The 72,089-nt window shown below is 41.4% G+C and overlaps 1 protein-coding gene across 2 annotated transcripts; it reads right to left on the reverse strand.

Moving 5' to 3' along the window:
* Positions 1-8,217: 8,217 nt before the first annotated feature.
* LOC147437146 (uncharacterized) lies at positions 8,218-41,188 on the reverse strand. 2 transcript variants are annotated; one of them, XM_086486754.1, is made up of 5 exons: positions 40,757-41,185; positions 39,876-40,088; positions 23,692-23,847; positions 20,366-20,427; positions 8,218-9,603 (listed from the first exon to the last, which is right to left on the reverse strand). In XM_086486754.1, exons 1-5 carry the CDS (start codon positions 41,096-41,098, stop codon positions 8,349-8,351), a joined length of 2,028 nt encoding a protein of 675 aa, XP_086342880.1. In that variant the 5' UTR covers positions 41,099-41,185; the 3' UTR covers positions 8,218-8,348. The 2 variants fall into 2 exon arrangements, with proteins under 2 accessions (XP_086342880.1, XP_086342881.1); XM_086486755.1 differs by lacking the exon at positions 23,692-23,847 and having other exon boundaries at positions 40,757-41,188.
* Positions 41,189-72,089: the final 30,901 nt, after the last annotated feature.

The raw sequence follows: 72,089 nt of genomic DNA on the forward strand, positions 1-72,089 counted from the left end.
AAGGGAGAACAAGACCAACCATCCCCTCCCCTCTTGATTAGAGGTGGCAAACTCTTTTTCTCTCATGCATGCGTGATTTAAAGCTTGAAACTCATGTGTTTAGTTCAATGGAAAGTTTACACTATATATGGTAGGAAACCTAATTGTTTAGCATCATCAAAAGATTGTGCTATATATGGTAGGAAACCTAATTTTTTAGCATCATGGAAAGCTTGTTCTATAATGGTAGGAAACCTAATTGTTTAGCATTAATGGAAAGCTTGTGCTATATGTGGTACGAAACCTAGTTTTCCAACTTCATAGAACATATGGTAAGAAACCTAAATGTCAAGCTTCTATGGAAATCTTGTGCTTAAGTTACAATGGTCAACTTGTGACTCTTGTGATAGTAGTCCATAAGTCTAAGCTTTAATGGAAATCTTGAGATTCATGAGTTAGTAATCTTCATGTTTAAGCTTTAATGGAAATCTTGAGACTTATGTGCTAGTAATCTTTATTTCTAAGCTTCCTTGTCAAGCTTGTGACTCATGATTAGTAGTCTCTTTGTATAAGCTTCCTTGAAAATCTTGTGATTTATGTGCTAGAAACAAGCTTCAATGGCAAGTTTCTGCTAAGAATCTATAGGACGTTCTCTTCATGTTTTAGTAGCTTTAATGGAAAGCTTGGGACTCATGTGTAGTTATATCTAGATTTAATGGAAATCTTGAGATCTCATGTGACCATATGTGATAGGAATCTTTGGTTTAGCTTCAAGAGAAACTTGTGCTATATGTGTTAGAAAACCTACTTGTCTCAATCCCAAATTAGGGTATACTTTCATAATGAATGAATGAATGGCTTTTGCACCTCAGGAAAGTACATTAAAGATAGGTCATTGCATTGTCAATTCAAGTTTGTCTCATTCCAATTTTTCTTTGCAATTACGAGTGGGGAATTTTACTGCTTGAACATAAAACTCCAACCGCTTCCATGGAGATGCCCCATGCAAAGGATGCAACAAAAACTAGGGAAGCGTATATCAACAGGAACAACCTTAAAAACTTACGATGAAACATAACACTAAACGCTCATGACACTCGCTTGTCTTCTTTAAAAATTAATTGTTTGAATAAGAAGGGAAGAAAGTAGGAACTAAGATTTTTAAGTCAATGAACCAATAACTACTCAACTAGGAGTAAAATGAATCACGAGAAGGTGGGATAGCCCCATCATAGGATTAAAGTAATTGTTTTGAAGATTGTCCGGAAGGCCGTAACTAGGATGGATTTACTGGGGGACTATTTGTTTGAAAGGCCGGACCAAGATGGATTTCTTGGAAAACTTGCGGAGACGGGCCTTTTCTGGCTAAAACAGAGTAATCATAAAGTTAGAGCTCAGGGTCTTTCATGCCTATTGAACTGGATAAGGATGAATGGGTCATTCATGCCTATTGAACTGGATAAGGATGAATGGGTGTTGGTCCCGGCCAAGGGAAGTACCCTCGGATACATTGGATAAACGATCTCTAAGACCAAGGGATAGTATGGGAGTGGAAGATGTGAATGAATTAAGGAACCTAGTTTGAATTTCTTGCTTAAAAAGGAACATTGGAAAGGCTAGGAATCTAAGGGCTATCCCGTGCAGCTATCATCAGATAGTGTGGAACCTCTCAAAAGAAAATTAAAAAGGAACCTTATTTTGATAGATAAGCCTTTCCCACACTAAATAAACCTGGTAAATTTGTGAAGGTGTGCTACCATTTAGTGGTAGGGTGACTGATTATCTCGGACCTATGCAAGAGAGATAATTGGGAGAAACTATATGTGTTGCATGATTAGTTAGAAGAATTAGTTATTTTAAAACCATATCAAATAAAGGGAAAATGAATTAAAAAGTTTTCCAAAAGAAAAGGGTGGGAACAACTAGATGAATTTCTCTTAACGAGGATATACAACAGTTTGTATACCGCTTGTGGTCTGACTATATTTTCCCTGATGTTGAAATCAATGTAGTAATTTAATACTACCTCGGGAAGGGATATTCATCGAATGGTTCGGAGGGTGGGCGGATCCGGAGGGTCAGCTAGCCGGATGTTGATCACAATCTTTACGTTGGAGATTTGATTATGTGGGGAAATAAAAGTAAGTGGGGACGAGGGAAACCGAGTAGATAGTAATGACACTCCCCTTAGGGGAACCTGATAAGCATTGTGCCTGACATTGATCGGGACATAAGGGTTTTTATCCTTGAACCAAGGAGGAAAATCATTAGAGTACTTCCCTCTAATGGCCTTGGAAGGGTGAGTACAAAAATCTAGTCTGATGACTACGACTTGGGTGAGAATGACTGCAAGACATTGTTGGGAAACAAGCAAACTGAAACACCTCTATAGCGATGTCACCCAAGAGCGTTGAAAGAGAACTACAAGACACCAAAAGCTTTGCAAAATCCCTTTGAAACACCACAAGTCCAATAGGAGTAGACCCTTGGGAATTTACTAGCCGTCGCCCACCCAAGAGACTATGTCACATAGGAGCAAAACCCTATCAAAGCACGGATTTACAGCACACGCCGACCAATGCATATGAAGACAAGGGCCTCCCCTTTCACCATTGAACATCACAAACCCACAACTTCAATATCAATTCCACAATTCATAGATACATGCCCTCCGAATTTGTCTACACACAATTTGCCACTAGGCTGCCATGGCCATAACCCTGCAGAGAACTAGTCGTAACCTGATGAGCACAACTCCAATTGGGGCACTTTAAAGCTTGAGAGAAATCTTGAAAAATGACTGGCGAGAAAGCTAAAGATGATCAAAATTGAATCCACACGCCGCTACATGCAAAATTGACGCGAATAGAGAGCTGTCCCGGTACGACTACGCGTAGAGAAGGCAATTCAGGGCAAAAAACTGCATCCAAAAGCATCAAGAAGCCACAACGACCCAAAACCTGAAAATTTCTGGAGTTTGGATGAACTTTTTTAAGTTTGTACATGAGTTTAAGTTATATACAAGGCTCACATCAAAAAACTCACTCACGGGCACTTACAGTAGCCCGACAGCTGTCACTAGACTAGCGACTTGCAGTGCATGTACATATGCTTGCTAAAGCAAGCTAAAAACTCCACAAAAAGAAAGCTCACACACACTTTTGACATCGGGCCTCATGTCCGTATGTACAAATTTACAAAAAACGGGGTGTCAGAAATGCGCCAACCCCCAGTCTGCTAGAGCATTCATGCTCAGCAATAGCATAACAATCTTGCCCACCTGGATCAAAAGTCCATACAACATAAGCACAAAATGCATGAAGAAACACCAGCCATATCAATTGTGTCACTCCCAATATCAAAGCATAAACCATATGCAGAATCCAAATCCTGTTTAGGCATAAAGTACTCTCAACAAATAGAACAGAGAAACACCCTTTCATCATTATAGCATGCAAGGAAGCCTTTAACATCTCATCCAAAAATTCTTCAACTTTTAACTCAGCCATTTTTATATCCTCATGCATATCCATTTCATTCTCCCCACTCTTCATTAAGCATCCATCCAATTCAACCATACCATGTTTGATAGGTAAGCCACCTTTCATACATAACTTAGGCTTCTTAATAAGAGGATCAAGAAAGGTAGCATCAGCCATATTCACATGAGGTATAAAAAGAGCATCTCCATCATTTTCCATATCTTCTAAAACCTCAATATTCTCTTCATCAATTAAGGCAGGATCACCCACACCATCATGCACGCCATGAAGCTTCTCATTGATAGGGTCCTCATCAACAACACAAGTAGTATACTTAGTTGTTTCATCACCATTTTGCATACAATCACCCAAAGCATATACTTGAAAACCCTCATCATACACATCACCATCTTTCCCATTGATAACTTCCTTGACCTCCATCATATGATCTTTGACTATTTCATCTACCCAAAGAGAACTCCCAAGAGTTACATTTGTATCACAAACATGCTCCTCTTCATTAGAACATACACTACAAGCATCAGCCATGTGACTTGGATATTCAAAATTCTCATTTCCTTGCATTTGAGACTCATTCATGACCATGGTAACCTTCTTGTCTACATCCACTTTACTAGCATCGTCATCTTTGACAGGAAGGTTGACATCTAATCTCTTAAACAACAAAGATGACATACATTGAGCATTCTTCTTGATCTCATTATGCATATAACATTCTTCTTTCACATGCTCAAGAGAATGAGAAACATGGAAGTCTTCATTGCATACGTTGTCCATATTTATGTCTAAAACATAAGATACATTTGGCTTCACATCTTCTTGCAATCCAAGCTGCCTCACTCTCTCTAGCTTCCATTCCTTATGCTTTGCAACCCTTACTACATCATCAAATGTAAGTGACCTTTTAAGCTCAACCTTTATCTTCAAATCAGCCCTCAAACTTTGCATAAACATACACTTTTTAAGCATAAGAGGAGGAGCATCACTGCCCAAAGAAACACACCATCTCTTCCACAAGGCATTGAACTCCTTGACAAAGGCATCTACACTTTGGCCATCACATTGCACAAGTCCTTCAATGGAGTGCCATACATCCGTTGGGTCCTCTACCTTCTTGAACTTCTCAAGAAAATCCTTCTTTAATGCATCATAAGTCATCACCAATGGAGGTTGAGATGATTTCAACCAAAACAAAATCTTGAGCATAATCATTGGATCTTCCTTATTTGCCATCAAACAAGAAAACTCCATCTTTTCAATGAATGCATCAGCATCCTCACCAACATGGCCATAGAACCTTGGAAACTCTGTCACCATAGCCATCAAAGCTGTCAATTGAAGGTCACTTGAAGAAGATCCTCGGTGGTGGGCACCAAAACGCTGTTGGGAAACAAGAAAACTGAAACACCTCTATAGCGATGTCACCCAAGAGCGTTGAAAGAGAACTACAAGACACCAAAATCTTTGCAAAATCCCTTTGAAACACCACAAGTCCAATAGGAGTAGACCCTTGGGAATTTACTAGACGTCGCCCACCCAAGAGACTATGTCACATAGGAGCAAAACCCTGTCAAAGCACGGATTTATAGCACACGTCGACCAATGCATACGAAGACAAGGGCCTCCCCTTTCACCATTGAACATCACAAACCCACAACTTCAACATCAATTCCACAATTCATAGATACATGCCCTCCGAATTTGTCTACACACAATTTGCCACTAAGCTGCCATAGCCATAACCCTGCAGAGAACTAGTCGTAACCTGATGAGCACAACTCCAATTGGGGCACTTTAAAGCTTGAAAAATGACTGGCGAGAAAGCTGAAGATGACCAAAATTGAATCCACACGCCGCTACATGCAAAATTGACGCGAATAGAGAGCTGTCCCGGTACGACTACGCGTAGAGAAGGCAAGTCGGGGCAAAAAACTGCATCCAAAAGCATCAAGAAGCCACAACGACCCAAAACCTGAAAATTTCTGGAGTTTGGCTGAACTTTTTTAAGTTTGTACATGAGTTTAAGTTATATACAAGGCTCACATCAAAAAACTCACTCACGGGCACTTACAGTAGCCCGACAGCTGTCACTAGACTAGCGACTTGCAGTGCATGTACATATGCTTGCTAAAGCAAGCTAAAAACTCCACAAAAAGAAAGCCCACACACACTTTTGACATCGGGCCTCATGTCCGTATGTACAAATTTACAAAAAACGGGGTGTCAGAAATGCGCCGAACAACGTCAAAGTAGAATGACTACTAGACATCAAAGTCCAAATATTGTATAAGAATATGGGAATGCTAAGGGAATACCCCCTTGAGCTAGCATCGGAGATAGGATGAGTCTTGTTTTGGTGTTGGTCTCAAGTGGGAGGGATACATGAGGATAGATATAGTCCTTTTCCTAGAACAATCTGGAGAACTGGGGAAGTTGGATATGGGGGTACCCCAAGCCAACAGTCCCAACAAATTATACCAGTACCAATACACAAGTAGCACCAGTACCAGCCCAGTATAATATAATACACAAACAATACCAGTACCAATACGAGTATAGTAGCAGGAGTACTAGTTCAGTACAATACAATACCATTACCAATACCAGTACACAAGTAGCACCAGTACCAGTCCAGTATAATATAGTACTAGTTCTAGTACCAATACACAAGTAGCACCAGTAGATCAGTACCTGTACTATATGTGTGTGTGTGTGTGTGTGTGTGTGTGTGTGTGTGTGTGTGTGTGTGTGTATTAGGTATCATTAGGGTACCACCTAATGATACATTTTTCGAAAATCACCAAGTAAATTCAAGCCAGTGATTCACCAAAGGTTCCCCAAGCCAACAGTCCCCAACTAATAATACCAAGGAAATAGCAACACGCTATAACTAGCCATGTGTGTATGTGTGTGTGAAAGAGAGAGAGAGAGAGAGAGAGAGAGAGAGAGAGAGAGAGAGAGTCTATCTCTAAGTATTTTTTTGTATGAGAGAAAAGAGAGACTATGTGTATGTGTGTTTCTATGTGTAGTAGAGATGCCTAGATACGATCATCGTCTACTGAGGAGCTGCTCATCAAACTAGTTCATAGTCGATTGCATGGTGACCAGTTGAGGAGTCCCCACGCAACTCCAAGATTTTGAACAAGAAATGTGTACACATGATAAACTTTCTTGATTCGAAAAAATTACCACTTTCCACTTGTCTTGCACACAAAGATTTTCACCACTTCTTTTGCTATTTACTACTTTTCTAGTGCGTGTCCATGGACAACACGAAATGGGCTACCTTACCTAACTTACGCCCAGCTAAAGCTTAGTTTGCTTACTTGTTTTATGTTCATCCCTATCATTTATAGTACGAGTCACAATTATACATTACCAAAACAAGACCTCGTTATATAGAAGCACAATGCACTCTTGACCTTCCAAAGTCTTTACAAAAGACCTTCCAAATCCTTTACAACTCCTCTATCTTTTAATTTCCATCTCATGGAATATTCCATGTTTTTGTCACGGATATACCTTTTTTCTGAAAGTGGGGGACTTCACTGGTCACAAATTTTTTATTCTCTCTTATCTAGAAATGATCCCCATAAGGTTTTCAAAATTTTGATAAAATTTAAGGTATATGTGCAACCCATGAGCATGTGCTTGAAATTACATAGCTTAAAGGAGAAAATGTATCCATGTAGCTTCATCATTGCGGGAGTTTTAGGTATGATTTGTCTTTTTAAACTTTTGTAAGTGGTCTAAGCCTCAAGGTTAAAATCTTTCCTTGACCTTATCTCGAGTCTTGTGTTCGATAAGAATGTTGTGGAACAATTTTTTGGTATGCACACAATACATTACAAAAATTGTGAGATTTTTCCATTGAACAATGTACATGTAACCGCTTTGTATTTTGATCATTGAATTTAGGGATTATTAATTTGTAGGTGAAAAATAAAGAGAACACCTATCAAGATTAAACATTTCTTTTCAAATGTGACAAAAGCAATATGGATTGTTGGACAATTGGCATTTAGGTGCTATGCTTCCTTTGCACACTAGAAGATTTAGAAATTTTCTCATGTAGGAAAAGGGAGCCTTTTTCATACAATGCATAACATCATGATCTTCTGCTCGGGAGGCACCGCATACCTAGCTAGGTACTATTGGGGGCAGGGGACCACCGGCCCCCCCACCGGGCCGGCGGTCCCCTACCCCCAATCATATATACCTAGCTAGGTATGCCGTAATGTCATAATGTGAGAATTATTGTAAGACCCCCAATCGTACCTAGCTAGGTATGCCGTACGTAATGTCATAATGTGAGAATTATTGTAAGAATCTGTCCGAAAATTCTTGTGAATTGCTTGGCTTACCTACAAGGTACCTAAATCTTCATAAGGATGAGCATTCACCTGTTTCCTTGTACTGAACTATGTTGAGCTTGCACAGAGTGCAAATACTAAGGGTTATGGTATGGCAATACATGAGTGTAAGGAGGGGGATTATACAAAGGAGGAAAGATACATTTTACAGCGAGTGGTCCAATATACAGGGGAGTATTTGGTGAGGTAAAGGCATAACTTTTTTATTTATTTTTTTGGTTAACGTACTTAATATTTGATATTTTTTTGGTTTTGCCTGAATATCTCAACCAGCTTGACTGATCATATCATTCCCGCCGGCCCCGGCCCATGCAAGCGTGGACAAAAAATTCCAAGTGACAAGGCACTGATTGGTCAAATAATGATTGAAGGAAGGAGGGATTATTACCATTAATGCTCATATTTGTCGAACAGCTTATATGTACAATACAAGAAGCTTGAAGGGGACTAATAATAAAGATGTACATGATCAGCCAGAGAGAAGGCCACTTTTTTACAAATTATGTGCTGCATCATGAGTCATATCTTGGAACACTTTAAGCCTGTGTTGCCCCGAATGTATACGTGTCAATCTTTGCGGCGAGACCGGAGCTCGCCATGTGTCTTCTCCCTGCTGCTTATAATCATCTGAATGGCTTTTCTCTATTGTACCTTCAATACTATTGACACTATCCTCATCCAATATGCAGGCAGCATTTCCAACTGCATCAATTGGCATATACATGGTTGATACAGTTTCCTTCGCGGATGAAGCGGCCACATACGACCCTACACTCTCTATCACCTTGTCAACACAGCTGAAATCTAGTACATGATCAGTCTCACTGCCTGCCCCCTGAGCTTGGTACTCATCCCGCAAGCTTGGCACATCTATTTTCATGAATTGGTTCATCGAATTTGCGAAACCTTTGCCGCCATGACCGCAGTTGTTGTCACTAAAATCTTTGGTGCTGCTTACAGTGTTACCAAATAATTCTCTAGCAACTGGCTTTTGGCTCAATAATATTGCATTTGGAGCCCACTCACCACTCTCAAGCCTAGATGCTGCATCCACATTCATAACAACATTCTCTGTTGCATCGACTAACAAGCCAAAACCACTCTTATCTGCATGACTTTGGGGATTCTTCTTAGCTCTATAATTAGGCTGCTGAACTGTGGTTGAGGGACCAATCTCTCTCTTAAAAGACCCGGCAGCACCTGAACTATATGGCGCTGCAGACACGCTGCAGTTTGTGGCGGCAAGCTGCCTGGTGCAGTGTCTGCCTATGGTAAGAGCGGTATCAACATCATCGCCTGTAGATATGGACGGCAGAGGTGCAGCCAATTGATCAGAGCTCCCATTGGTAGTCTTTGAGAGACGAAGAGCAGGATTAGTTCTAATTCGTGCTGGATTACCGTTAATTGTGCTCTTGACCACTGCAGCATTACGGGGATTTTGGCTGCCAATAATGGGTGGTTCCCACAGCTTCCAGTGAGTCCAGAGATCGAACTCTTGCGGGATGATTAAAATCTGTTGATGTTGATTATTAGCGCTTAATGATGGGCTCTTTTGGCTGAGCTCATGCAGAAGGGCCCGAGAGCGTTGATAGGATTTCACATGGGACTCTGAATCGGAGCGTCCGTCTGGACTCATGGGAGTGACCCTCTCCAGCACCGCTCTCGCCTCCTCCTCCTTACCTTGCTTCAGAAAACACACGCCCAAGTTGCACAGCTTGTTGCTATCCTCCTCAATTGACAAAGCCTTCCTGCGCCATGCAAATACAAAGATCAGACGTGCGGCATCGATGTGATATATTGACTAGATAGATAAATCTCGTGCAGGTCTGCCACTATTTTACTAAGACAAGCTGCATGCGTGAGTCCTTGCCCTCTGGGGCAACCCCGCTCCCCTCCCTTGCCCTTCCCATTGCCATCGCACAGAGAGAGAGAGAGAGAGAGAGAGAATCTCGTGCTCTTTCTCGATCAACTGAATTGACGCCCCAGCTCTCGAAAGCCGGGAAGCGTCAGGGTGGTTTGAGAGAGGGAGAGAGAGAGAAAGATGACACGCACTGAAATAAAACAAGTGATAAAATCACGAGGCCTGGCAGCCTGCTATTTGTGAGCCGCACATAAGAAGAACACATCACGTCTACTCCATGGAAGATGGGATTGTTTGAAAGGCAAGATAACATTTTGTTTAAGCTTACATGTATGCACTTACGGGGTATTGAAGATTGCACATATACACAACCTTACAAGCCTAAAACAAGCCTAGAGAGGAGCCTTGGAAGAGTAGCTCCAATCAACTCATAATATGAGCACACTTAGCCCTAGCTATCCTAAACGTCATGCTCACGATCCAATGGACATTTGTACACAGAAACAGAATCCATCAACAACAATCCAAAACTTGTGTCCGGGACATAAAATACAACATCTCATTAGGAGGGACCAAATTTAATCCACGATTCATGCAATCGCAATACTTATCTTGCGAGATAAGTATGATGACTATATAGCAACATATGAAGCAGATCATAAACGAGTGGTGGTGTCATTATTAGCCACAAGCCATCAACAACTAATAGAAGTGATGTTGCTACTTTCATACATCCTACACCTCTGATTTTAATAACATTATACAGAATGAAGCAGATCATAACCAGTGGTGGTGATTGTTAGCAGCACAACAAACAACAAATAGATGTGCCATATTTGCTGCTTCATACATTTGGTACTGGGTAAGCAGTTGCACCTTTGTAAGAGCAGGAACACAAAATGCAAGGCTAAAATGGTGGAAAATTTTAACAGTTCATGAAGTGTAGCGAGGAAGACCTCCAATGGGTGCCAATTACTTAAAATGATTGGCCAGACCATGGTGGCAACATGTTGTTGTGATGAGATTCCACATGCCTTTGCTCTAGCATTGCCCTCTTTAAGTGAAAAAGACAAGAGAAATGTTAATGGCACTTGTCTGCGACCTTCTTTCCCTTTAGTGTGCAATGAGTTATAACAGCTTTTCTTTCTCTGAGCCATAATTAGCATCAACCTACTATCTTGATCAAATAGGATCGAGAGAGAGAATTTATCAGGCCGGCAGAGGAGGGAGGAGTTATTTATGAGCTTTATTAATGGCTAATGGGTGGGAGGCTTCAAGTTGCTGCCTTCAAATTTATTTTGCACGAGCATGCCTCAAGCCGTTCTTTCCTTCGACGACAGAGAGAGCGAGAGAAAGAACTCCTGCGAAGTGCACCACAAGAGAGAGTGAGAAAGAGAGAGAACTCTTGCAACACAGACGCTTTGAGGAGGGTCGGGAGAGGTGGTGACTCGGGTCATGTGAGGAGGGTGCAAGCAAGAAGCTAGAGTTGAGAGACAGCTATGATGCTGATCTGATCAGGGGGCGGGGAGAGGGAGGCTCTGAATCTCTGAGGAGGCCTCACAATGCAGCTGGCAGGTCATGCGAGCAGCTAGAGGTCTTGGTGGAAATAGGGAGGGTGTGTCCATTGATGAGTTGCACCAATATGGGGGGCGCAACTTGCGGATCCACGAGGGGAGCCAAGAGGGCTGCATCAAGAGCGACTGAGCAGCCTCTGAAGCTTCCAATCCTGCTTTTGGCAATCTCTGCTACAGTGAGCCACCAACTGCAGTTTTGGCAGAAATTGGAAGCGCGATGGCAACAAGTGGTGGCATTTGCACAAAGCACAACATCCAGCCGCTGGCCATGTTGCCTCGACCCAAGCCCTGATCGCTCCTGCATTGCTCATAGAAAACCCAAAGCGCCATGCTCATCCTCATCTTCTTATAATGCATTATAATGCAGTGTGCACTCTCTATCGCCCGCAAGCGTGATGCATTTATATTGGCAAATAAACAAATACGTAACTTCAGATTAACAATTATAAATGTGAATCGTCACATGATGACCGAGGGGTCGTCTATTGTAAATATGAACCAACGTGCACCTTAATAAAAACATAACCGTTCGTACCTCCTTCTGGTGTTACTGTCTGTGTACTCTCTCTCTCTCTTTGTGTTCTATACAGTAGCTGTCTACATGGTATCATTCGCTGACAACTACTAATCCTCTAGAGTACTAGCGCCCTCACGCTTCTCCCTGCACGCTCTGATTCTTGGTTTGATCCGGACTCATCAAGAAGCATGGCTGCAGCGAGCACTTCATCCATCGTGTCCAAATTCTACCAGATCGAAAAGCTTCAGGGCTCGAATTACCTTCCCTGGAGCCTTAGAATAAAGATGGTCCTGGAAAAGGCTGGAAACTGGGGCGTGACAAATGGTGCTGAACCTGACCCTGCACAACAACCTGTTGCTGCTGGTGCAGCACCACCTACTGCGGATGAAATTGCAGCCTGGAAAAAGAAAGACCTCGAAGCCCGAACAGAAATTGTGCTGCATCTTGGTGATCGCCAACTCCAATTGGTTAGAACGTTGGAAACTGCTGAGGAGATGTGGACATTTTTGAAGACACAGTACCAACAGACAAATGTCGTATCCCGAGTTCTCCTGCACAAGCAATTGAATGAGATCCAAATGGAATCCTATGCCACGACTGAGGCTTTTCTTGAAGCATGGCAGGCTGCGAATGACAACCTTTTAATTGCTGGACTCACCCTCCCCGAGGAGGTTCAAGTAAATGTGCTGTTGAATGCTTTACCTGATTCATGGCAGTCTTTCATTTCTCAACATTCTAATACACCTAATTTGAAGCTAATAACTCTGCTGGCTAATATAAGACAGGAAGATCAAATTCGAAATCGGCGGACCAATACACTGTTGACACCTTCCAGCACATCTTCCACCACTCCCCTAGCTATGCTTGCAGGAGGTTCTAGAACACACACTCGTTTCCGACCTAGACAATTTCTATCCCGTCAATCTCACTTGCTTAGGCAATCTAGTTCAAATCCAGGATCTTCCTTCTCTAGACAATCAGGACCAACCTTTAGTCAAACACCTTACACTCCTCGCTTTCGTAACAGTTTTAGATCTTCCACCTCTGCTTCAGTTGTACCCACATGTAATTTTTGTCATCGTAGAGGTCATACAGAGCGTCAATGCCGCACAAAGAGGCGTCAGCTTCGTTTTTCCAACACTCGGATGAATGCAAACATAGCCTATGGGACTGATGACCTGAGTGAAGATGTAAACACAATGCATCTCTATGCTGCCATTGCCACTTCCACTTCTCATGCTGAGGACTGGTACCTTGATACTGGCGCTACACATCATATGACAGGAACACAAGCCTGGCTGCATGATTACCAACCTGTCACCTCTTCATTGGAGGTTCGACTTGGTGATGACGCTCTCTATAACGCTGCCGGAAAAGGATCCCTCCATTTGAGGCTACCAAATGGCACCACTACTATGGTCCCTGACATCTATTATGTTCCCGGCTTAACAAAGAACCTTCTCTCGGTTAATGAGCTGACCAGCCATGGTACTAGTGTGGAGTTCCAATATAATTATTGTGTCATCAAGACGCCTTGTAGTTCTGGTGTTCCAACAAACTTAATCTGTTCCAAACGGGGCAAGTTATACCCTCTTGGCCTTGAGGTGATACCGCCAAGCATGGAAGCTTATTCAGCCCATGGCTCTCAGGATGAGGAGACCTTATTGTGGCATTACCGCTTGGGACATCCTCATGTCCAAGCGATGCGTACTATCCAGACTCATGGGATGGTTACAGGGTTTACACCTACCTTGAGCCGCATTTCTTTATGCGAAGCATGCATCTTTGGCAAGATGACACGGACCAAATTCCCAAGGTCCACAAGTGAGACCAAAGACCTCTTGGAGCTGGTCCACTCAGATCTGTGTGGCCCAATGCCTACAATCTCTCTTACAGGCTCTTCATACATCCTTACTTTTATTGATGATTGGTCGAAGTACACGGTGCTGTACTTCCTCAAGCAGAAATCTGAAGTGCTTACTCATTTTCAGCACTACAAGACATTTGTGGAACGCCAATTAAATAAGTCCCTTCGTAATCTCCGCACAGATAATGGCGGTGAGTATGTTTCCAATGCTTTCAAGGACTATTGTATGCAAGAGGGCATCTTTCATCAGCTTACGGTGCCCTACTCTCCCCAACAAAACGGCGTGGCTGAAAGAAAAAATCGCACCTTGCTGAATGCGGTGCGTGCCATGATCCTCACTGCTGGTGTCTCCCAATCCTTTTGGGAAGAAGCTGCTGCTACAGCTTGCTATGTACAAAATCGGCTGCCTACACGCACTCTTCCAAACAAAACTCCTTATGAACTGTGGGCTGGCGAGAAACCCAATATCTCGCATCTACGCATATTTGGGTCACCTTGCTATACTCTCATCCCAGCAGACAAGCGTGATAAGCTCTCTTCTCATGCCAAGAGAGGCATTCTCGTTGGCTATGGTGATCGTTTTGGAATCAAAGGATATCGCGTCTATCATCCTACGACTCGTACCTTCTCCTTTAGTCGTGATCTCTTCTTTCAAGAGCATGCGCTGATCGCGACTTCTTCCTCTACTACTGAGCCTTCCTCGAGCTCCATTTCTGCAAATATTTCAGCTTCTTCCAACACTACGGCAGGTTCTGGCCCTTCTTGGGGAGTTCTTGAGATGATGACCAGCAATACACCTAATGCTCCTGCTGCTCCTCCACCTCCTCCACCTCCTTTGGCTCCTCCTATTGGTCCACAACCTGTCACACCAGCTCCTCGCGAAGTGGTCTCCCCTGTTCTCTTGTCTCCTACCGCAAGCCTACTCACACCATCTAGTCCCATCACACACACATCTCACATGTTAAATTCTAGTCCTGTTGCTCCCTTGCATCATAAATCTCACCTAGTCCATCATACCACCACCGCGAGAGTTCCTCGCAACCCCTTCACCCGCCTTCATTATGAAAGCCCTGTGTTTCAACCTTCCAATAACCCCAGCTCTTCACGAGTTAACCATTATGCTCGAGGTGTGGGAAGTTCTCCCTCAACCTCTACCACCTCCACTGAGTCTCCTCCAGCAAAGACTCGCAGTTTGTCTGATATACTTGGTCGCCTTAATGTTGCTCTGGCTGAGCCCTCTAGTCTTCCTTCAGAACCCGATGATTATGCTCTTCCTCTTGATGGCACTATTAGTGTTGCTGCTGCTCTTGGCTCACCTGATGCTCACCTTTGGCGTGCTGCCATGGAGGCTGAGATGGCCTCTCTCCGACATAACAATACATGGGTATTGGTTCCACTTCCACGGAATCGCAAACCCATTACTTGTAAGTGGCTTCTTCGGCGTAAATATCGTCCTGATGGCTCAATTGAGCGCTATAAAGCACGCCTTGTTGCTCGCGGTTTCTCTCAAGAACCTGGCGTGGACTACTTTGAGACCTTCTCTCCTACACTTCGTCTCGCATCTTTGCGAACTCTATTGGCTGTTGGAGTCCAGTATGACTTGGAAATGCACCAAATGGATGTTGAAACAGCCTTTCTAAATGGTGAACTAGAAGAAGCAATATATATGGTTCAACCTCCCTACTTTGTCCATCCGGACTATTCTGAGTATGTTTGCCTACTCCTTCGTGCCTTGTATGGCCTAAAGCAATCTCCTCGCCAATGGAATGCACGATTTCACTCCTTTATGCAATCCATTCACTTTCGGCGGCTCCAAACTGATGTTTCAGTCTACATTCGACGGCGTGGATCCCAGTTTGTCATCTTGGCTCTCTATGTGGATGACATCTTCTTGTTAGCAACATCTATCCCTTTGCTACAACAAATAAAATCAGAATTGACTGCTACATTTCGCATGAGTGATGGGGGGGAATTGAGTTATATTCTAGGCATGCAAATATTTAGGCATCGCCCAACACGCACACTGCATCTCACTCAAGCAAAATTCGCAGAAGGCATTGTAAAGAAGTTTAATACTAATTTGCACAAGCTTTGCTGGACACCACTACCATTGATGCGATATGAAAAATATACATTGCTAGAGACTAATACAATATTATGGAAGCATGATCCACTTGCTAATTTATATCGCAGCATTCTAGGTAGTATACGCTATCTAGTCTCATGCACTCGCCCTGATTTAGCTTTTGCTGCTGGTATGCTTTCACGGTATATGCATTCTCCACGACATGAGCACCTAGTACTAGCTAACCGCCTACTTGAATACATAAATACTACACGAAATATGGGTATTACCTTTCGAAGGGAAAATACAACAGGTGGTCTTCAAGTTATTGGTTACACAGATGCTGACTGGGCCACAGATCGGAAATCACGGCATTCGATTGGTGGTTTTGCTTTCACCCTTTCAGGAGGCGCCATATCATGGAGAAGTAAACGGCAAGCAACCATCTCTCTCTCAAGCACTCAGTCAGAGTATAAAGCAGCATCTGAAGCTACAAAAGAAGCTTTATGGATCAACAATCTCCTAATTGAACTTGGTTTTAATGTTCACCTTCCTATGGTTTTATATTCAGATTCAATGTCTTCCATAGAGTCATCTAAAAAGGCAAGGCAATCAGACAAGCTTAAACACATTGATATTGCTAATCATTTTGTGCGAGAACAGGTTGAAGCTCAAAAGATAGCTCTACTATACAAGCCTTCTAAAGATAATGCTGTTGACATGTTCACTAAAAGCTTGAGCTCTGTGCAACTGTTCAAGTGTGCAGAGACAATCGGAATGGAGTTTGGAGACAGCTAACATATTTGTTTCTAGGGGGGTATTGGCAAATAAACAAATACGTAACTTCAGATTAACAATTATAAATGTGAATCGTCACATGATGATCGAGGGGTCGTCTATTGTACATATGAACCAACGTGCACCTTAATAAAAACATAACCGTTCGTACCTGCTTCTGGTGTTACTGTCTGTGTACTCTCTCTCTCTCTTTGTGTTCTATACAGTAGCTGTCTACAATTTAATGCTCCAGCCTCCCGACTTGAGTCCCTGCCTCAGCTTTGATTGCCTGGCGGGCTAACAAGGCTTTCACGCAGTGAGTTTGGAAACTCACTCACACCCAACCATTCGTCCCTTGGAGAATGTGTATATTGGACTCATAACTCAGGTGGAGCTGGAGGTCAGGGAAACGTGCCCATTAATGTGTAAAAGCAATGATAAATGATATGCAGAATATCTTGACAAGTGGAATCTGAAAATCAGTATGTCAAAAAAACTCATTGATATCATTCATCATTGCTTTTACATGTTCTTCATTTCATGAGTGCCCACTATCATATTCAACCAATCAAACTTTTTCTTAACAAAAATTAAAAATTGAAATTGCTTTTTGTATTTTTCAACAGCAAAAAGAAAACCCATCTCTATAGCCTTTGCCCTTTGGGCAAGCCAAAAAAGATGCAACCGAGCGTCCACACAGGTTTCCCATATTTTGCCTCTTTTTTGGCCTGCTAACTAAAGGCTTTAGTGTCCATATCGTTCAAATTTGTTTGCTTGACACGTGTCCTTTCAAAAATTGAAGAGAAAAAAGGTATTTCTTTTGAAATGCTATTTCCCAAAGTTGTTTTCATTTTTTTGGGCATGTTGAAAAAAACTAAAGAGCAAAGGATTAAAGAGGAGTTTGATCCATGTATGATGATTCAAATTTTTTTTGATACTCACTTGTGTGAAGAGTCCTTTTATTTAAAGACTTCACCAAGAATCATTTTATTACATTATTAAATTAAGTTATTATTCTCTATGTTTATCAAATCTATCTTTTTTAATGACAATGTGGTGTGTGGTCATGCAGGTAGAGTCCGGCCACCTAGTGTGGTCGGACACGTTATGGTTGTAACCAACTCTTTAGCATAATATAAGGAGGTACACTCTCATAGAAGAGGGATGCTCATTTGGTCTCAATCTTGCTCTACATTTGGGTACACCACATTGGTGGAGACGGTGGGCATCCTTGGGTGGTTCAAGAGGAGTTTTCTTGCCTACTAGTAGTGATGGAGTTCTCGCCCCCGCCCCATTACGCTCTGTTTTCCTGCTCTTCTCACACCCAGCCGGAGGACCTGTCGCACTAGTTTTCCTTGTTGCTCGCCATCTTATCTGTCACATCCCTTCTACAAGAGAACCGACCAAGCTACCTCGCAGTCGCATAAGTAGCTCATCGGCCTCGTCGTCTTGTCATGGTTTGTTGTTGTCGATGCAGCCGTTGATCTTCCTAAATGGGGTTTTCCTTGACGATGCCAGCAAAGATAGTGCCAAGAGGCGCAGTTCAAGGTGCTACCCAAGCCTCAATTGCATGGCCGATAAAATAACTGCCATCAAATCTTCCTCATTGGCATTTGTTGCACTCTCCGTGGTGTTTCCTGCATGCTGCTTTGTTCTAATCAAGTCTTGCTTTTGGAAAGAGTTCAACGCTGGTGTGAATTTCCCACAGCTCACGTAGGTCGAGTTCTAGAAGAAGTACAAAGTCAAAGACAGTATTCATGGGGTTGTTTTGATGTTGTTCGTCAAAGAAGAAGAGAGATGCTACCTCCCTTTTGCGATTATTGTTCACAGGCATAGGAGTTGCTGCGACTTGGTTGCAGAGGTGCCTTTTGCTACTGATTTCAGTTCTTGGAATTTTCAATTTTTGTTCAAATAAACTCACAATCACACCAAGTCTCTTGTGGAAATGGATGTATGTCACCAAGATATCGTGTCTAGTCCTCAGTTTGTCCTCCCTCGTCTTGTCCATTACATCGCGATAGTGACCTGATGTTTGCATGAGCGAGATGTATGAGTTCCATGCCTTGATGATGTCAGCATGATGATGAGTCTAGCCCCCAAGCTCAGTCCCTTAGCCCCGAAGCCGTTGTATGATCACTCCCCCCGGATGAGGCGTTGGAGTTGATCCCTTTGAGTCAAGTCTTTTCTCAGTACAAAATTGTAAAAAAGATGTCCATCTTTTTTCTCCCTAAGGGGGGAGGTGTGGTGTGTGGTCGTGCACGTAGAGTCCGGCCACCTAGTGTGGTCAGACACGTTATGGTTGTAACCAACTCTCTAGCATAATATAAGGAGGTGCACTCTCATAGAAGAGGGACACTCATTTCGTCTCAATCTTGCTCTACATTTGGGTACACCACAACAACATTAATATATTTTTTTGTTTTAGTTTTTTATGTGCTTTTTTATTTCACACACACACACACACACACACACACACACACACTCACACACACAGTCTAGCCTGTGATTACGAGAAGCAGGTGAACAAAAATAGAGTTGCGCACAAGGGTAGGGCATAGTGCCCTGCAAGATGCGAGAGGCCAAAGGGTAGGGCGGGACGAGAGGGGACCTCAAGTACAGAGGAGGCAAAAGGATAAAACGAGAGGAGAGGGAGGAGGGAATTTCAATGAGTGTTAGCTCAGTTGGTAGCGCAAGAGCCACTTGTGTCTAAGGTCTTGGGTTCAAACCACCTTGACATATTATGTGACATGTGGCCCTTGAGGTTGTTCCTCTAGTCCATATGATGGGTTGGCCATCCTTACCCGGCTCGAAAGACTCACTTTAAGAGCCGAAATGCCTCCACCAATGGGGGTTGGGTGTCTGCATGGAGATAATGTTTACTAAATATGCAATGTCTATTTTGCAAGAATAATCCCTCGAGGAGTCCACTATCATGTAAAAATTTCATATAGCACGTGCGAACAAGAGGTATTTAAATAATCCCTTACTTGTATATTTTCAAGTATTATATGACCCTTTATGTATGAATTTCTGTTTTTAAAAAAACTAACCCTTCTGTATGAAAATTTTCACTGTCTCAATTAAAAAACACTTTATGTAAGTATATTTTTATGTAAATGTACCTAATTATAAATCCCTTATTTTGTTCGCACTTGCTATCTTACATAATTCTTAGTGGACGCCCCGAGAATAATCCGTCCATATTTCTCTTGTTTGATGGGGATATGTCATAAAATGTTGACATCACTATTGCACTTGATTGGAGCAAAGTAGAGCTAATCAAGGCAAAAAAACCAAAAGGCCAAGCCTGGGGTCGAAAGCCCATGAAACACGCCACAAATCATGGCACAATTTTTTGGCATTTGATCATACATCACCTTCGTAGGGTGGTGCATGAGATTCTAGTGTAAACTACTCTTTGAATTCCTAAGTCTAGAGCTGCTAAAAGGAAGAAACAGTTATTTTTCAAAGTGTGTCTCGTGCATATTATTGGCCTATACATAGACTCAAATTGAGTGATATATATGGTGCTACACTTGATATGCTTGCTTGGAACATGAGCTACATGAATATAAAATAAAATCAGAGTACTCGGTGTCTTGAAACTTTTTTGAGCTTGGTTTGCAAGAGGACTCCAGGAGACATCTTCAAATCTTTGTACACATTGAAAGATTTATGTCTTAAAGATAAACCTAGTACAATCGTAGTAACCAATGTACATACAAGCCATAAGGGCAACAATATTTTTTTAAAGGTAATTGAATTTTAAAAATTAGATTCTTTTTCATGAGAGGGATCACTTTAGAACACATTCAAATTACACCGATCGTGAATTGAAAACAAGCATACCTATAGACAGCTTCTGCAGCTACATAATTGCACAGCTGCATGTATGCCCACCCAAGATTGCCCTGCCCAAATCAATTTGTTAAGTTGATTTTTGTAATACATAGACATTAATAGAGCAAATGGTTCATCTAAAAAATTATGAGCAAAAATAAATCTGAGATGCACAAAAAATTGTAGAGATCTTTCCAAGCATCATACCATGTGACATCAAAGTTTTGATTATAATCAACAAAGAAAAATATGTAACGCTACTAAAATGCAAGAAGGAACTTATAAATAGCTATACATATATAAAAAGGGGTTATTTAGACATGAGCAAAGCTTAACACTAGTTCTATAGTTGGACACTCAAGTGTCCTGCGACACTATAGTGTTTTGTTTTTCCTCAAACTTGCGACAATTATTTGGTAGCGCTAGAAATCAAATTTATAAGTCATCCTTATATACTCTCGGCCAATGATGAGGTAGAAATTATGAAAAAAAATTGTTCATGCAAAAATAGATTTTATGGCATTTTGGGTAATTAAAAGTTTTAATTTGAATATTTTTGAAAAGTTGAGTGATTTTTTGTCAATTTTTTTATAAAATGCTTATGGCATTGTTTTGAAGTGTTATGGATACAGACAATCTTAGACAATCTTCTTACAACTAGACATTAAGCTTCACAACTTAGTTTTTATCCCAAATATACACTAATTTTGAAAATACTGCAAAAGGGAAAAAAATTGGCCTTTTGAAGCTTCTATCACCAACATGACGAGGTTATATTGCAAAATTTAAGGTCCAAAATTGACCTTTAGGTCAAAAAAAAAAAACAAGTTTTAAGGTTTTTGAACTCACAAGCAGCTTATAAATCAAGCCAAAATTATTCCTCTTTGCAGCCCTATTTGTCTCTTTTATATGCACCATGGCCAATGAAGTTCTTCAGTTTGAGATTTCCTAATCCTTTTTATAAAACATTAACTTCACTTATCCATTATCCAATTTTACTCGATTTTCAAGAGCTTATTCGTTTACATACCCTTTTTTCTATTCTTGTTACCGTCTCTCAATGATATTTGGTCCTAAACCTATGAAGTTTGATAGCTATTTGGTGCCAAGGATGTGAAGTTTTTTGTGGTCTTCACAACAAGGTTATAGTAGGAAGAAAGAACATGGTTTAGGAGGGCCATTCAAATTGACATTACACTACGGAGGTAATCATAATTTCAACAAATGCGAGCAAGAATGTTAAAAGAGAAAAATAATTCTAACTCAAATTAACTAGCCAGTTTTTACTATTTGAATTTAAAAGTTCCCCTTTTAAAACTAGATCTTAACACATGAGGTTTGACTCCTCAAAATTCCAAATAAAAAGGCTCTCCTAAACCCCATTCTCTTCCTAATGATTATTTGGAAACATCAAGATCGATTGAGCTGTGGGATTTCTACACAAGAATTTTCTACACTGATCGACACTGATCACATGCCTTGACAAACCAAAAGACTTGCTAATAGTGTTGAATTTCTTTTGTCATGATTTTTGAGATTGGAAAACAGCTTATAGTGTATCCTACTATAGATGATGACAACCAATGAATTGATTGCACAATTCAATGTATATTTCAGGGACATTTTGATATGTTATCTTGGAGCACATGGTCTTGAGACATCAACAAGGTATTGTGATTCATCTACAAAATGTCTGGACATCCTTAGGATAATCAATGCATCTATTGTTTTGAAATGACATAAGTTTTGATTTGCACATAAACTCTTGATCACAAAAGGTAAATTTTCATCATCCTCTTGTATAGGGCAATCTTTGTTAAGGATTTATACAATATAACAGACATCTAACACTGCCATACGCCCATTTAGAGCCTTGACTACGTACACTACCATGTTTCAAGACCTAGGCTTCCTGTGATTGGATTGAAGGTGGCAATGAGAAAGACACCCACTTGTGTATACACTCTTTTGTAAATTTTGTAGTTTGCCACTATTTGTGCACTACTATATTCTTATATGATCCTAGCTATGATTATTGGCATGGTTTTTGATGAGTTCGTCCATGAATTTGTTTATAGTTAGCATTTTTCCTCTCTGTTATGGTTATGGTTCTTGTTTCAGCCATGGTGGTGCTATTGGTTGTCATTTCAAATATAATTATGGGTAACGGTTATCGAATGGTTATGGTTATTACTTTTGTTATAGCCAAAAATCTACCCGCCTCTCTTATCCTCTCTCCTCCATGTGCCACATTTCTCCTTTTCCCTTTCAAGCTTTTGCAAGCATCTTTCCAGATTCTATTTAATTGACCTACTTTTGAAAATTAGACCGACATGCTACTAGCTATAATAATGGTTTTTGCCTAGTGAGTCCACCTCAAAATGTGAGTGAATAGTTAAAACTATGGTTGTCAAAGCATTGTCCTTTTGGCTATCACTTATGGTTTTGTATGTGGTTATTGTCATAGTTTCTTATTCATCCAAAATCTTTGATACATAAATGGTTATATAATCTTGTTTTAGGTTTCTTTAAGATACGGTTACTTGTTTTTTATGGGTCTGACCACAATTCATGATGTTTCATTCATGAAAGATGGTGTGGTTGCTTCTTCACTCTCCCTTAGACAAAATTGCATGCGGTGTGTTGTGCAACCGTTTCTATGAAGCTACAGTAGCAAATGCTAGTCCATTTTGCCTAGAACAAATTTTTCAGACTTGATCATTGATATGAGCGTTTGTATTCTACCTCAATATAAGCCTCGGTTAAGTCATCAATGCTACCTCTCCGTATACATGTCACTCTAGACGTCGGTATACATGTTGGCATAGGCATCAATAAGTTAAACGATAATGCCAACACTCAAACCAAGGGTATGAAAACCATAATACTCTGACGAGCTTGATTTAAATTAATCATTAAATGTTACAAACAACCCTAGCAGATCCTTTGCACACGGTTCTCAAAAGTACATGATGTTGCATTTGTCCATCTAGGTTGGATTCCTTCAACTAATGAGTGTCTTAAATTCTAAGAGAGAACGAAAAGAATTGGAAATTATCATCTAGTATTGCCTTCACGTCTAGTTTCACTTTATATTCTACAAGTTTCAAGCTTCACAAGAATGAGACAAGTGGAGGTCTTCTTTGGCCTTGAAATTTTTAAGTTGCATTATATATAGTATAGATAACAAGCTGATAAAAATCTTTGGCACTTTCTATTGTAGAAAATACTTTCTCTTGTAAGGAAAGAGTAATTTACCATTAAGATCTCAACTATCTAATGAGAATTTAAAAAGGCTATAGAAAAAACCACATTTAAGGGTATAGTAAGCTTACCAATAAACGTGTAGCCTCTTGCCGAATTGATATTTGAAACTTTCTCCCTTGAGATCGAGCGGTCTTAGTGCGCTTGCCATTGAAAACCATTCCCTTATGTATAAGACCAAGCTTATGCTTCAGGAGATCAATTTGCTCATCCAATCTTCCACATTTCTAAGAATAAACATGCATGCATATCCATAAGCTAGTAAGAAAGTTTCTCAAGCTATAAGCTAATAACATCTTGCACATTTTTGAGAACAAATATACATGCGCTAAAAGAGTGAATGATTCTCAAGCCAACTACATAAATCATTTTCTAAACTGCTTTGATTAAAAAAAGTTTCAATTGACATGGTTTAGATCCAAACTCATTATAACAACAAAGCAAGAATGCTAAAAAATTATACTTTTGTGTCATGTTTTTACCTACCATCTTTCTATATAGGCCCCCTCGCCCCTTTATAGGAAACCCCTTGACTGCATGCTCCCTGGTCTCACCCTTGCCTAGACATGAGTGTTTTCATCCTCGAAAACAAAAGTAGGCTATCTCTTCTTAAGAAGATAATTTATTAGGTTGACCTATACTTGGATAGGCAAGAACATGTGTAGGTTCATGCGGTTCAGTGGGAAGTTCTATGAATCAATAAGAACTTATTGACAGATTTCATTGTTGTCCCTTTGTAAACGTTTACTTAAACGGTCTACATGAGAAACCGGGTGAATACGAGAATGTGCAAACCATATCGCCAACTCATTTGACTATTTTGAAGATGGCACAATATTGTAGAAGAAACTAGTAGATACAGGACCAGTTTTCAGACTTTCTGAAGGTTTTGGAGCACGTAAGAGTGCCTCTTGTGGACTTTCCTTGAAAGAAATTTGTCAATGTTTCTCATCATCATACTTCTTGCTTCTTTGAGCATGTTTCAACATGTGCAAAGCCCATGACTTGCTCAGTTTTCTTGATAGCCAACCCACCGCAATTGGTGATGTAAGTTGAAAATTGTACATAAGCAAGGAGGGACTAAACCTCATCGTAACGTGCTGCATAGGAATATAAGAAAACTCCAAAATAGGGAGATAGCTTTCCCAATCGGATTGCTTCTTGCTAAGGTATGCTCTTAGCACATCCTCTATCATTGGATTAACACGTTCAGTGTACCTCAATATTATCCACATAGCTGATATTGAGTTGTGTTCCCCATCATTTAAACACAACCCTCTCAAAATGACTCTTAAATATTGTGGGATAACGATCACTCAATATTGCTAGACAATCCGTATAATCGATAGAAATTGTCAACAAACAACGTGGCTAACTTTGGCAATTGTAATGGTGGACTTGGTTGGAATAAATTACAGAGTTTAGTCAACCTATGTACAATCACCCATACCAAGTCATGACCTTGTATGGTGGTTGGTAGACCTGCTGTCGGGGGATTAAGGGTTTGAGGGGTGAGTCGGGAAGGCACGGGGCCTCTAGCTATCAGAGGTGGTAGAGAGAGAAAATAGAAGAAACTGATGGATGAATACTATTAGAAACCCCAAACGCACATTATATCATTGATATTGAAAGAACTTGTACAAGGTGTGGTCTGAGCGACCTATAACAATCACCACAGTGTTAATAAACCTTGAGTAAAGTTAATTCAACAGTTCTAGCATTGATAACTAATTAGAACCGCTGCCTTACTCCCAATCAATCACAGTCTTGGAGTCTTCTCGATGCATGTCCAAGCCCTCAAAGTCGCATACACTCGAGCCCCTCAGTGAACATCGATTGGCCCTTACTCCAAATATCGGTACCTGCCCATCTGCTATTGAGCTCTCCCTTACTTTACCAAAGTTCTTAAATGCATAGCACCCTTTTGCATGTTGTCAAATCCCAAATCCAAGGTGACCACCCAAGTACTTGCCCTTGTTGGTCCATATTATAGCCGAAAGATCAAACAATCTGGAGCTTTTGAGATTGATTCCCTTCTATGAGAGCTCATGCCGTTGAGTATGAGAGAAGCATCCACCCTTGATGCTCACCTCTCTTTCATCATCCTCCTACTCCCAAACCCTTTCCCTCTCTCCTTCTTGCTTATCTTCGAAGCCTCATGGCTTCACTCCTTGCTTACCTCACAGACACAGCTTATTTCCGCTTCGTCCAGTGGATGAGAGAGCTTTTTCTTCTTTTCCCTCCTCTCCTAGTTTTCCTTCATGCCATAGCCATCCCTCGAGCTTCAAGGGAGGGAAGGGGGGGGGGGGGAATCGAGCTCCTCTTTGTTAACCTACGGGCTTCAACTCCTCTTTTCCTTGCTCATCCCCATGGGCTTACTTCCTTGCCTCACCAAGCCACAAGTTGCACCATGGGCCTTCCCTCTTTCTTCAAGTCATGATACACCTCCCTTCATGTTCTCCTCTTCCCTATTCCTCCTCACGTTCCCTTTCTTCATGAAATACCACCCCCCCCCCCCCCCCCCCCCCCCCTAAATAGCCCTCTTTTTATATCTAGCATCCCACCCTAAGCAACGGCAGCGCCGTCGTTGCTAGGGCCGTAAGAAACAAGGCCTACTGATGTGGCATGGAGATGGACGACATGCAGCGTTCCTAGCAAGATTAGGACCAAAACGCTCTGCAAGGGACCCTTGAGCGTTTTTCACTTCACGGCCAATGCCATCCGAGCATCTCTAAGGTCGTCACGAGCGCTTCTCTCTCTCCCTACGCCCCTGCTCGCGTTTTTTTCACGCCATGGTCTCCTCCTCATTCACATTATAAATTCCCCCTTTTTTTTAAAGCGGGCGGCCACCCTTTGTGTACCTTTGGACGGCCATGCCCTCAATGGGCGGCCATACCCGGCCTTTATGTGGTGATCGGCCTTGCTTTTTTAGCGGCCCATGACTCACAATACCATCATGAAGTTCATTGCCCATACCAATGTCTTGGATAGTGCACATTTGCATTACATGACGACTAAGCATTGCCAACTCAACATTTCCTCCGACTCCTTCACCCCTTCGACCTAGTTAGCCCATCAATAACTCAATGTTCTTTCGTAAAGCACCACATTTAGCATAGCATATATATATATATAAAGAATTCCAAGAGACTGCACCCCGGATCAGAAGCCTCTCTAGCACTTAGTGTGCTCTCCATAATGCATCAAAACCCCCATAATTTCAACTTAGCAAGCCTAGCTATCAATGCACTGCAAGAGATGACATTGCGGACAAGATGCGCCTCGAGCACTTATAATTGATCTATTAAGTGCGCAATATTCCAGAACATGTCTAAAGCTCAAAACTCCCAGATGAAGAACTGACCGAGGCGACCAAAGTGGTTCGGAACAAGCCCACGGTGAAACTTAAACTGGCAATATCTTGACAATCAAAACTCCAATTGATGATCTGAAAAGAACGGCGTGCTCCACAAGATGAGCACGTCTTGCCCATGCACTTACTTCATCCCTGATCCCTCATCTGCAGTTGCCCAATCCGTATAGATCTGGAATTAAGCCCAATTTCAAACTGGCATAACTACTTCATCGTAGCTCCTATTGATGAGCCGTAAAGACAGGTCTGTAGAGCAGTTCAAGTACTACAATTCTAGTCAATAAACTCCCATCTGTGATCACCTCAACCATACTCTCTTTTTAGCATTAGTCAAGACAACTTTTGGTCCTTTAAAGCCGCATCTGGCATACATTTAGCATTGAGCTAGCTTGTTATCAAGCCTTGATCACTGCTAAACACAAAGGCTTAGGGACCCTCATAAGCCTTGTCCCACACTGGCGAAAAATTGAACTCCACATGAGTTCCTAGACTATATTGTACACCTTCTGTCGAACAACACTTGCCAGAAATGATCCCTACCATGTAGGTCTATGACCGTCTTTAAAGAGGTGAGCACTAAAAGGTGGATCCTCGATAACATCATAGCAAAATAAATGAGAGGGCGTTCCTGGTACACTAACCTCTAGTCCAATCGTAACTACGACCTTGGAAAAGGTGTGCAAAACTATTGTGCAGCCAAAATAAATCCCTTGGTTTTATCTTTATTCAACAACCCTTGGTCATGGCTTAGCAACCCAAAACCTTCGGTCGGTTTGCCTAGGTTGTAGACAACTCGTAGGTCACCCACATACAAAACGATACTATCAAACCAGAAGAGAGCCATAATAGGCATCCTAGCTTCCGTTAGTAATTGTAAGCAGATTTATGATATGAAGTGAACATTGTTCACTACCCTTGGCAATAGAGAGTTTCTTTCCTTGAGAGGACAAGTGTTAAGGGTCCAAAAAGTGACCCTTAACAAGTGAAGACATATATGGAGTGATTTTTGCTTTCACAAGTTGAGTCATACCCAAAGCAAAGTGCTTCTATAGACATAATCACTTCTATAGACTAAGCAAGTGATCCTTTCACGCAAGAATCTTATTCACATTTGAATCATTCAAATAATCATATCTTCCCATTGATAGAAAGATGAACAAAACCCTAAAGAAAGTATTCATACTAGATATTCTTTGGGGTTTTTTTATTTAAGGTATGCCTTGCATAGATTTAAGAGATATGTTTGACCAATGTAACTCAACAATCGTGAAGGTGTGGGTGCAAGTCCACATAACTGCAATGGAAAGAAAAGATTGTCTACCTTGAGGCTCTCTTAGGAGGCCATTGCAATCATATGCAATGAATACAAGTAAATATACTAATTTGAAGTTCTATCGTAGTGCATGCACATTGTGCGTAGAACCATTGATATATATAGTGCATATCGATAGTCATATATAATGAATACAAGCAATCATACTAACCTGAAGTTCTATTGTAGTGCATATACATTGTGCATAAAACCATTGATATGTATAGTGTCTTCCGATGTAGTCATATACAATGAATATAAGCAAATATACTAACGTGAAGTTCTATTAAATAGAAGGTTAAAACTATAGTTAACTCCTGCAACAACTTCAAGAGTCATCAATAAACATCACTAGAAACAAATGAGATCTTACCTATTTTGAAGTGATCATGTGACAGCGGTTTTATGAAGCAAATACACAGCCATTGGGTGGTAACGCGATTTTTGACACCATAGTGCATTAGGAAAAATATGAACTTTGCATGTGCTTTGTAAGGAATCCTAATGTTTAGGGATTAAGGCTAATGTTGTGCAGGGTTAAGGGGACAAGGGTATTCAAGAAGCTAGTTTTGACTAGGTTTTTCTAGCCTTTTTTTAAGGCACATGTAGGATGTGGACCTAGGAGGTCATTTTCTCTCTCTAGCTTTTTGAAAGTGAAGGGAGTAAAGGACTATGGCCATATCAGCAAAAACGTACGTCACTAAGGGCCAAAAAATTGATTTTTTTTCAAAAAAGACATTTTTATTTATTTTTTATCTAAAATTCCCTCCCAACATATATGCATATCAAAAAAACCATTTTTTGACCTTTTTCTGACCTACAAGAACTGAAAGTCCACTTTTTAAAAAATATTTTCTTTCCCAAAAACAAAACCTTGTTCCTCCTCCTCCTCCCTCTCCTCTCCCTCCCTTTCCCCTTCTCTCCTCCTCTTTCCCTTTCTCTCCCTCTCCCACCCTCTTCCTCCCATCTCTCTCTCTCTCCCTCCCTCCCTCCCTCCCTCTCTCTTTACATCCTTTGCTTCCTCACGCATCAACTGTCATGATGCTCACGAAAATCACAAATCGTGTGTCTCCACCATGACGTACTTCGCATACCAAGAGCTTACATATTCGCTTGTCCACGAAGTTTGCACCGAAGGCCGCACGTGAGGGTGAGCAAAGGTTGTCACAGGAACGTCGCGCCACCGATGAGACGAATGTCGACATTTGGGTGGATGGCTATTTGTACCCTTACGATCCTATAAGCCGCTTCCATCCATCCTTTAATAACCTTTTGACATTTCTTCAATATCTTGGGAGGAAAGAAGTAAGTTTGTTAGGCTATTGCAAGCGGTTGTCTATGGGTGCAAGTGCTTCTTTGCATTCGTGGATGCACGAATGTCAAGCTCTTCAACTCAAAACAGTGGCATTACAAGAAAGTATTGCCTCTTCGGAGAGTCGGAGGTTCAAACTCTCCAACAACAAATGCAAGAAAAGAATGCCCACATTATGAAGCTTGTCAACACCATCACATATTTGAAAGAAACACCCCTTGGTGCAAGGGAATGCAAGCGCACGTTTTCATCCATTGAATCACTTGCACATACGGGTGGAGCAATGAATTGACCACCTTTACTTTGCTATGAAAGGGAAGAAGCACATACTCCCATCTTCTCATCTTGCTCCCAATTTTGTCCATGATCCACCAAACCTTTTGTTTGTGAGAAATATTCATCCCAAGTGGGGCCCCAAGGTGGCAAAATGCCATTTCTTCAGAGAAAATTTCTCTTGGCCAATCAGACGAGACACAATGAATCATTCTATAAAAGGGAAATCGGTGTTGACTTTTCAATGTTTCCTTTAGAGCCAGAGGTTGTGGCAAACATTTGAACTATCTCAAGAGTCTTTCTGAGTCACTGAGGGGTGGCTTTTACGAATAATAGAGAAGCATAGGCAAATAGTTTGGCTAGAAATTGTTTGTTACCAAGGCAAGATAGGCCTTGAATATCCTCTTTTTCCGTGCTTTTTTCGAGCATGGTAACCAGGGGATGAGAGCCAACAACAAAGAAGAGAGGGGCCATAGGGAAGCCTTGCTTGATTGACCTTTTGACTTCAAAGGCACCCACAATGCTATTGTTAAAAAGAATTTTTTAGGAGCTGCCTACTCTAGAACGCATAGAAATGATTTTGTAATTAGCTGACATCATAGTTATTGGCCGCTAGTATAGGTTTGACAACACCTCTTTTCACACTTGGATCTAGCACTTCCTCTAAAAGGGCTTTATTTGCCAAGCAAGTAATGGGGGGTTTCAGGTCATTTTACAACTCCTTGAAAACCTATGACATCGTTTCATCCCATCCTGGTGATTTTTCTTTGCCTAAGCATTGCAAGGCTAGCAAACATTCATCTTCAGTGACGCATTTTTCCAAGACGTTCGCTTTTGTGGGTGTTATAGTTTGATTGATATTATTGAAAGGTGTGGCTCTCACTTCTTGGCCCCCTTGCGACAGATTATTTGGTTGTACTATGATATGGCCTAGATGGTCAAGTATCAATTTGGCCATTTTGTCTTAGTTCTTCATCTCCCACTTCGTTGGCTATTGTTGGGATGATACCCTGTCTTTTTTGGGTTTTAAGAACTCTAAAAAGGTGCACTTGATTGGCAACCTTGGGTTTGAGATAGATCTCCCTAGACAATATTCATGCCTTTCTTTCTTCTTTGAGCTACTATTGGGTGAGGTATTCTTTTACTTCGAGCCATCGCTTGAACTATACCTCAGTGGGCGTCCCTCCTTTCTTTTTGCTAGTTAGAGCTCCACTTCGTCTTTATCTTTCTTGTGTTTGTCATCCCGAGACTTTCTTGTCCTTGGTCATGTTCTTTTATCGTTGTCCAGATATTCCGAGAACGAGTGTCGCAAGCCCTTTGATTGTCTACTTTCACATCCTTTTCAAGCTAGCTAAGAGCTCTCTTGACTAGGCTTCTAAAAAGAGACTCCTTAAAGAGGTGTTTCCCCTGGCCAGCTTCTTCTTTTTCACTTTGGGACAATGATATTATCCTTTGATCAATCTCATCTCTAGGAAGTATCAACCTTCATGTTGATTGAAGGAGGCGACAAATCGACTTGATAGGAGCAGTAGTATATGTCTAGTCTAGAGGTTGTGCTAGCATAGTGAATGTAAAGCTTGGTGTGTTACTCCACGGACCTATCAATCACACATCCACCATTACCTACTTCTTGCACAAGCTTCCCCATTTAGCTTTTTCCAATCCTATCAAGAGGCTAGAAGATTCTGCCTTGTCTTTTCTACAGTCCATCATGTTAAAATCCCTCACAAGGCACTAGTCTCCCTCCACAGGGGAGTCCCTAATATCCACATAGTTTAGATCTCTCCTTGGCATTGTAGAGGCTGTATACATTGATAATAGTAACGATTGCTTTGCCCATTTGATTTTTACATCTAGGATTCTCCTGAAAGTGTGGTTTAGCACCACCTAAGTTTCATAGTTTCTAACTAAAATGGTAAGAACTACACTGAAGCTATCACTTCCATCTCCATAAAATACCAACTTCTTTCCTAAATCTTGTTTTTTGCTTCTAGTGATTATCTTGGTTAGCCCAATAGTTCATTTTTCTATCTTTCCTTGTTGCCACTTTCAAAAAAAGGGCATGTATTTGCGGTACAAAAACTCCTCCACCTCCAAGAGGACTTCCTCTATATTCTCTTTTGTTGTCTTAATCTTCCATGAGATTGAGCTTCCCTTCCTTGTGAATCTACACTACTACTCTAGTTTGGGAATCATACTTCTTTGTTGTCCTAGGGTCCTCAGGATTTGCAACTTCAAATATATTTTCATATTGAATTGGAGTCCCTGACTTGTCCAACGAATTCTCTTTGTGCTTCCTGACAACTCGTACTTGTGATTTGAAGAGCTTGCATGACATGTTGAAGATTGTCTGCCACCTATTATCTCCCTTCTAAAGGTAGGAGAGAGAACAATCTTTTGGATTACCAAAGCTTGTACTCTCTGGTGGGGAGTTGTAATCGAAAGCTAGGACTCGCCGGGGGGGGGGGACCATGTAATCATGTTAATATACTAGTTCGACAGGAGGGCTTTTAAAATACAAACATTTTAGGGAATTTAATAGAGATACAATAATATAAGGATATTGCATTTTGGAAAAATATCCTAAAACAAGGGGTCACGTTTGATAGGGGTTATTGAATAGTGGGAACCCCCCCCCCCCCCCCCCGTGAGCTAGGGGTGGCCGTTTTGTGAATATCAAGTTCTTTGTTTTGTGTGGCAATATGTTCTTATGAATTCTTGGAAGCCCGGTTATTGCTATCTTTCCCATCCTTCTCTAATTGGTCATTTTTCTTTGAGGAGGTTTTTCAACTTCCATATTTTTCTTAGTGTGTTCTATTTGGGCTTTCTCTCCACTCTTCTTAGTGTGTTCTATTAGTGGCTCTACTCTCTACTACTAGCTCTACTTTGCGCTTCATTGATTAATTAAACTGTAAGATTCATTTCCTAACATTCTAATTGGTCATTTTTCTTTGAGGAGGTTTTTCAACTTCCATATTTTTCTTAGTGTGTTCTATTTGGGCTTTCTCTCCACTCTTCTTAGTGTGTTGTATTAGTGGCTCTACTCTCTACTACTGGCTCTACTTTGCGCTTCATTGATTAATTAAACTGTAAGATTCATTTCCTAACATTCGCAAAAGCAAAGGTGCCCCACCTTAGCTGTTCCCACGCAGCCCCTGCTCCAAGCAAGCAGTTATCCCTCCCCTTCTTTCTCGCATTCGTCTCCCTCCTTGGTCATTGCCCACATTGCCCTCAACCTCAACCACTACCACAAGAGAGAGACACAGAGAGAGACAAAGAGAACCCCCCAATGCGTCTACTACCCTTGCACATCTGCACGACAAACACAGAAAGAGACAAGGAGAACTCTTGGAGCTCCAACTGCTCCATCATCGCCGAGAGAGGGAGAGAGAGAACCGCCTCTGAAAACACACACATACCCCATTGATTTCGCACTCGTAGATATCTCTCTCGGCTTTGCCCTTACAGATCACTTACCAGCTACGCCCTCAAAGACTCCATATCTTTCACCCTCCACCTTCCCTGCTCGATCATCCCACAACATGTTGACACAATCAAAGCTCCCCCTCAATCCACCTTCCCTTGATGCATCCCACACTATACATACGGGATCCATTTCAATGCTTCTTTTTTTCCTTTAATCTAGGAGCGCAAGTAGATTTGTGCTCTTATAGAGCAACATCCCAATAAAATCGTGAGTACTACTCTCAGCATTGAGCTGCAGCTCATTGCGATGCCCTACCTACCCACTGATTTGCAAACCCTCTCGTTTAAAAAGAAATGTTGCTCTGCCTTGCATGGGATGCACTCTGCCATGTTGCTCTCCTGCAGTAGCTTGCCTCACAGATTGCATGCCTCGAGCGCCTGGCCAGCCAGCAAGGCCTCTTCGCCACCTGTCATCAATGCTTGGCTCATCTAACATGTGGCAAAGCTAGAGAGAGAGAGAGAGAGAGAGAGACAGTCTCTGGGTGCTCGTAGATGCATGGTGCAAAATGCCTCGAAGATCTTCTCACGAGGTGCAAAATGCCCCCAAGCTCCCTCTGCAGGTCATGCAAGTGTGGCCTCTTTGTCTCTCTGCAGGCCCCTGCCTGCTTTCCCCCCCTCTCTCGGTCGTGGCTCTGACTCTGCATGGGCTGCCCCCAACTCCTCACGCTGACACTGATAATGACCTTGTAGAGATTTGTTGCTCCATATCGCATAGTGCACAAGGAGCCTCTCAGGATCCCCTCGCCATGCTTGTGTGTGTGTGTGTGTGTGTGTGTGTGTGTGTGTGTGTGTGTGTGTGTGTGTGTGTGTGTGTGTGTGTGTGTGTGTGTGTGTGTGTGTGTGTGTGTGTGTGAGAGAGAGAGAGAGAGAGAGAGTCTGCCTACGCACAGCAGCAGCAAGCCACACAAAGAATGTGAAAAATGAAATGAAATGATACACTAACGTCTTCAAAAGCCCAAAATGACCACACATGTAGACCAAAACATTGAGAAAATATCTCATTTATTTCAATTTTTACTTTTCCTCTTGACAACGTGTCTTATCCTCTCCCTTTTCCTCTTCAATCCCCAAAGTAGCATCTTCTTTGATTCCCTCTAAAAAGAAATGAAAAAGTCGTTCTGGGCACCTACTATGTCCTATCCAGGCTACTTGAACTTTTTTTACAAAATACCCAAATCCATTCTAAAGAACCCATTATGAATTTCAATGGAATAACCTTCATGCCAGCCCCCACATTGACGATCGTGTCCCCCACGTTGACGATCGTGTTTTCTAGTTGGGGCTTTTGAAAGTCTCAACAAATAAAACTCTTGTATAAGGTGCTACCCAACCTTTTTTATGGGATAAAGTGGAGTTCCTAGTGTGGTAGCCAAGTCTTTTAGATTATCCCATAGCCATGATGGAAAGTTGCCAAACTCCACCCATACCACCCACGAGTCCTTAAAAGTGACTAGAGGTTCAAAGGAAGGATCCCATGGGAGCACACGAATTCATGATCTCCTGAAGAAAAGTGGACTCTTGGTCATGACTTTTGATATTATTGAGAGGCTGTTAACACTAGTCCTGTAATTGGACACTCAAGTGTCTTGAGACACTAGACTGTCTTGTTTTCCTAGTACCAAGATTTTGGCAATTTATTTGTCAAACTAGAAAGAAGTTTCTAAACCTTGCTTCTACCATAGGTTGGTTATCAGGGAAAGAAAACACTGGTTTTTTCTCCATGTCAAACTAAAGCCCAATGGAGAGAATTATGGTAAGTTGTAAGTCGTAAATTTTAGCAAAATTTCAAGTTGGTTTGTCTAAAAATCATAAAATTCTTTTTTTTTTAACAGAACTCACAATTGTGAGTGGCAGATATATTATCATAATAAAAAAGAATACATCCATGCTCACACCGAGCCATGGCACATCACATAATCAACATCATCGACCCACAACAAAAATTACAAGACCATCATCCGATTAGAGAGAACACTGGCGAACAGGGGAGCCACCCCAACAGACATAACAAATCAGAAGCAGACAAAGAACAAGAGAACCTGAATCATCCACCTCAGTTTCCACCAAACGGCAAGCATCTGCCACATGCTTGACATCCACCAAGGGGAGAACACCTGAGCTTGAACATATAGCCGATAGATAGGTGGAGCCCAGCAATCTCCATCACCGAAACTGAAAGAAGAACATTCGGCAGGACCCAATCAAGCTTGGCCACCAACAGAACAGGATTATGCAGAAAAAAGCCCAACACCTTCAAAGAAACACCCTTCGTTGCCACCATGTCAGACCAAGCATGCCACCCTTCACCAGACATGCCGGAGAGTGACCTGAACCACCCCACCAAAGTAGCAGAACCGCACAACCATACTCATGCAAAGATCCATCTAGCAATGAACCAACCCTCATCGAAGTGCCCAGCGACCCGACCCCTTGCTCCACGTCCAAGACATGAGCCCACACCGCACCCGGAAGCCATTGAGAACCGCATCCTAGATAGGAATCCGCAACGCACTTGGAGGCCATTCTCCTCCCCAAGAGGAAACGGGAGGACCTCCGTCCCCCGGAACTCCAAAAATATGGATGTTTGTGGCTTAGAACCCCCGGCCTCACCCTGCTACAGCGTCCACAATGGGCCCCCCAACCCTAGGACCGGCCTCGCAAGGTGAAAAGCTGCGCAGGCCTGACCAACAACAAGCCAAAACCCTAACTGTCTTATAAAATCATAAAATTGAATCTTATATCTTTTTGTAGAGATGTCCTTTTTTATGTTGTAAAAGACAAGTGTTAGTACTTAATGTTTACAAAACAATGGAATGCCCAAAGACTAGCTTCACATGCAAGTTATACACATATTTTCTTACTTGAGCACGTGTTGAATAAGAGCAATGGGGCAAGCAGTGGCCGGAGTCAAGGTGGGAGACAGTAGTGTGGAACATCTGGCACCCAATATGGCCCCATGGAATGAAGGTCTTCTTATGGAAGGTGGTATGGGGAGCCCTGCGAACCGAGGTGAAGATATGCATAAGGGGGATTGGTCTGGATAGATGCGTGCAATGCAGAATAGCTTGTGAAGATCTCCCCCACCTTTTTAAGGAATGCCCGACAATAAGTGGTCTTGCACGAAAGAGCTGCAAATGGGTCCAAAAAACCTAGAAAATAGGACTTTTTAAGAACAGGAGGGAAGGTGTTTAATCTGGCACCCAATATGGCCCCATGGAATGAAGGTCTTCTTATGGAAGGTGGTATGGGGAGCCCTGCCAACCAGGGTGAAGATATGCATAAGGGGGATTGGTCTGGATAGATGCGTGCAATGCAGAATAGCTTGTGAAGATCTCCCCCACCTTTTTAAGGAATGCCCGACAATAGTTGATCTACGTGAAAATTTTGATATTAGTTAAGTTTTTGAATGCTTATGTCTCAAGAATTAAAATATCAAAGTTTTCTCTTCCGTGGTTTTAAATATTTGAAATGATCCAATAATTGTTGCATACCAAAGCCCTTCTACTTTTCTATTTGCCACTTTGAGTCCTCAATGGAAAGGGTAAGCAATGTATCACTTTCTAAAAGTCATAAATATATCAAAAACATATATCAAACACGTAGAACTTTCCATTATTTTATACTCTCATGTGAATTTTTTTCCACATGAAACTTTCAATTATCTATAGCACAACTATGGAAAAGTAACGTAAACTTTTCTACAAGGTCATTTCATTTTCTCATGAGCTTATAAAGTTGATTTCTTCAAAGCATTAATCGCAGTCTTGCGAGGGTTAACTTGATGAGTATAGTTCTTGATCAGTGTAGCTTCTAAAATGCAAGGTTATATTTTTAAAAGACCATCTAGCTAACATATTTAAGCATGTCCAGAGAGTTTTCTTAAATACACTATCTTATGAAAGTAGCATTTAATTTAAATTTATAAAAAAAAGTGTCATGTTTTGCCATTGTGACCTTTTGCCAAATATCATATTTAATGTACTAAGCCATCATGATTAGATTAAGAACTAATGGGCTATACATCCAATTGATAAGTATTAAGTTTAACCTTTGTCGGTACCCTTCCCATGAATCCAAAAACAAGCACCGAGCCGATCAGCTCAGCTAGCTGCCTCTTGACCAGTGTCAATGAGACTGCCACTATGAAATCATTTTCAACCTCTACTCTCTAAAGTAGGGTCATCTTTAGTGCTTGAAAATCCTTGTCACCTTTAGTTATGTCCATACTAGTGGATCCCTTGTTTGTCTTCTTGAAAGACCTCTTGATTGGCCCAAACTTGAATTGTAATAGCTTACTCTGAACAATTGAGAGTTTGATATCCAACTAGTATGTGTGTATATATACATACATATACACACACATATATGTATCTAATATGTATGTATGTATCTGAAATGAATCTATAAATATAAAAACACACACACACATGAAAAAATACATAGAGATAGTTATATCCACCCTTATAATCCAAGATTTGATAAGTAAAGCAGTTTATGGACTTTTTCATACCTTTTCAAATAAAACATGGTCAATCAGGGGTGTACTATGTATTGTCATATAGATCATTCCCACTTTTTGCAAGAGACATGTCTGGCTATGATGCTTATAGATGTTTGGCTATGATGCTTATAGATTGCACTCTCTTCATAATGTCTCACAACAATCATATTCTTCAATTTCTAGGGCTTACCATGTCTAATGATGTGGTGATTGACCGACAACCGTATATATATACTTTCCTTTACATTGCAGGTTTTTCTAGTCCATATGGCTACGTTTCCATGCATCCACAATGAACTCATAATCCACAACTCTCAACCACCCTCCCATCGCTTGCACGCACGCTATGCTCTTATTGCCTCAAGCACTCATGTGGTTTACCCTTGCAACCCAAAGACATTGCCCATCAACCCCAAAAGGCGATCGCTACAATTCCTCGAAGTTCTTAATACTAGAGGTTTGACTCCCTTAAACTACCAAATAAAGAGGCCCTATTAGACCCCATTCTCTTCCAAATGGCCTTATTGGCACTGTCAAATAGCGTGCCAATAAGTGTAAGAGTCTGAGATGTATCCCGAGCCAGAAGAAATTGGGTTGATAAAGTCGTTAATGGGTCCTAATCAATAGAGCATGCCACGCTTGGCAAACAAAAAAGATTGGAACCAAAGCAATGTGTCTTTCGACAACTGTGCACTATAGACGTGGCATATGGAATTTGTGTTACATGTTTGCAAATTCAAGGCGAGCACCGCACCCATGGGCAAGCTCATTGAGAAGAAATGAGATGAGAGTTTTCAACATCATGGAAACAATCCGAAGAGAGCTCACATGTCTATCAGACAAGTCTTCAAATGCAAAATGTGTTAATTACCCGTGAGAGGAACATGGGTTAGCCAATCCACCACGAGTCTCCACACCCATGAGAGAGAGAGAGAGAGAGAGATTGTGAAGTAGATGTAGGTCGCTATCACCTATGAGAGAGAGAGAGAGAGAGATTGTGAAGTAGCTATAGATTGCTACCACTTAAATTTCAAGAGCGTTCAACTCATATTGTCAGTGTAGTAACTTTAGATAAGAGTATAAGAGCGCATTCGCATGTCAACGGGATTCGTTAAGGTGACATACTCAGATTTGGTGGCTTGTTGTATTCAATTCGCGAGTAAGGGGTACCCAATTGGAGAATATCGAAAAAGCAAGGATTAAATGGGAGATACCCTTCGTGGAAGAAAACGAAAGGTAGAAGGCAGCAAGTTCATGCTCGTGAGCGACAAGCGACAGAAGCAATGGTGGGCCGCGATGATGACTGAGAGGTGCAGCGCTAGACATGCGCGGAGGGAAAACGGTGCTTCTTGTTTTGTGTGAGCAGAGACATGTAGGTGTTTTTTTATATTGCATGGCTTGCATTCCACATCAATTGAGCGAGGTTGGTTGCGTGGTTAGAGGAGCCAATTGAGGAATCATCTTCCTAGTGGTGCGTGTTCGAGTTCCAACCTCCCTTTTGAAGTTGCAACAAATCTCAGTGGTGCGTGTTCTAGTTCCTAAGGGACAAGAAAGAGATTCTTTGGGAATCTCAGCATGAATCGAATAAACTGTAAGACCTATCAGTAGTAGAGAGCGAGTAGTGTTCGCTCGGGAGCATGGTGGGGGTAAAGAAGAGAGTTTTGTAACTCTGCCGAAATCGGCAAAGTTACACACCAACGGCAAGCTTGCAAAGTTAAGTTTGCTAACATAGGATGATCAATGGTTTGCAACCAGAAAGGGGCTAAGAATGTGATTCACGATGTGACTGTACTTCATTTGGGCAGGGGCTAAGAATGTGATTCACGATGTGAGTGTACTTCATTAGTGTATGTACTACAACGTAGAGCCTAAAGGCATAGGATTGGCTGCCAAACAATCATTCCTAGCTCCATGTCCATACATATAAGCTATGTGTACCCTTAAACTTGAAAAATATTGCCAGTTCTGTGAAATAGGTTCATGAGGAGAGCATTGTACCTTATAGAGATCAAGAAGGACATTATCAAGAGACTCTTGAGCAAGTGGAGAGCAAAGGTGCCGAAAGGATAGGATTGCTTGGATAGCCTCTTCCCCACGGTTTTGTTGCTTCATCACCACCGCCATGTCCTTGAGAGCACTATCCACACGGTCGCCCGCATTTATGGCTGCCCAAAATAGAGCTATTGCACGCTCTGGGTCCTTCTCCAACAGCTACAGTACACAAATGCCACATCAGTGAGTGAGAGTGTATGTGTGTGTTTGTGTGTGTGTGTGTGTGTGTGTGTGTGTGTGTGTGAGAGAGAGAGAGAGAGAGAGAGAGAGAGAGAGAGAGAAGAACACAAGAAGATTTAAACATTTTCTCATGTAGGAAAACTGAGTCTTTTTCAGTGTTTTTCTGCTCGAGAGGCACCGCATATCTAGCTAGGTACGATTGGGGTCAGGGGACCGCCGGCCCGGTGGTAATTCCCACATTGTGAGCTTCTGTGAGGGAAGCACTGCATACCTATCTAGGTATGATTGGGGGCAAGGGATCGCCGGCCGAGTGGGAGGGCTGGCGGTCCTTGACCCCAATCGTACCTAGCTAGGTATGCGGTGCCTCTAGAGCAGAAGCTTATGATGTTGAGGAAAGTCACAATGTGGGAATTAATGTGAGAATTTTTTTTTAACTTCTTGTGGAAGAAGAAGAATAAAAAGTAATCGAATAAGAAGAAATTTCAAACATCTAGAAATTACGCCGAGGGACTTAAAAGATCTATCAACGAGTTTTGAACCCAAGACGTGTACTCACTGATACATCTAAGTGAGGAGAGAGATAAGTGAGGGTTAACTTGATCTGTCCAAAAAGCTTAATTAGCTATAATGGCGAAGGGTTGACTTACTTGAATCTGTTTAGCTCGAACGTAAGGGCCATCGCCCACGGGCACCTTGAACTGCGCACTGCTTGCGTTCTGGGCGCTGGTGGATCCAGCAAGTAGCGGCAGCTGCTGCACCGTCCGAGGTCCCAGCTCGTCTGACCTGCTGCTTGCGCTCATGGGGGCGGAATTCTCAGAGTGATGAAGCTGCTCTCTCTCTCTCACACACACACAAACACGGACGCGCGCGCGCGCAAGCTGATTGGAGCTGGAGCAGCTAGTAATCTCTGCAACTATTATAAGCATTGCAGGGAAATTAGCTCTCTCTCTCTCTCTCTCTCTCTCTCTCTCTCTCTCTGATTTCAGCATGATCTTCACAGCAGCATGTCGATCGATCTCATTGTTTCCAAGTCACCTCTATTTGCGTCCACGTTCATCCCCCCATTTCCTTCCATATCTGCCGTTCGATCCTCTCGCTTTCTTTTTCACCTCATCTCAGCCCTTCCTTTCTCCCGCGTAGACCACACAGTTCAATCTCATCTTAGCCCCTTGTCACACGTGGCAAAAAAATTTGTGGCAAAGCATAATTCGCCTCTCTACAACAATCAATGTTCCTAACAAGGTGGGAGTCACACCATTTACTTGGTTGGCTTAAACCGTTTCTCTGCAATGAAGCCACTGGATGCGCCCCAAATGTATTAAATCTCCGTTGTCAATCAATAACCACATCGTTTGCTACTATAGGCTTTTATTAAACTACTATGTAAACATTTGTGTCGCCACTAGTATATCCTACTTTTCCTAAATTATATAAATGTTGCCATTCCCTATATTTTAACCCAAGTTCCAACAGATTTACTGCATTGATACTGCCAAGCGCGTAACACATTCAAAAACACCTTACAAACCAAAGTGCAACTACCAGAGTGCATACAAACCAATCTTCCCATTAACTTGTGTTCTCATCAACTTACGTTCTTCTTAGTAGTCGTTGTGAACGTGCAAATTCAAGCAACGCTCTTCAAAGTCTGGATCAAGAGGCATCAACCATAGAAACTTGAGTTGTTCAATGTTTAGCAAGGCACGATTTCACTATTGAGATATCAAGTTAAACATGTACTACTCATGGATGACTATCACCGATAGTCATTACCATTGTCTCACCTTGGTGGATGTGCATATCTTTGCCAGTGATACTACAATTGGACTACATTGGCTTAGTCTACCTATAGAGTAATGGCACACTTATCCATCCAGCTCACTCACTAGCAGTTCGCTCTAAACCGTTGTTATTTTCCCTTTTATGCTTTGTAGACTTCTTATCTTGAGTTAGTGAAGAAGAAAAATTAGAGTTGTTTTACCTCCATCTATGTGTATGTGTATGTGTATGTGTATGTGTGCACATGCGCTTGCAAGATCTCAAGCGCTCTCTTTCTCTATCTCTTAACATGGTAAGGAGCTTGAAAAGAGCTTGGAATGGTGAGCAAGAGCATCAAAAAAAGTCGTGTCGGGATTTTTGGGAGCCATCATCAAATGATCTCCAAATTAAGGTGATTCATGTTGAAAATTGTGCGTCTCGAGCTTGTATACTTACTTTTTGTTTCCTTTGGGCGGAATTTGTACAACCGGATTTTCATTTTGCATATCTCCATTTTGGACCCGGTTCAGTCCCTATTTTGGAGTTAGAATGCATTTGCATGCATAAACGCTAAGGTGCAGGCTTCTGTAGATCTATATTTTGGTAGTGCAAAGATTTGTGTTTTGGTCGCAGTGTTCACAAATACTGTTTAGTATTGTGAAACAAGTGTATGGACGCATATTGTGGTTACATGTGGTAACTGACTATTTTCAGTAGGTTGCTTAGAGACGTGCTCAAGTGTTCGAAACATGTTGTCCAACAATGAGAGAGTTAACCAGATTGTAAGCGAGAAGCTGGACGAGAACAAGTTTCATGCTTGGAAGTTCAGAATGACTGATTTCCTTATCTGGCCCAAGGTTCTTCATTGATAGCTTAGGGGGTTCACTATATAGAGATCTTATATAGCGCGTACGTTCAAGAGGTATTTATAAAAACCCCTATTCTACATTTTTTGATGTATATAGAGACCCCTTATGTACCACTTTTCCTAATAAAAAACCCCTTATGTACCAAAATTTTCACTTTTTCAATTTAAAACGCTCTTATATATGTATATTTTCTATAAATTAATAAAAGAATTTAACCCTTCTTTTGAACTCACATGCTATCATACATTGAACCCCCCAAGCTTGATGGAGAGCACGAGAGAGCACCAACGCTACTAGAGGAAGGTGCAATAGGTGTGTAGATAAAGGTGTTTAAATATTGGAATCAGGGACCTCATTGTATGATTGGATTTATGTGAGTGTGTAGGAAAATATAATTGGGCACATATGATTTATGTGAGTGTGTAGGAAAATATGATTGGGCACATACAAGATGCTCACACCCCTAAGAAGACTTGGGGCACTTTAATGTCGTTGGATGTGACTAACACAAAAGCAAGGAAGTTACAGTTGAAGACTTAGCTGAATACAATGCAGAAGAAAATCTTGTCTATCAATGATTTTTTGTTGAAGATAAAGAAGGGTCCACAATACAAACAATCTAAGACCCGTATTCATCTTTGAGAAAATGTTTCCACATTAACAGATTTTGTTAAGAGAGAGGGAAGGAGAGAGCTTGAACTCTTGCAAGCGCGCACATGCACACACACACACAAAGATGGAGGCAAAAGACTATTTTTCTTCTACTTCACTAACTCAAGATAAGAGGTTTACAAAACATAAGAGATAGGTCGTTTGAATATTCTGATTATACACGTGAACCTTTCCCAGAAGAAAGAATGGAGCCCTTGGAGTGGACTAACATGAAAGGGAACTAGTACAACGGTCTAGTGTAAACCACTGGTGAGTGAGTTGAATGGATAAGTGTGCCATCACTCCAATAGGTAGAACAACTCAATGTAGTATAGCTATAGTATCATTGGAGAAGATATGGGTATCCACCAAGGTGCGCCAGTGGTGATGACTATCGGTGGTAGTCATCTAGGAGTCGCACATGTTGAGCTTGATATCTCAATGCTCCCCCTGAATCTCAACGGTGAATGCCATCTCTCGTATGTCAGGCATCGCTCAAAATCGTTGTAGCTTCTCCGCTCCAAGGGCCCTCGTGAATATATCTGCAATCTGCTCATCTATCGCCATGTACTCAAGGTCGATGTTGCCTACTAAGACCCTCTCTCTGATGAGGTGGTAGTGCACCTTAATGTGCTTCATCCTGGCATGAAACACTTGGTTTCTTTCCAACTGTATGTTGTTGAGATTGTCACAATAGATGACAACCAGCCTCTGTACCTGTACTCCAAAGTCATGAAGTAGGAATCCCAGCCATGCTACCTCACAAGCTGCCACTGTAGCACCCCTATCCTCTGCCTTTGTACTCAAAAGAGTAACTATAGGTTGCTTCTTGTTACTCCATGTGATAGGAGTACTCTCAAGTGAAAACGTGAATCCGTTGGTAGACCTGCGATCGTATGTACTATCAGTCCAATCCGCATATGTGTAACCATAGAGCCGCAACGGGCCACATCAGTCCTATAAAAGAGTGCATAATCCAAGGTAGGATTCACATAGCACAACGTGCACCTCACCACATCCAAGTGTGGTTTCTTGGGAGACTGCATAAATTGCCCACAATCTTCCTTTACATGGTAGCATTCTCAAGCACTTGACCCACATCATTCCCTAACTTCAAATTTTGATCTAAGGGCATTGCCATTGTCTTACAATCAGCCATGCCATACTTTTTCAATATGTCCAAGAAATGGTGTCTTTGTGATAGCGATACACCCTCTTCTATGTGAATAATTTCAATGCCCACGAAATACCGCAAGTCTCCCAAGTATTTTATCTCAAACTCCTGCATAAGTAGAGCATGTACGCCCTCTACTTCAACCATGTTATCACCTCCAACAATCAAATCATCTACATGAATGCATATCACCACAATGTTGGAATTAGGGTTGCAAGAAAACACACACAGCTTGGAGAAGATGAAGGAAGCTCAAGGCACACAACAGAGAGTGTATTACTTAGTGTGCAATGGAAAGATAGCTAGCCCTAGAATGATGGGCGTATATACAATGCACGGGGGAAAAACCTCATAAAGAGGGAAAAAGTGCCCCGATGGTCCTAAGTGTGCTCACACACATCACTACCACATGTATATGATAGCAAATCCCCCCTGGAGTGATGCGGTGAATGAGAGCTAGCAGATAGAGTAAAGGGAAGTGCCATGCCCTGAGGACATGATCACTCCACAAAGGGAAGTAAGCCCAAAGCTTTGCAAAAATATTCAAACTTCTCACAAGACAATGCCTTTGGGAAAAGATCTGCAAGGTTGTCCTGTGTTGGCACATAAGCCAAGTTGATCTCTCCTGTTGAGAGCCTCTCCATGACATAGTGGTAATGCACCTCAATGTGCTTTGTGTGAGCATGAAAAACTGGGTTCCTCGCAACTGCCAATGCGCTCTGACTGTCAGTGTAGATAGTGTTGGTAGTGTCATGTCCAACACCCAAATCAGCCATAAGGTGTCTGAGCCATACACACTCAACCGTAGCTTTGAAGACTGCCCTGTACTCAGCCTCACAACTAGAAGTGGGCACAATAGATTGCTTCTTGCTCAACCATGATATACATGAGCTATCAGCATGAAACAGAAACCACTTGTGGACACTCGTGTGTCAAAACAACCAGGCCAATCTAAGTCCGAAAAAGCATGTAAGTTTGGTGGCAATGGTTCCCCCTTGGGATAAAACAAACCAAGATGTAAAGTGACACTCAAGTAGCGGAAAATCCTCTTGACATCCTGCCAATTCTTAGACCCCAGGCTATGCATAAATCTTTTGACCTGTGAGACTGCAAACTGAATATCTAGCCTCGTGTTGCATACATAAATGAGGCATCCAATTGCAGTTTGTAAAGAGTGACATCTGCAAGATCACTAGCATCATGAAGACTCAATTTCAAACCTGTTTCCATGAGAGTGGCAATAGGTTTGCAATCCTTGAGTCCATACTTACATAGCAATGTCTCTATGTAACTACCACCATCACACTACTTAAATTGTATACCCAAGTAATGATGCAACAACCCCAAATCTTTCATCGTGAAAGTAGCATTCAAATCAACCTTAAATTCAGCAATATGTCTCTCGTTTGGTCCAGTGATCAGCAAATCATCCACATAAAGAACCACGATGAGAAGTGCATCACCCTCATGCTTTACATACAATGTGCTTTGTGTTGGACTGTTATTACAAAAGCCTCATTTGACCAAATGAGTGTCAGCCTTCTCATACCAAGCACAAGGAGATTGCTTCAACCCATACAAAGCTTTCTTACATCTGCACAATTTATCCTCTTGTCCTTTCTTGAAAAAACCACGAGGTTGTGTTACATAAACTTCCTCAAATATGTCACCATTCAAGAAATCAGTAACAATGTCATATTGATGTACATCCCAACCAAAATGAGCTGCCAATACACATAGAAAACGTACGGTAGTCATACGACAAGTGGGACAAAAAGTTTCTTCATAATCTATGCCTTCCTTTTGTGCATAACACTTTGCAACAAGTCAAGCCTTATAGCAGTCAATCTCACCATCCGGCTTGCATTTCAACTTGTAAACCCACTTCGTACCAATGGACTTTTTGCAAGGAGACAAATCACATAAATTCCATGTGTCATTTTCTATAAGTGCATCATATTCAGATTGCATGGCAACCATCCAATTTTTTGAATTATGTGCTTCATCAAAAGACAGAGGGTTCCTCAACATCATGTAAGCTAGACACATTCAAAGCATAAAAATCTGATGCATAAGATGCATGGTGAGAACTTGAACGAGTACGACTAGACAAAGGTGCATCCAATTTACTGTCACGCAAAGTATGCACCAGCCATTTAGGCATATCTCTAGCCTACTCATTCTCAGCCATTTCCTCATTAAGTACATCATGTACTTTTGCATCAGTAAGAGGCTGATCTGCAACATTTTCAGAAACCCCAATAGGTTGTACATTTTCCTCATTGGAATTTACATTTGAACTTCCATCACTAAAAAGAGGCAACAAAGTGTCATAAATGTCCTGTGGGCTGACAGTATTGTCTCTAGTACATGACAGCAAGGGCTGAACAGAGTCTTCCAGAAGCACAACATCCTGTGAGACCAAGATACACTTTGTTTGCGAATGATACAACCTGTAGCCTTTGCTTTTAGTACTATAACCGAAAAAAATACATTTGATAGCCTTATTATCCAATTTTTTGTGTTGTTTTTGTGGCACCAAAGCATATGCCAAACAGCCAAAAATACGCATGTGCTCAATAGAAGGATTTCTATCATGCCATGCTTCATATGGAGTAATAGACCGCAAAACTTTCGTAGGACACTTGTTAAGTACATAAGTGGCACACATGATGGCCTCACGCCAAAACGAATGCGGCAAAGCTTGACTTTTGACCATACATCGTACCATTTTTGTAAGTGACCTCTTTTTCCTCTCAGCAATACCATTTTGCTAAGGTGTATAAGGCACTGTACATTGGTGTGTTATCACACGGCTAGCCAGAAATGCATTAAATTCATGAGACATATACTCCCCCCCTCGATTGGAATGGAGGGTGCCCCTAGTACATTTTGAGACATTTTCAGCCATAGCCAAAAAAAAAAATTAAAGCATATAAATACTACAAAATTCGCTTTATGCAGAAATACCCATGCATGCCTGGAGTAATCATCAATGAAACTTATGAAGTAAAGGTTCCCAAGGACAGAGTTTGCATGGGCCCACAAACATCATTATGCACAAGTTGCAACCTGCATGTGGCCTTAGCTGAACCATCCTTTGGAAACTTCGAACGCTGCATCTTACCCAAAATACAGCCTTCACAATCATGTTTGACAGGTGCTTCAAGAGGCGGCAAAGATGCAACCATATCAAATTTCTACAAACGTAGCAAACTGGAAAAATTCAGATGTCCAAAAGGTGCATGCCAAAGTTTTGCATCTGAAATAGCCTTAGAATCCACGAGGAATCCACAGCTGCATTTGCAAAATTCTGCCCACACTTGTCATACAAAGTGAGCTTATACAGCCCATGGCATAAAATGCCACATGCAACAATTTCATCACCAAAATTGAGATCATGTATTGTACATCTGTCATCCACAAACTTGACTACAAGTCCAAGTCTAGCAAGTGCAGATACAAACAAAAGATTCTTCTTGATCCCAGGTACATAAAGTGCATCAACAAGTGTAAAAGAAATGTCATTTGCAGTAGTAAGCACAATCTTTCCAACTCCATGAACCGTATAAGAGGCACTGTTGGCACAAGTGATTAAATTTCCATGAGGGACAGACTTGAGAGAGGTGAACAAATCACTATGTGAGGTAATGTGCTTTGTAGCACCACTGTCAAAATACCACACATATGAATCTATAGCAACTGACATGCATACATCATGGACAGTAGGATTATAGGTACACTACACTCTACACTAAAAGCCCATTCTGCATCAACATCAGCAACACAATCTCCTTTCTCAACAATAGCTGCATTTTTAGTGGAACCAGTATTTGCAGTGGAACCACCCTCTTTCTTCTTAACCTCTTGGCCTTTAACTTAGGACACTCCTTGATCAAGTGATCATTATCTTTACAACAATGGCAATGCATCTTCTTTTTTCCCTTATCACCAGAATTTCCAGACGAATTACTGCCAACAGAAGCATTAGGAATAGGTCATTTTCCACTCACAGAAGAACCATAAGAAGTGATTGCATTGCTGTTACCACCTTTTCTTTGAGCAGCAATAAAGGCTTGTTCAACTGCATGCTATCTAGTCTTGTTTTTGTTGGAGAGCGACTCTTGCAACAGCAATGTGTATAATGCATCAAACTTGAAAATTTCAAGATTTCCTTGGGTCATAAGTCTCCAAGTACTACCAAAAGTCTGGTAAGAATCTGGCAAGGTATCAAGAACATTCTACACAAGGGAACCATCTGAAATGACTTCTCCTGCAAAAATAAGTTGCTCATTGATATCCTTGACACCAGCAAGGAAAGTGTCCATGTCATTTTCCTCATGCATAATCCTTGACTCTAGCTCTTTACACAGCAATGCAATTTTAGCCTCATTGTGACTTGCATAAAGACCAACCAGAGTAAGAAACAGTGAAGAGCTCAAGAAGGTACATGAAGCCCGCAAACAAGGTAAATGGGTAGTTTACCGAGGTGGTAAAGCTATCATCCAGGAGTTTTGAAATCCCAAATCGGTTCTCACCGCAGATGACCCCTCTTAGGTTTTAGTCTTCACCCTTTTCCTTTTCCTTTTCATCTCTCCAATGGACCCTTGGTCCTTAACTGAAATGTATTGTCATCCCCTGCATAAGGCGCAACCATTGTAATGTCTGTTTTTGGTCCCATGGGTCATATCTAACCTCCGTGGACGATAATTCAATCAATCTCTCTCTCTCTCTCTCTCTCTCTCTCTCTCTCTCTCTCTCTCTCTCTCTCTCTCTCTCTCTCTCTCTCTCTCTCTCTCTCTCTCTCTCTCTCATATATTTTCCCCCTTAGCAAACACATCTCAATCAAATATCGTCGTCACCTTCGCTTGTGTTTCTTATTTCTTTCTCTTGATCCTACCTCGGCCTCGGCCTCGGCCTCTCTCTCTTGTAGATTTTTTCCAAGCAGACTTGATTTAATATTCATTACTTTCTTACTGATGTGACACCTCACCAGACTCATACCCTATCACAAATCTCTCTCTCTCTCTCTCTCTCTCTCTCTCTCTCTCTCTCTCTCTCTCTCTCTCTCTCTCTCTCTCTCTCTCTCTCTCTCTCTCTCTCTCTCTCTATGTCACATACAAGGAGAAGTATACACCTAAATTAATTTACATCAAGATTAATGCTAATAAAGAGATTTATAAACTTTGCAAAGGTCCAATACCTACCAATCCATATCAACTTTGCTAGCTTCAATACATGGCAAAAATTGTGTCACAAAAGTATACAATCATGGGGTTTTACTCTAAGTTTAGATATGTGCATTCATGGCTAAGAGCATTGTAGACATCTACTTTGCTTAGCACGGGTTGATATATGAACATGTTTTCATTTTGGCTCAATCCAAGCACTCTCAAGAAAATGAAGTACAAGTGCTTGCAAGCCAAATAAGAATTTTTCTTGGCCTCCCTGACGGTGAAATTAGGGCACGTGCACTAGGGCTCATCCTTGATGTGCACCTCATACACCCCCACATGTCTATCTACTTCGTGAGACTCAACCTTGAAGACTTCATGTGCTTTGTCTACAATGCATTTCTCCTCAATCACCTTAGCCTTTAAACAAAGAGCCAGACCAATTTTCTTTGCTGCCTCCACTGAAATGGAAGTACGAAATTTGACTCTTATACCATTTCTTAGTATTAAACCACTACTATCTACTTTTGTTGAAGCAAAAGAGGAATCACCTCCACCCCTAGGAGGAGTCCGCATTGTTGTTGCACTCATTTGATCTTTTCCAACTATCTCCACTTGAATTCCTCCTTCAAGCAATATCTCAACTTCTTCATCGATAATACTTGTTTCTAGAGACCGACCAAATTGTTGGAGGAGGAATTGGCCTTGAATCTATGTTATGATCCACCATATAGCAATGAATAACATATCTGGGAAAGAATCAAAACCACTACTTGGGTAGCCCATTTGGATGTTTTTTATACCCCTCAAAGGATGGTGCAGGATTCCCTTTACTACATGCCACTATATTTTGTCCACATATTTTTCCACCGATGGGGGTACCACTATATGTTACACGACTTCCAAGAGAGGTTCTTATGATTGCCCACACAGCTTCATTGACCTTTCGTTCCAAAACATAGAACTTTGTCTTCTCTTTGGAATTCTCACTCCCATCTGCTACCCCTCAATCTTCCATGAAAATGATCTTCCTTGGCCTTTCGTGTGTTGTGCAGTCACGTGTTTTTGCATTGTACTTTGTTCTATGTGTTGATTCATCCTCAACATCAATCACAATTGATGGCCCTTGCTTTTGTAGAATGGTTTCTTTGTCTCCTTCAAGCGGGGTGCGAGCCTTATACATGGGTGTTCAAGATGCAGTCTCCTTTAATACTCTTATCACTTGTGCTGGACTAGAGACAACTCTTTCCTTGAGTCTCTCTAGTGAAGGATCCATTCCAATATGTTTACCTTGAGAGTAAGAAATTGCCTTTGTGCTTTGTAGTATTTCATTTTCCATATCTGAATACATGTGTCATACAATGAGAAAAAAAATTAAAATCCTTCGCCTGTAAGCCAACTCCCATGCTTATTCTTGGCCAAGTTGGTTCTTGGAGTGTTTGCCCCATCAACACTTCTCTATTGTAGTCATGATGCTCCCCCAATGTGAAATACGTTCCTCCCACCAACTCAACCAAGAGTCCATTGCAAGGATGTTTCTATCCATGCAATTTCCATTGTGCCACCATTGTCGAAGGAGATGAGATTTTGTTGCAGTTGCCTCTCTAGAGGGGGACTAAACGCCACTTTTCGCACATGTCTGTGTGAGTTTGTTGAGATGAAGAAACAATGTAATTTGTTGATTGCATCACCATGCTTTGTTTCCAATGAAAAAGGCAAGATCGCGCTCGATGTTGTAGAACATTGTCTTTTCCACCATTAAACACGGTGCGAACTGCATTCCAGTTGGCTTGAGCTTCGTCGGCCATGAATCCGTGGAAATTTTCTCTCTCACATCCATGCCCCTCCATAACTTCATTTATACACTTCCAGAAAAGAATTTGTGCTTCCATGTCTTCCTTTTTCATCTCACAAATTGCTATAGTGAGGAGATCTTGCATGCTATAATGTAAGACATTCATATTAGTATACATATTGTTGGTTGCTAAAACAAAAAATCTTGGATCGTAAATGTGGCATGTCATGGTCACCCAATCCGCCACTCGGTGAGTGTGATCAAACTGCACCCAAGCGCACCAAAGATTTCCAGGTTCACTTCATCGCATTTCCTTAACCAAAACCAATCCAAATGCAGGACCAACCATAGATATCTTGAACACAAAGCACACTCCCCTTTCGCTCCTTGCTTGGGAAACCTGCTTCTGTGAAAAGAATCATATGTGCAATCCCTTTTTAGCCGCATCAAGGAGTCCACACCAAAGCTATCTTTGCTGGCCCATTTCTTGTTGTTTCCACGGACCTTCAAAACCTGTATTACAGAGTTTTAAGTCACTTTGAAATAATATACGCAAACAAGAGAAACAATTAATCATCCTCACTAATTTTCCTCCACTAAGGGACCCATTGTTTCAACAACATAAAGAGATTTTTGTTCGCCAAGTACATGGCTAGAGCCCTCCTCTTGCATCAAAGTTGTTGTCACAATTTCCTTTGCCACACATATTTGTTCCTTTCATGTGTCTGCATGTCTATCTACATTGAGAACTCATGCAACGATTTCTTTGGTTTTATCGGTGAGCCCTTTTGTTGTACCATCCCTCATGTCATGTTGGTGAGTTCCTTGATAAACTATCAATTTGCGCATGACATAATACATGAAGCAATCACATGTACGCAACAAATGGGTGGTTGTCCGCAATAGTGGCACGTAAGCTTGCCTTCAAGTCCGTCACAAAAGATGCCCATGCAAGGTAATTTTAGCATATTGCCATTGAAATGCGTTGTGTTTGACCTCCCAAAATTAATCAATTTGGGACAACTTTCATTGTAAGATATTTTAGGACACCTGTCCCTAAGCTGCCAAATTTGAGTGCTGACCATGATGATGGTGATAACAGTGGTTCTGAGTAGAGTCTAGATGTGGAGTTTGGTATATCGACGGGTGCAAGAAGGGTGCAAGTAGGGAACAAGGCACTTGGAAGTTTCGTGGATCCCATAGGTCTGAAAGGGTAAGAAACCCTATGTAGAGATTGACTTATGGGAACCATGTAGCTCTTCATTGTGCATGTATGGCAAAGATTATAGAGGAGGTAGAACCCACATGTTTTGAGGATGCTGTCAAAGATGAAAAATGGCGGCAAGCTATGGATGAAGAGATGACTGCACTTGATGCAAATGGAACATGGGAATTGGTGCCATTGCAAAAAGGTAAAAAAGGCAATTGAGTGTAAGTGAGTTTACAAAATAAAGTATAATGCTGATGGCAGTGTGATCAGGTACAAGGTCAGGCTTGTGGACAAAGGTTATGCAAAAACTTATGGGATTGATTATGAGGAGACATTCAGTCTTGTAGCTGAGATGGTTACCATTCGTGTGTTTATTGCAGTGGCTACGGCCTTAGGATGGGTGCTGAAACAAATCGATGTAAAGAATGCCTTTTTGAATGGAGACTTGGAGGAAGATGTGTATATTGAGCAACCACAAGGTTATGCGAATATGACTCTACATGATCATGTATGCAAGTTAAAGAAAGCATTGTATGGGCTGAAGCAATCACCCAGAGCTTGGTATGAGAGGATTTTGGAATTCCTCATTGGGATTTGAAATTTTTTATGCATGTCATCATCCATTGCATGCACTAGAGAATGAGGCAATAATTGTGTGCTACCATATACATGTGGTAGTGATGTGTGTGAACACACTTAGGACCGTCGGGGCATTTTTTCCCTCTTTAGGAGGGTTTTTTCCCTGTTGAGCTTCCTTCATCTTCTCCAAGCTGTGTGTGTTTTCTTGCAATCGTAATTCCAACAATTGGTACCAAAGCGGGTTGCGTCCTCCCTGGCTTAGTTGCAAGCAACTCCAGCACATGCCTGCTCACTTTCTCTGATTTTTGTGAGCTTTAGTGAGCGTTCGCAGGTCGACTAAATTTTTTTATGAACTCGAAGAGCCTAGTATGCTTCGATTTCTAACTCGGGCTCATTTTGGCCTCCGTTTCATTACATACAGTACTATGTAGGTTATTTTGTCATTTTGTGCAAAAATTCTCTCAGTGCCATTTTCTACATAACAGGTCCTTACGGTCTTCTACGGTTTGTGCTATATAGCACGTGTTGTTCTCACTTTCCTTCTCCTCTCTTCAGGCAGTTTTCATATCAGGTGCAACATTTACCATGGCTGACAACAACACAGATGTGTTCAAGATGTTTGTTGTTGAGGACAGATTGGAAGGGGACAATTACCCTATGTGGGCTTATATGATGCAACATGTTCTTGTGTCAAAGGGGATTTGGAACATTATGCAGGGCATTGATATACATCCTTGTTCTGAGGATACATGCGATGTTGAGGATGTTGAAAGGATTGCTGTTGTTAGAGTTGTTTTGCCTACGGCTGAGCAAGCTCGTTGGGATGTAAAGGATGCACATGTGCATGCACTAATTTTATTGTATGTGAAGTGCACCATTAATCCTCACATTCGTTCATCAAAATCTGTAAAACAGGCTTGTAGTTGAGCTTGCTCGGTTTGAGAGTCTCGTTGAGGAAATTGATGCGCTTCAAGAAGTCATTCTTGGTCATTTCCCATGCTTGAGTAGCCCACCAATGCGGATATTGAGGGTATTTTCTTCTTGGAGTCGTTGTTCTCAAAGTTCTACTGTCACACATGTCTTCACCTTCGCAAGTGTTACCGAGTAGGTTTCATTGGCCTTGGCTTCAACTTCTTTCTCTTTGTTGGTGGCAAGATCGGTCATGGAATCAAATCGTGCCTCAAGCTTGCTAATGCTAGCTTTGAGGTCGCGATTCTCTTCCATGACCCAATCAAGATCTGGTTGGAGGCGCTCAATTCGATCGGATTTGCCCGGGGCTGCTAAAACGGCAGCAAAACTTTGTCATGTTTTCGTCTTTGGGGTATTTTCTTTAATCGTCATATTTCCTATGGGAAACTTCTCCTTGTCGAATGCCAACACAAAACTGAATCTATGAGAACCTTTATTTGGTGGCCTGTGAGATAGAGGTTTTGACTTGGGCACGGCGAGCGACAGAGGCCGAAACCCTTGCTTTTGTGGCCTGTGAGAATGAGGCCTTGCCTTGGCTTGAGTGCAGCAGGGCCTGTGAGAACCCATGCTTCTGTGAGAACGAGGCCCTGCCTTACGTTTTTTACTTGACTTGTGTTGAGTGTAGCGGCTTGAGCTGCCGACAGAGCTGGTCGATAGCAACAGTTGACAGCGCGAAGCGACAGGCGCTTCTGAGGCACCAATAGTAGTAGGTGCCGCGCTCTAAGGCAAGCTTGGGCATCAGCAGGGTCCATTTGAGCAGCCAAGCAGCAGGTACGACAGGCCATTTGAGCAGTCAAGCAACAGGTGCCGACAAGCCGTTTGAGCAGCAGGTGTCGACAGATCTGGTAAGAGGGGGTTGAGGGACGGGGGTCGTGAGCTTGGGAGGGCAAGGTTAAGACCTGACGCCCCCCCAAAGGGCTGCCCCTCACCCTGTGGAGAGAGAGAGAGAGAAAGAGAGAGAGAACGAGAGAAAAGGAGCAAAATAAATGGTGACAACGATGTTTGATCGAGGTGTTTTTGTTGAGGGAAAAAATCAGAGAGAGAGAGAGAGAGAGAGAGAGAGAGAGAGAGAGAGAGAGACCGAGGCCAAGGGAGGATCAAGAGAGAGAGAAAAGTAGTAAAAGCGATGGTGACAATGATGTTTGATCAAGGTGTGTTTGCCAAGGTAAAAAATCTATGAGAGAGAGAGAGAGAGGGGGAGGGGGGTCAACGGAGGATCAAGAGAGAGAGAATAAAGTTGAGGAGAGAGGAAAAGAATCTTTTTTTGGAATCTGCTCTTCTAATTTCAAAAAAGCGCTCGTCAAAAAATGCTCCCCAAAAAATATTCCCCCTACACAAGTTGAGCACAAACGTCTCAAATTCAATGAAGGACTAAAGCCCAAATATCTCCAAAAAAGTATGCTCGTACTAAGATACGATAATTGCTTTGACACGAGGAGAGATAAGAAGTTTATGTCTAGAAGATGGGAGGGACTATTTATAGTATTGAAAAGATATATAAATGGTAGCTACAAGCTCCAAGATCTCAATGGCAAGATTCATAAGATTAGAGTAAATGGTTGGAGGCTTAAGTTGTACTTACAAAGGTTTGATTTTGTGCCACTCATAATGCTTTTATGAGATTCTAAGGGGGACGTTCCCTCCTCTCACATCATTAAAAAGTAGAACTTTAAGCTAGAGACATGAATGCCTCTAACCTTAGGGAGAGGGACTTTGAGCTAGAGGCATGAAAACCTCTAACCTTATGGATTCAAATGAGGCATCGTAAGAGCCTTGTTGAAATCCAAAGTAGCTAGGAGGGACCTATGAGGCCTGTCTATCTCTACTAGGGGTCTTCCTCAATGAAAATGAGGGGGGACCTCCCAACGTGAACAGTAGGCCACAATCCTCAAAATAGTTGAGTTTCAGTTGCAAGAGTGGCTTGTCTGTCTAGCTTTTGCATAGAGCTTTGTAGTAGAATTCTACTAATTCTAATCACACAATGATATGTGCAAGCCATTCATACCCCATCCCCTATGTTTGGCACATCATAGTGGAAGTGTTGAATAACTTCTCTTCAAGCATGGTGATGTGTGCATGCCTAGACTCACATCTATTGTGACTTACTCTTTTGAGTTAATGAAAAAAATGCACTCTCTCTTGTATTAACTCTCAACTCACATAATACAACTCTCAACTCACATTTAGTGTCAACTTTCGACTACTTTTATCATGATGATAGCATGATGCCAATTGGTTCTCGTTTGAGAGAGAGAGAGAGAGAGAGAGGGGGGGGCCTCTTCCCATGGGGGGGGAGGGGGTTGTGAAGAGAGAGAGAGAGAGAGAGAGAGAGAGAGAGAGAGACCGAGGCCAAGGGAGGATCAAGAGAGAGAGAAAAGTAGTAAAAGCAATGGTGACAATGATGTTTGATCATTATATCTTTTTGTAGAGATGGCCTTTTTTATGTTCCAAGTGTTAGCACTTAGTGTTGGAAAGTAATGGAATGCGCTTAAAAGATAAGTTTTCAAGTCACATGCAAGCTATAGACATAATTTCATACTAGAGCACGTGCTGAATAAGAGCATAATTTTGGTCTTCCAAAGGTCCCCTCATGAAATTGGTACTATTCTAGTGCAATTTGACAACTACAAATGACTTTATATGTTTAAACCAAGAAACTACATATTTTTTGAGCTCCCTAACTTAATTAAATCTCGTTGCTTGAACTCTATCTTGAATTTTTTATCGTGCAAAAACTCTTGAAAATCTTGAGTTCTCCGTAATAACATTGAAACCAAGGTTTTAGGCATTCCAATTGTGTATGTACCACGTACTTTGATACATTTAGTTGAAAGTTTTCTCTTGTGCAATTTTGAATATTTAAATTGATCCAATAATTTCTGCATACCAAAGCCCTTCTACTTACCACCTTGAGTGCTCAATGGAAAGGGCAAGCAATGTATCACTTTCTAAAACTCACAAATACATCAGAAACATATTTTTCTTTGTATACAACGATATGCTTGAAATGACCTTATCAAACACATGAAACTTTCCATTATTTTATATACTCCAAAGTCAATTTTTTCGCACATGAAACTTTCAGTTATCTATAGCAAAATTGTGGAAGAGTCACCTAAAATTTTCTACAAGGTCGCTTCTTTTTTTCTTGAGCTTATAAAGGTGATTTCTTCAAATCATCAATCGCAGTCTTAAGAGGGTCAACTTGATGAGTATAGTTCTTGATCATGATACATTCTAAAATGCAAGGTTATATTTTTAAAAGACCCTCTAGCTAACATATTTAAGCATATCAAGAGGGTTTTCTTAAATAACCCGTCTTATGCAAGTAGCATTTAATTTAAATTTGTTAGAAAAGGACACTTAAAGTGTCCTATTTTGGTACCAAACTAGTGTTAACCTGCCAAAATCTCCCTCTCTTGCTCCCCCTCGCTTGCAAAATGGATACCCAAGACGACTTAGGTTTCCAAACGAGATATCCTCGAACACACACGGTCAAGGTGAGATAGTAAAAGTCCTCTTGTATGATTGTAGCTTTTAATTGGCATGATAGTAAAGATCCAAGATGGCCGCCGCATGGTACCATAGTTTTAGAGTGGATATATGGTCACGAGTTACAACCATTGATCTCAATGTGAACTTGACATAAACTAGTCAAATGAATGTAAACTTGTTGTGAACTTGCATGTGAACTCCACAAGCTATGTGCACTGCATCATGGTGGTCTAAATTGGATGTGAACTCGGTGTAAAGTCGAAGTGAACTCAGCGTGAACTAAGACTACCGTCATGCCAAAAATACCAATATAATGCTACCATTTTCCTTGCATAACAAAATGCGTACACAAGCGTAGTGATAAGACATCTGCCTCGTGACGGAGAGGTCATGAGGTCAAATCCCGGCTAACCCATATTTTTTCCCCAAATAGATCGAACGGTCCATGATCAACAACGATCTAGGACCGTAGATCCCCTCCGAAAAAGGAGGTGTCAAATAGTGTCATGGGCGTCTGCAACTCTAGGGGCAGTACCAAGGAAGATTGAGAGCACCCTACGCTACACTTGCAAGTCAAAGGGCCAATGCACAAGTCAAGGCGATAAAACCCAAGTGACACGCCAAGCAAGAGCACTAGTAGTGCATGGAAAAGAGAAGAGAGGTCGAGTGGAGCTAATGATATTTGTAAAGGTCCATGTGAGTCGGCCACTGGCCATTTAGAATGCCCTAGGTATAAAGGTCAATAATCTTAATGTGAAAGGAGGCTTATTTTTAGAGAAGAAAGAGCTCTATTGTACGTACGTTTCAGCTACTAAGCTGCTCCAACTTGTAATCGACTTTTCTAATGATTGAGTAATCCGTTTTCAAATCCAAAACTTGCATTGTGTTCCTCTCTCTTTGCTCTTTTATTTAAGTGTAAGCATTATCAGTTTTTTGTGGTTTGCGACTACGCGTCTGTGAGCCTTAATTGCATATTTGAGTGCTTACATCACTGTTTTTAGTCGTTTTGACCATAGAAGAGTGTTCCTAGACCATAGGGTGACCTTTCTAGACTGATCTGTTGCAGTTTTCAAGACCTTTTTCATGATGGATCGTGATTTTGGTACCATGTCGAATTGCGACCAGAGTTGGTAGGTTAGTGGCCCTAGATGTCCTAGACCTCCTCCTAAAGTTTCGCTGCATTTCGAGTTCGTTCGAGTGCCAAAATGGCGTGATGACCTAGAGTTGTGAGAAAGGACATAGATAGATTTACCTGATCATTGAGTATTGGTTTGCTTGTTGAGTCAGTGTGTTTGCTTGTTAAGGTTCACTTCTTGAGATTGACACTCTCAAAGAGTCTCCGTGCCCCATCCGAGTCACTTCCCTGAGTATTGACATTATGTTAGTTCCCGATAGCTATGCTGCAGATGTCCATCGCGGCGACCCGCTAACATTGGCACCGTTGTTGGGGATATGATCCTTAGATGGTGAGTGACTTAGTGCGTATTTAGAGCGTTCTTTTCTGAGATTTGTCTCTCCATTCCATTTACACATTATCAGTGAAGCATCTAGACACGGGGTTCGGTGCTTGGTAGAGTCTAGAAGTGGAGGACTTGCTAGATTTATTCTCGAGAGATAAAGAGAGGGTTGTAAGTGAGATAGCCAAAATCATTTCATTCTTTGATTTTCTCTATGCTTTCAGAGTGTTGTACCGTTTTTCGTTTCGACTTTATTTTGTACCGTTCAGTTTGTTTTTGTTTCATGTTTCATTTCAGTACTTAGGAGTAGGGTAAGTAGAAACTACCACCATCAAATTTGGGCTAAAATATTGAGGAAATAGAAGGGTGAAAACCATATTTTGGCCGAAATGACCATAACTTTGAAATCTTGAAAATTTGATGGTAGAGACCTCAAAAGTGATCCAAATTCAAAATTTTGTGGATCAAGGGCATCAGCAGACTCTTTAGAAGCAATCTGAAAAGTTTGACCAGAGTTTGTGGAGGTACATGGATCACGATCCATGTATCCTAGAGACCATTTTTGGTGAAAAGTGACCAGTTACAATGAGCATCAGTGGGACATTGCTCCATCAAGTTTTCTTGAAAGAAAAACTCAAAAATCACATCAAAATTGGTTGTTAGGGCAAAAACAATAAAAACATCAAAATAAGCATTGTAGACACAAAGTTAGGGATTTTTCAACTTTTTGGGATCCAAATTCAAAAATGGGTGAGATTTGGCTTCTACAGGGAATAGAGAACCATCAAAACAAAATTCATGAAAAAATGTTATCAAACATGGATTGCGATCCATATACCTTTGACATTTGGGACTAATATTTGACAAGTACATCTCTGATAACTAGTGGAACAACTTTCCCAAAAGGCACCATGTCAAAAAACTGAAAAAAGTTCGTCAAAATAGCCAAATACAAAAACTAGTCAAAAATTGCAGGGCAGACAGAAAAACTCACTTTTGACTAGAAAAAATTTGTCCAAATTCAAAAAGATTTGGGGAAGAGTATCACCATAACATGGACAAGTTTCATGTTAAAATGAGATCAAACATGGATCGCGATCCATGTACCTCATGAAAGAAATTTGGTTGAGATTTGAGCAGTAGGTAGCTGAGACATAGACAAACACTTTTTCCAAAAGAACCATTTGCAAAAAAGTTGTAAAAAGTGGTCAAAAGAGCTATCAAAACTGCCACAACAGACTGTAGAAGTCAGTTTTGGTTGGGCAACACTAATCTAAATCCAAAAATTCTTTGTGGAGCAAGCTACAAACATCAAAAGCTATCATCACACCAAAATCCAGATCCAAAAGTGGTGGAACATGGATCGCGATCCATGTACTCCCTGAGAAATTTTTGAACAGAAACTTCTCTAGCCTGTAGCAAAGACCATTGTGAACAAAAGTCTCCAATGAAATTTTGTCAAAAAAGTTCAAAAAGTGGAAGAAAAGAGCCAAAAACAATTCAAGGTGAAAACCCTAAAACAGACCTGTGAATTGACTTTTGCTTGATCTAAAGTGATCCAAATCACACAAAAACCACATAGCAATGATCAGTGGACCAAGGGGAAGCTGTGTGCCAAGTTTCAGTGCAATCTGACACATAGGTACATGGATCACGATCCATGTTCCTTTATCACAGACTGATACCATATTTGCACTATAGCTAGAGGACATCACAAGGAATCTAGTGGTCTTTTTGAAAGTGAATTTGAATATCAAAAACCTGTCCAAAAGCCCAGAACTGCTAAGTACTTTGAGCAAGTGCCAGAATTGACCTAAATTTCAATCCATAGGTCCATTTTCAAAAAAATTGATACCATAGGACCTATTAATCATGCTGAATCTGATGGTACCAAGAGAAGTCAATTTGGGCTCCAAACATGGACGCGATCCATAGTGACAGCTTGACCTAGAACTTTCCAGATCAATAGAGCATACACAAGGAAACATATCCCCAGGTCCAATTTTGGGGAAAAACCAACAAATTTGGATCAAAAGGGAGCAAAACAGGTGACAAACTAAAACCCGCAGTGCAGACCTTGTATTGGGCATTTGACCTATCAAAACAAGTCCAAATCCAAAAAGATTTGAGATTTAGTTTGTGGACATAGTCAGGAACAAACTCCTAAGAGATCAAGTTCAGATGTGGTTGCATGGATCGCGATCCATGTACCTCAACCTCAAAATTTGGGAAAATTTGAAGTTAAAAATTTGACAGAGGAACATACGATCCATATACCTCAGCATAGTGGGGTTATCTGACTTGATGGTCTTGTAGACATCCTTGAGTACATCCCAAATCTCAAGTTTGAGCTAAAAATACCTTCTAGAGACCAAGATACAAGCCAAAGTTCCTGTGTTCTGGTCCTAAAACTGTTTTGAGTGTTGTTTCAAGTGCAGTTCACTAAAAGTGCTCTAACTTTTGATACACGAGTCCAAATTAAGTCACGTATAGCCAGGAAGAAAGCTTGCGAACAATAGAGCTGAGTTTTTCCAGGTTTCCTAAATCCAAACTTTTAGGGTACCCCAAGACTAGTTTCCAGAGATCAAAAATCCACAAAGACCGAACTTTTGAGAGACCTCACCAGGGGCAAAAAGGGATAAATTGCACTAAGCCAAAGTGAGCTTGTCAAGGACTATCTTGAGATAAATCATCCACCACCGAGGTTCTGATCTACTTCACTTAGAGACATGAAAAATGTTGCAATGTTGACAACAGGGGGATTGGGAGAATATCTAGAGGATAGGCATCCTCTGATAAATAAACCGAATGTGAGATTCATCAGAACCAAAAAATCCATGAGAGTGCTTACAGATTACCCTTATGAGGGCTTGTATAGGTTCACAAATGGAGATTCATATATCTTCTACAAGTGTGTAAAACCCTATGCTAGAGAGTTGACCACCCATAAGAACCTCTATGCATTCACATATACAGATGCCCACAAAGTGCAAGTTTTGATGGTAGATAAGTATGGATGTGAGTAAAAACTTGTTGATCCAATTGACCTAGAGAGATATATATGTACAAGGGTACTCCAATAAGTATGGATGTGTGTAAAAACTTGTTGATCCAATTGACCTATAAAGATATATATGTACAAGGGTACTCCAATATCTACTTACTTTCAGTCAAAAACAATGTCAAAGCACATATTAGAGAGGATTCTACCGGGATTTTCTCCGAGACGAGAGGAGAGCATGAGAGACGTCTTTCCACAAGACCACAAATTGATTAGATTGGTGACTGAACCAAAATGACTAAGACCATATCAAGTGACTCAATGTGTCAAGACAAAGTACAGTGGGTCAGGGGATCCATATGCTCATGTCTCACTCTTCAAACAATTTTTGAGACCTGAACAGATTGTAGATTTCCATACTCAATATGAGACAGAAATTGAAAGCATATCGGTGAGAACATGAAGAAAATCATGGAAATCCAAAAGGGACAAAATGAAAGAAAAGAGGCTACAAGAGAAAGCTACTTTGGAAACTAAATTGAATCAAACAAAAGAACAACTTAAACACGAGCAAGAAAGCAAGAAAAACGCAAAAGAACCTAATCAGTCAAAGACTAACTTGGGAGGTTAATTCCTGGTCGACAAAGTCTTTGAACCTTTAGATGCAATTTTGAAGGCCTATGATGCTAGGTTAAAGCCCAACCAAACCCAGGAGGATACGTGGCTAACATACCCTCACGTGGGGTATGAAAAAGAGAGGTTAAAGATGTGCAAGGAGCTTATCTAGGTCACTCAAGCTCTTATGGAACCACCAGTTCTGACTGCTCCAAGGACTGAGGTATTAATCCGCGAAAAAATTCAAGAGTTAAAGGAGCAAGGGATCGAAGACGGAGAGCAAAACGATTCGATAAATGAAACGCCTTTGGATACGAGAATGGCAGCCAATACAACAGATGGAATGTACTCACAAGCACACATGCCAATTCCTAAAGTGGAAGAACAATGGCCACAGGATCTGTGGAAGGATATCCAAAACAGAAAAGATGGAAGTGCAACACTTCAGCCAGCTCCTATCACTGAGATCCACCTCGAACATGAGCTCTACCCAAATGACATCCAATCCATTAGGGCCAATTTGGATGAAAAAAGAGCTGTGTAAGGATCTGAAAAGGGGCAACCTAAAAAAGACCATGAATATCTTACCAAAACTATTCAACATGGGTACTCATTGGATACAGCTCATCAAACACCACCCATGGACCATTTGAACACAAAAGTTGGAGTTCATATGTAAAATTTATGGCTAAAATAGTGCAAAATATTCCAAGAGCAAGTGAAGGAGATATTGACACGTGTACAAAAGTGCCATACTTTTGAAAATGTGGCTCTTTCTTGACCCTTAGATCAAGAATAGAGAAACCCTAAACAACCCTTATTTCATCCAAATTGGGTAGACAGTTTATGCATCGGCTCAAAATGGTACAAGATTGGGGCTATGACTATATCTACCTAAGACACGAGGATGTCACTACAAAGATCATTGTCACGGATCATAGTTATAGAGATGTAGAGCGAACCCCGTGGGAAGAATCACACTCCACAACTGAACAAGAAATTGAGATACCTGCTTGGTTGCAAAACAAAGCGCATATTGGGATGTGCGGAGCTTCGGAGTGCGGAATGCTTAGAAAGGAAGATTGCATCCTAGAGCATTCAGTAGAAGATGAAGCTTATATTAAGGAACCGTTTCCAGAGGAGTTATTCGAACCCTTTGGATGGGATCAAATAATCCGACTCTTGATGTCTACGTAAATGAGGTGACCAACACCAAATTTTGTGATGAAGATGGCTATAATATAATTCCCTTAGTTACGATAAAGGTGTTGAAGGAAGCTAATGAAGTTTGTGAGTGGAAAGCAGAAATGGTGAGACAGATGGCTACGACTTGGAGTATGAGGCAAAAGTGAAAACGAAGGAAGCAGAGCAACCACAAGAATATGCCATCATTGACATACCTGAAGAATTGACAAAAGCTGTTTCAAAGAAGCCGACTCTAGAAAAAGTGCAAATGAAAGCAGATGAAGAAAAAAAGTTTCCAAGTTCAACATCAAATGTTCAAAAAATGTAAGATCAAAAGAAGAACAGGGACAAGGAAGAAGATCGACTATCTCCTATGATGATCAAATTCAGCATATGCGGAGAAACAGGGCTCAAAATCACATGTTCATATGTGATAGATCCAGAAGCAACAAAGAATCTAATGACTTATGGAATGTGGATCATGATGGGAAAGCCACCAATCAAAGAGCTAGAGGAGATAGTGTACACAAGTTCAAAAATACCAATTCCTAGATTTGGCATGGCAGAAGCCGTACTCAAGTTGAGTACTAGGGAGTACAAGGATACTTTCCACATAATTAACTCAATCAAAGAGAGTCTGATCCTGACAAAAACCTGGAGGAACATCTTCTTTCGATAATAATCAAAAGCTTCAACAATGACAATAGTAAGACTCCATGAAGCTTCTCAAATCCATGCGAAGAAGAAACTTCCAACCATCATGTAAAAGGGTAAAGCGAAAGTAAATCCTGAAGTATATCAACCTTGCAAGACAACTTTACCCTCAACGAGCTTCCATCAAACTTCCCGCAAAGCCTCTACATCAAGAGCCAAACCATCAACAATGCAATGGATACCAAAGCAAAAAGTCTATCAACCAAAGTTTCCATCACAAAAAAGCATCCAAAAGAAGCCAAAGAGAATCAACCAAGTGCTAGTATCCAAAGAGCACATCCAAGTCAAAGACCCAATTTGGGTACATGAAAAACAAGTTCAACCTCAACAACAAAAGGTGACAGGGTGGGTAGTATCAAATGAGTCAATCACTACTCAAGGATACTTCCAAGGAAACGCTAACGTTTGGGCCAAAAAGCTTGAAGTAACAGCTTGGATCTACTCACCTCAAGAAAGAAGTTCTACAAGGAGAAAGCCGAGCAATCAATGGAAGACCAACACCTCACACAAGAGAAGGAACAACAACAAAATGAAAAAAAAAAAAGATCTTTCAAACAAGCAACACGACAAGTTTGGGTACCAAAGTCAATCGCCAGTCAAATTACCCATGAAAGACAGGTGAAGCAGCAGATGATTCCAGTTAATCTCCTCGAAGCACAAGGATTTTATGAAGGTAACACTCAAATATGGTTACCAAAAATTGTAGCTCAATCTGAAACAACCAAGAGAAATCATGCAGCACAAGCTTCTACCCAAAGGCAAGCAATAATAACCAACAGCCAGCAGAAGCCAATTGCAACCAAGGCTGTTGCAATCTCCAGATGGATACCTTGCCATCAATTACAAAATCAAGGCTTCTACAACGAAAATCATCAAATCTAGCTACCAAAGCCTAGTGTCCATCAAGTCATTGAGCAAAGGGAGAAAATGCAAAAGACAGTCATACAAGGACAAAAAACAAGATGGGTTCCAAAATCGCTAGTGGAAACTCGATCACAAAGAACCCACACACAGATTCAACCACTTTTCATGGGAGATAAAGCAAAGGCTCCATCAATCTCTAAGCAGTTGAAGGACTTGTTTCACAAATCATTGTGAACATACAACAAGCAAGTCAAGAGGAGCCAACATATGCCAACCTACTATACAAAATGGTGGCATCCAAATACCAACACAATGGAAGAGGCCTAAATTTCTAGAGCTTATGGGATTGGGATTCTGGCCTTGAACAAGTAAGTCCAAGTCTCCATTAAAAATACATGGCATAAAATTCAGAGTCAGGCAGCTAAGCCACTATATGAGCGAGGCGTTAGTCCCAGACTTTCATGTAATATTCTCTGTGGTCTAAGCGTCTTAGCTATTCTAGGTACTGCTCAAGCTGGAAGAGTTGAGAGTATTTATGTTGTGCTGCTCATGCTCGTATAGGTGGGCATAAGAGTCGAAGTCATTGTAGTATAGTGGTAAGTGAAGGAGGAAGTCCAAAAGACACTCACGCACTTAGCACAGTGAGGTATGAGTGAACAAGCTTCTACATCAAAAACCCTTCTTGAAAACGTGGAATCTATTGAGACGTCCTTTGATGTCACAGGTGCTACATTTGTTCTTTAAAGCACCCATCAACTCCATCTCTTACACTACATGCTTTCGTTTGACAAATTTCTCATAAGCATATATAGTGTCCCCTAATTGACACTTGCATTAGGCACTCTTCCTTTGTTACTCCTAAGCACTCACCTTGCATGATAGGTACTTAAGGTCCAAATGCTCAACTCCAATAAGAGCGTATACCAAAGGCACTTTTTTCCCATCGGGTTTTTTCCTTTGATCATCCAGGTTTTAGACCCTAATCTAGAACCCCTCATCATCAACTTCTTGTATATATCCCTTCTACATCAACAATAAGGAAATGGCTACCCAAGTCATTCATAAATAAGAGAAAAAGCTACAGGTCTCCATATGCTTATCAAGAGCATCTTTTATCTTGAAGGGCGACAAAAAAGCTCCATCAAAAAATGGCAAGTTAACGAATGCCCTACAATGACAAGCAATGATGATGACTTCAGCAAGAGATCTCTCAACAACAAAACATAAGGAGATCAAAAATGTTGAAACTAATGAAGTATTTCAAGTCAACCACAAAGGTAGACACATCAGGAGAAATCTTCACGACCAAAAAGGCACCAACAAGAAGAATGAGCAACAGATGCAAAATTCCCTCAACAATTGAAGTCCAACACACGCATCAAAAAGAACACATCAAATATGAAGAACTCAAGGAAGGGGGGAGCGTCATCAACGACAACGCACTTTCCAAGTTGAAGACCAACCTTGAAGACAAACATGAAGACAACCCTATGAAAAGACTACACAAGGTCGTGTCAAGGGATGATACGATTTAGGAAGGGGGGAATGCAAAGAGACAGATCAAACGCGTAGCCGGACACCACATTTGTAGTCAATTATTTTGTCGAGCCAGTGTAGTGATACTCAGGGTAAATCGTGATTCGAGAGATGTATGCGTTATGTGGGTTTTTAGGCCGAAAAGTCTCCATATAGGGCCTGATAGAGTGGCAGTGAAGAATGTCAAAGGTGCTAGTTCTTGGCTTGGATATGTAGAGCTTGAAATGTTGAAGGAACAGGTCCAAATAGCTCATCAACAGAGCTACAAAGCCCAAGATATTTGAGTTTGAAGGTGCAATGCATTGCAGATATGATATGGATAGGCCAAATGATGCAAGGTGGTTTGAGCCAATTTGGGGATATGGGTGTGAAGTGCTTGATTTATGGAGCATGTCGGTCTTTTTAGATTGTCAATTGGAGTCATGGATGCCAAGATACGGCCGGTCAAAGTTTTGTCGGGGGCCAGGTTTGTGTCGGGTTGGCTGCCTCGGGAGATGTGCCATCTAAAAGTTTCTTGTGCTTGACAAAGGTTGCAAGGGTAGTGGACTTCATGTGAAGCTAGCAGGAAGAGGTGGCTTGCCCATCAGAGTCCGGAGTGTGAAGCTATAGCTGGTTGAAATTGGGGCTCATTGCTAAGTAGGTCCGTTCATATGATTTATTTCAATCTTGGGGCACTTGGTTCGAGGCCATTCGGAGGTCAATGTGCAATGGGGATGGAAGAGTTTGCAGTCGAGGACGGTGACTTCCAAGGGGTTTTGTCAGTTCAGCGATCGGAGCGCCAGGCCACAAGTGGCAGTTAGTGGGAAGAGAGGAGGAAAAAGGAATTTTTAAAAAAGGTTTTTGAATGCTTTTTGGGGGGTTTTCTTCCTTCGAGTGTGGAGGAGGGTGGCAACACCACGTGGTAGGAATTAACCCATATGCGGTTGTTCTAGTGAGGTAAGTGGGGTATATAGTCAGGGGCGTGAGCCCTCAAATGGACAGAGCGAGAGAGGTAGAGAGCTCATGATGTGCGCTGGCTATGGCGAATTGGCGCGGCGGTGCTGTGTTGGCCTGTCAGTGGCATGACTGGCACCCGTAGGCGGCGCTACTGGTGGGAAACTGGTGATGGAGTGGCGCCTAATTAACTGGGGGTGATTCTCGCCCCCATTGGGGAGCACCGACGATGCCGTCGGTGCCCCACTTGTAGGGGTGGTTCATTTGAATGCTTGAGATCCAAGGCAAGGCCGGGCCCAAAATAGAAAAGGGGTTGTCACATGTAGGGGCCAAAAATAGAAAGGGTGCTAAATTGGGAGGTGCTCCCATGCCCTAAGGGCAGAGTTTTTTGGACAGCTTCAAGAGCTTGTTGGAGGGAGCAGGGGAAGAAGAAGGGCCCCGTTCTTTTTGCTGCAGGCAAGAGGAGTTCTTGGCCAAGGGAGGAGAAGAGCTCGGAGGGGTGTTCCCGAGTTCCCAAGACATGAGAGATATCTTTGGAGCCAAAGAAGGAGAGGAAGGAGAGAGCTTTGGAGGAGCGGTTCAGAGCCAACAAGGGCTTTGACAACAGTGTTTTTTTCATGTTGCTTACCGTGCTCTCGAGATGAGGAGAGGCGCACAAGCGGTGAAGCCGGGATTGCCAGCGTTCTTGATGCTCGAGGTTGCCATGCCAAGTAGGTTGTAGTTGGATTTTTATGGCGTTTGTAGAAAGGTTTTTTGGTCGCAATTGAAGCAAAGCATGCCAGTTTTATGTGCCGTTTCTTCCCTTTTCCCTCTCTTCTCTTTGCTCTATTCCAACCGTGTGGTGTTGGTGTTCGAGACGTGTGTGCCTCCCCGGGCCACTGTGTGTGAGAGAGAAAGAGAGAGCGGTGTGTGATGTGGCACAATCGTAAACGGGCCGCGAACCGGTGTGGATTGTTGTCAATTCTGTGAGTTTTGAAGGTGAACTCTAGTGGATTGGAGTGCAGTGATTATCATGGGCTATAGAGAGGTAGGCTATTTGGGTTCCGGGTGTGTTCCCCTTTCCCGCCATCCAACATCCCCTCTAGAAGAACACCTATCACTATGGCTTATGCGTCTCAAGGGAAGATGACACTAAATAAGGCACTCACAAAGCTCACACACATAGGTGTCCAAATGTTGGCACATCTTAAAGTATCTTTGACACAAGATAAGGCCCTGGAGGAGCAACATTTAACTATCAAAGTTACGGCCGAGAACATGTATGGGTGGACTCAATGTGACAGAGACCAATGACCATGTGGATGTATGTATTATGTTCTTTTGTATCCTAGTTATATTGTGGAATGCTCAGGACTGGATCCACCTGCCTCTGACTAGCTGGTCCCTTCTAGTTATAGGTTACAAATAGAAGCTGCCAAGACTTGGGTCGTTACATTTGGCCACATCAGCTTGCTTAGAAGGTTGGCCACGTCAACTTACAAACCTACTGGGGTGGGTGCATGGAAAGGCTTCATACGAATGACATGGGTTGTTGTGATGGTGCTATTGGAGAGATGTTGCAACTTATATGTGTTGGAGCAAAAATGTTGGTGTAGGACCACATACGGACCAAGCCAACATTAAAGGAGAGATTCTATGAGCCCTTGGTGATAGAGGGGGTAGTAGAGCATGACATGATCTCCCTGATTGTATCTAGCAGGAACACGGCCATCATCGTAGGCTTGTTTATGCCATAGTTGTGCATGTTGAAGATTGCAGAGCATTGCGCTTCATAGTAAAGGTTTTACCTACTATAGGTGATGTAACCAATCAATGGAATATGTTTTTGGGGTGATGTAACCAATCAATGGCATCTGTTTTTGAGGGTTGAAGACTAATAGTATGTAGGTCTGGTGGTAATCAGGGATTCCTTCCATAGAGGGCTCGGAAACGGCTAATCCGCATAGATGATTGGACAGAGGTGTTGCAGGCATGGAGTACATATGGGAAGATCTGATCCCAGGTTTGATGAAGACGGTCCACAAAGGCAACGATCATTTTCTTGATTGTGCAATTCATGTGTTCGATTAAAACGATTGGTCTGCAAGTGATAAGCTAAAGTAAAAATTTGTTGTACACCTAGGGCTTTGGTAAGGACTTGGAGAACTTCTACTTTGAACTGTGGTGGGCCTTGGTCAGATAGGAGTTGAAGAGGACACTCGTGGCTAAAAATGAGTTTTTGCAAGAGAGCATGGGTGATTGTGTTCGCGAAGACATGAAGGAGGGCTATAGTTTCACACCAACATGTGAGATATTCATTGATGACAAGGATGTAGTGATTTCCCTGTAATGAAACTGGAAAAGGACCCATGAAATTCTAGACGACGAGCTCAAAGGGAGCATGTGCTACAATTGAGGACAAGAGCCCTGACTTCTTTGTAGGTGTTTTAATTTGTTGAAAAATCTAACATTGTTGGATGAACTGTGAGATAGTTTGATGCATTTTGGGCCAATAATAATGCTATCTAAGTTTTTCAAGAACTTTATGAAATCCAAGATGACCTAACATTGGGTGGCTATGATAATAGGCCAAATAGTGAGGGCATAGAGCAGCAGGGACATACACTCAGGATTCACAACCACGACCAGAGTAAAACAAAACATCATCTATAATTACAAAGTTCTTGTGCTCAAGAGTGAGCAGCCTTGAGTGAAGAGAATTTGTAAGAATTTGGATAGCGAGGTCATGTTGTTGTATAATAGCCAATTGGGATAAACTTATAGGGAGCTCTATAGGATCTAATGTAAATTTAGCTGATTGAATCTCAGCACGTGAAAGTCCATCTGCCACATAACTAGTTGAACCCTTGCAATATTGAATTGTGAAAGTGTATTCTTGAAGCGCCAACATCCAGCTTGAAAGTCGGCCTGGGGGATGATGTTTTTGCAAAAGGGGGATGAGCGGCTTATGATCGGTTTCCACCATCACATTTGACCCATGTAGGTATGGGTGGAACTTGGCAAAAGCCCAAAGTTACGATTTAAATGTTTATTTTTTATCAACTTGTGTTAAATTTAAGGATTGAGTTTAAATTTAAGTGTTTGATTTACTTGTTTAAATTTTATTTAAATAGAAATTTTATATTTATCTTTATAATTTAAGTTAAGTTTAAATTATAAGTATAGATATATATTTCATGCTAAGTTTAAGTTTAGAGTTTAGATTTTACACTGTGTTAAATGTAATTATGTTTAAGTTTAGTTTAAAATTATCATTTTGGTTAGATTTAAGTTTTGATTTAAGAATTAAAATTTATGGTTTAGGATTAAGATTTAGTTATGTGCTTCGCACAAACAGCAAGATGACAAGATATTTATGAAGTAAATATGTTTGTATATTTCTTTTAAAAACCAAATAAACTTCAAAACAACTTATCCTCTCGTTGTTTTTGCTAACAAGAATGCATACAGCTTGCCCACACTATCAATAAAGCAAGTGGACAAGCTATAGACCAAATGGCAAGCACATATGGCAAGTGTGCAAGCCATTTTTTGAAGTCCGTTTGCATTTAAAGTTCTTAATAACAAGTTAAAATGCAAACAAACTTCAGAAACAATGTGCGCACTTGCCATTTGTGATTGCCACTTCACATATGGTTTGTCATTGTACCTACCTATTGATTGTTTGAGCAAAATAAAAACCAAAAATGGCAAGTGTGCAAGCTATTTTTGAAGTCCATCTGTATTTCGAAGAAGAAAGACACAAGATGAAGAGTCGTTCTTGAAGTTTGTTTGCATTTTATCTCTTAAAAACACAAACTGACTTCAGAAACGACTTACTCTCGTGCCATTTGTGCTTACAAAATTGCATACAACTTACCCAAACCATCAATGGACAAATGGATAAGCAAGTTTATGAGAAGTGGTAAGCACATCTGGTAAGCCGTGTGAAAAACGACAAACCATGTGCAAAGCGATAAGCAAAAATTGCAAGTATGCAAGCTGATAATGAAGTCTATCTG

This window comes from Adiantum capillus-veneris, chromosome 17 (assembly GCF_014529385.1).
Source record: "Adiantum capillus-veneris isolate H3 chromosome 17, ASM1452938v2, whole genome shotgun sequence".
Lineage (NCBI taxonomy): Eukaryota > Viridiplantae > Streptophyta > Polypodiopsida > Polypodiales > Pteridaceae > Adiantum > Adiantum capillus-veneris.

What these genes read in the sequence shown, in the direction of transcription:
- LOC147437146 (XM_086486754.1), bottom strand. Translation starts at nt 41,098, where the DNA reads ATGCTGAAATCAGAGAGAGAGAGAGAGAGAGAGAGAGAGAGAGAGAGA. An exon ending in AAGAGGCTACACGTTTATTG is followed by an intron (nt 20,428 to 23,691) that starts GTAAGCTTACTA and finishes TGATTTGGGCAG; the next exon opens with GGCAATCTTGGGTGGGCATA. An exon ending in GCTGCAGAAGCTGTCTATAG is followed by an intron (nt 9,604 to 20,365) that starts GTATGCTTGTTT and finishes TGCATGGCGCAG; the next exon opens with GAAGGCTTTGTCAATTGAGG.